The sequence below is a fragment of the Nicotiana tabacum genome, chromosome 4, assembly GCF_000715075.1.
Source record: "Nicotiana tabacum cultivar K326 chromosome 4, ASM71507v2, whole genome shotgun sequence".
NCBI classification, from domain to species: Eukaryota; Viridiplantae; Streptophyta; class Magnoliopsida; order Solanales; family Solanaceae; genus Nicotiana; species Nicotiana tabacum.
In genome coordinates this window covers 74,205,094-74,276,857 of record NC_134083.1, presented here as the reverse complement: position 1 = coordinate 74,276,857, position 71,764 = coordinate 74,205,094, and the positions used below count along the sequence as shown (strand labels likewise).

Genomic DNA, 71,764 nt, shown 5'->3' with positions numbered 1-71,764 from the left:
CAACTCAATCTTATGTGTGGAATGAGTGTGATATGTGTGGTGGTCAAGATAGTCACTTTTATGGTTGTGCTTATATTTTTTATGTTCCCCCAACCCCTTACTTTGATGGTTCTTCTTTTTCTTGTGAAGTTAATAGGAACAAAGAACCCAGGGATGATGACCTGAAAGAGATCAAGGATATGCAAAAGTGCCTTGTGGAACAATATGATATGTTAAAGTGCCTTGTGGAACAAAATAGTAAAAGACAGTTGCAGATAAAAAGGCAAGAGGAAACTATTCACAACTTGAAAGTTCAAGTGAGTCAACTGGTTGAAGATCTTAATGCTCAACAAGCCAATATTTTGAATAGTATCCAAGAAGAGCGTGAATTAGATGCAGAAATTGAGGTACCAATAGAGGGGTTCATAGTAGAACACCAACAATCAATCAAACTAGAATTTGAGGATGCCAATATTGTAGAAGAGATACTAGAGTCAAGCAAGGACATTGATAATACATATTTAGTTGACTCTAGTATCATTAGTGTTGAGGATGTAGACAGTCCCAATGTTCATGTAGTTGAGCGCATTGATCCACACTCCAAGCATTTTTTCACATTGTGTTTGGATGATGATATAGAAATAGAGTCATCCGAGCCACTTGAGGAGTCAAGGAATGAGGAACAAGGTGCCTACATTCTGAAATTCTTCTTGCCAGAAAGTCGGGAATACACATCTCATCTAAAGGCCAAGAAGTGCATAATACTACATTGTTTTATTGGGCCAGTCAGATTCGTTCCACCACCCCAGGAGCATGATCATAGAGCAGAATCAAAACTTGGGGTCCAATTCATAAGTTCAAAGTGGAGGCAGAAAGTGATTCGCATCGTGCCGCGACATTAAATCAAGCGCTTGTTGGGAGGCAACCCAAATTTATTGCTTTCTTTTATTTTTTATTATTTTCGTAATGTCGATTTTTAATTTTCTAGGAGCATGGAAAGCAAAGCTATTGGAAGGATGCAATAACAAACCAGATGGTTGGAACTAAGTGTGAGGTACCCGCACGAAGGACCAAGCCTGGGAGAAGTCTGAGTACCCCATGAGCTACTGGTGCTTCAGCCTTTGGCCTACCAGGGAGTTTCTTTTTCCCTCTTATTAGTTATGGTGTGCATTGGGGACAATGCACAATTTTAAGAGTGGGGTGAGGAGATTGTCTGGGTGACTTTCTATGCTATTTTAGTTGTGTTAGTTTAATTAATTAATTTTCGGAATTCTTGAGGGATTTAAGTCTAAAAAAAAAGATTTTCTTTGTAGGTAGTGTAGTAATTCTCCCTTGATTTTTCTTTGTGTCGCGGTTCTTTTCCAAGGGTTTTGTTTGAATCGGGTATAGTTAGTTTTTTATTTAGGAGTAGAGCTAGTGTGAGATGAATTGAATTGCAACGATATCTCTTAGGTTTGTTATGCCTTGAGAATAGTTAGTATTATGGTTGTGACTCTTAGGCTAGGTTTTTGACTCTCGCATAAGTACCTGAAATCGTAGATTCTTAATTTTGCTTAACTGCTTTGACTCGAGTATCGCGATGAAACGAATCCGGAGTGAATGATGTGCCATGTCTGTGTGAGGTTTTGTATGTATTCTATGCATTGCATTTAATGTCTAGAACTTGCCCCGTGCGTTTGCAAAGCGAAATAGTAGTTTTGTTCAGTCTTGAAAGTGATATAGGCATTTCTTTGTTGAGCCAGATATATATATATTTTACCCGCCTAATTGTATTTAGCGTAGTTAATCCCTTTGAGCCTGTAATCATGTTTCTTTGGCAACCACATTACAAGCCTTACCCCTTTATTTGAATTAACCATCTATTTGAACATTTTCATCTCTCATGAGCACTTGAATTGTTATGAACTTTGTAAAAGTTAAAGTGTGGGGTGGTTGGTTTGGCTTTTGAGTGGAACTAATGAAATAAGGAGAAAGGTGAATTAAAAAAAAGGAAAAAAAAGAAAAAAAAAGAGTTGTCAATCGAAGCCACTTGAAAAAAAAAAAAAAAATAAGTCTTGATGATGGTGGCTAGTGATATACTTATGCTTAAAGAAATATGGGATAATATAAATTGAAGTGAAGGTGGAATATTTGGTTTGGCATAAGTATGGGATGTGTGTTAAAGCATATGTATTAAAGTGCTTAAGGGAGGTGTAGTCACTCATATCCAAATGTATCCTACCCGACCCGCAGCCTACATTACAACCAATGAAAGTCCTACTTGATCTTAGACTGAATGAACTCGATTAGTAGAGTATTACACTACGGGCAAGCCTATGGTGCATCATTTGTGGCATATGAATGTTATTTCTGAGAGCGAGTGAATTTTGTCTATCTTGAGTTCCTATGTTCTTAAAATTCATTGTGTGTGGAACTAAGCTCTTTGATTGGGTGAGGGCACATGATTCATAAAGGAAAGGTAATGTTGTTGACATCCATGTTAGAGTAAGTAAGTGAATTGTGAATAAGGCATGGTATTTGTGAGTCGAATCTTGAGGCGAAGATGTCATACTTGTGTGCTTAAACTATTTTAAAAACTTCTTAGTGTAATGAGTTAGGAGAATTGCTTTAAAAGGTCATATCTATAAGTGTAGTTTGATTGCTCGAGGACGAGCAATGTTTAAGTGTGGGGTATTGATGTGTGGCTATAATTTCATAGTTTCGTACATTATGTGCCTTGCATTTTACATGCTTTAATGATAAATTACACTTTATTTGCGCATAATGTAGTCTATTTTATGTGTAGGTGAATTGGAGATAAAAGTAGAGCAAAAGGGATACATAAACGTTGAAAGTATGCTCGTGAAAAGGAGAGACCTGGCGAGGCCAGGCAAAGGCCAGCTTAACCAGGCTTTAGCCTGGCGAGGCCATCCAAAAGCCAGGCTGAACCAGGCATTAGGCTGGCGACGCCAGGCCTGGGGCCAGGTCCAATCCGAGTTTTGAAGGCTTATTTCGTCTCCTAGTTTGACTAGGACTTGACCTATATGTTTAGGTCTTTTCTTACACATATAAATAGACCTAAAACGCCACTTTGGAGAGGGAGACCGAGATTGGACAGAGAGACCAACATTAGACTGGGGATTCGACCTAAGGAGGAAAGAACACAATAGGAGCAAGGCGGAGAATTCTTCTACGAGTTTTTCACTTCCTTCTTCCTATTTTCATTATTGGTTATGAATTCTAGTATTGTAGTCATGCATACTATTATGAATAGCTAATTTATTATCTAGGGTTTTGATGGAACCTATTGGAGGATGATTTTCTTATTACATTAATATAGATTCGCCATTGTATTTTCTCTATTTGTTCAACTACATTATTCTTGTGGTTGATTGAAGGACCCTCAATTAGCTGTGCCTATTTAGTATGCATTCTAGCTAATTATAGTACATATTGTTGAACAACATCACTCCTAAACGTATATGAGGGATCAATACGGAGGTTTAAAGGTGGGATTAGGGATAATGAAATATTGGTGCGATCTGAGTGAGCTGTACTTAATGCCAGCTAGCGTAATTCGGGAGAATATGTCCAGTAAATTATGGTAATTACTCAGTAGAGAGTTACGACAGTTAGAGTGCTCATGATTAGTAGAGAAGACTTAGGCAAATTTATAGGAAACGTAGCGGAAAGGATTCCGACAATTGGGGAAATCATAACTCTAGACCTCCTTAGTTTTGTCTAGAATTTCATCCATGTTAGTTGATAATTTTACTGCTTTATAATATTTGCTAGTTAATTAGTAGAAATAAAAATTAAATCTTTATAACTAAAAAATTATTTGAACTTGTGTTTCTTTGCAATATTGAACAACTGTAGTTAAGCCTTAGTTCTCTTTGGGATTCGACTCCGAACTTGTAAACCGGATTATATTTGCAACGACTGCTTAGTCCTTTTTATAAGGCATAGTTGGGCGTGATCAGAACCACTGGGTAAAAAATATTTTAAAGACGGGACTTAGGCCTACTTTTCCTATTTCTCACTTGTGTGGTCCCAATTTGGAGCTTCTTGGAGAGTGGTTTTTATCAAGCATTGTAAGGTGAGTAATTTCTACCTAATGTAAGTTAAATACATAGATTATGGGTAGATTTTAACGGGTAAAATATGAAAATTTTAGGAGTTTGTTGAAAAACCTAAGTTTTGATAAAAATGAGATTTGACCACGGAATTGCTTGTGGAATTGAAAATAAATTATATATTTAAGTTCGTGAGGTCATGGTTAACATTTATCTTCAAACATTTTCGGAATCCTGGCAAGTGGGTCCGAGGGTGAATTTTAGGAATCTTCCAAATTGGTTTGGGTAATTACTCTAATAGTTAAATTATGAGCTTTTGAACAATTATTGATTAGTTTGTACAACCTTTGGCTAGTTTCGGATTATTTGGCACCAACTTGAGGCCTTTAGAGTGATTTGTGGACTTGGGAACGAGGTAAGTCTCTTGTATAATCTTGTAAAGGGAACTTATCCCCTTAGGTGCATTAATTATTGTGTGCTACCTGTTATGAGGAGCTAAGTACGCATGAGGACGAGAGTCCGCATGTAGCTATATTCATGATATGTCCGGGTAGACTTAGATTCACAGCATGCTTTTAATTGTGCTATTTATACCTATCTTGTGTATTAATTTTTTTGATTATGACTGAGATTGAAGATTTTAATAAAGATAACGACTTAGCCTCTTACTTTGGAAAAAAATGGAAATATTTTATAAACTATAGATACGCGTCCTCAAATGGATCCATCTATACCGACTCGTGTGTGGAATTACAGTAATTACTTTTATTTGCTTCGTTGCTACTTGTTATATACTCATCATGTCTACTTTATGTATTTCTATTACTATTTGACCTCTAGTAAATGGCAAGTCGACCCCTCGTCACTACTTTTTCGAGGTTAGACTAGATACTTACTGGGTACGTGTTGTTTTCCGTACTCACGCTACACTTCTGCACTGAATGTGCAGGTACTGAGATAAGTACTACCAGTGTTCACACGGGCACGTAGCCGCACTTCTATGTAGACTTAGTGGTGAGCTGCTTGCCTTGCTACTATCTGTAGCACCGGAGTTTCCCTCTACTTTGTTTATTATTTCTGTCTATTACCTTTCAGACAGTAGTTGTATTAGTTTTGTATATTCTCTAGATTGCTCATGCATTTGTGGCACCGGATTTTGGGGGCTTTTAGCATTTATGTACTGTTGTACTTATCATTGCTGTCACTACAGTGGATGTATTTATCACGCTGGCATTTTGTTGAGAAAAGAGTATGTACGGTTGCATGAGATCTTGCTTATTTCATTCTTATATAAAGAAAACTTTTGTTTTAAATGTTAAAAAGGGGTAATTAAATTGTAGGTTCATTTGTGAGCTTGCCTAACGACGGCTCTAGGTGTTATCGCGATCTATTATGAGTTTTGGGTCGTGACAGTAAATGTAGTTTAACATGTGACAATATGTTAGTTACTAGTTTTAGTATGTTATTAATTAATGCTATATGACACAATACTACATATAATTATTTTATAGATGATTTGATTGTGTAAATAATTTTCAATGCATGACTAGACATTATCTTGATACTTTGCATGACGTTACTTTGGTTAAGTCTCAGGAACAGTGCATTACTGGTTTGAAACCCAAAAGAAACAATTTCTGTTCTCTACCCCCACACCACCCTCCCTTTCTTCTTTTTTGTTATGATCTCACTCTTTGCAGATAAAGGTGGGAGTTTTTTCTCCTTCTTATAGTCTTATTTTACCTGACATATTCCAATGTCACTTAGCTTGATAAAACTTCTTGGAGCCAAGGCATTGACCATGCACATGGCAGGGCAGGTGTACCTTGACTCAAGTGGTGTAATGCTACATAGTTTTATCTAAAAATTATATTATATATATAAAAATAACAATTAAAAAAAATTAATATTGAAAAAAAAAAAATATATATATATATATATATATATATATATATATATATATATATATATATATATATATATATACCCAAAACCCTTATGTTTCTCTCCCCATTCATCTCACGAACTAAAGACTTCACAATCGCTAGTTCTCTACACACTTGAACAATCATATTTCACGATTGTTTGACTATATGTAAAGTATAAACAGAAAACCAAGCAATATATTTCTACAAAAAGATTGATCATGTATCTTTCTCATTCATTCTAGAATTTTACAGCATACGATTTTGTGGCCAAAATTCGTACACTAACCTATGAACTCAATGATTGTCGCCAAGTCTGTAATCTAACTAATCAGTTGAAATGGCAAATTGAGAATCTAGAAGTCAAAATTACACATAAAATCAATGAATGCATGCCTCAAATGCTTTTAGCCGACAATATTCTCTTTGTGATTTTTCTCTCTCTAATTAAGCACTGTCTGAATTTGTATGTGTGGACAGAAATGTAAAATGATTTGATAGCATATCACTCTATAAACAGTATCTCCACAATAGATAAGAGTAATTGATTCTAGGTTTTGACTATAATAAAAAGTCTCAAATGAGAAAAAGGAAAGGTGATGGTCGTTGGTTATCATAAGGCACTACTACAAGGGAAAAATGGATATAATTGCATAAATGCCTAAATGTTTCGTACTGTGGAACAGAAAATTTATAATTTTTGATTGACTAATTAAGCAGTGATTGCTGATCTCCTCACTCACCAATATCATGGTGTCTTCCACACATGAAATATCTTTTCCAATCTTTCATTTTCTCTTCATTGTAAAATAATTTACTGTGTGGAATCCCTTAATTACTCGACCGTGGACATTTTTGAAACACCTGACAAAGTGACAAATCGTCAATTTAAAAGAAAACTTATTGTCAACCTCTTTCGTAATATGAATTAATTTGGATCAGTATCTTAATTCTGATTCAGAAAACATGGAGTTTTTGGAGAAATGCATTGAGAAAGAGCAGACGTGACAGAAAAACTATAAATCTTGAATTGAAATCTCCAAATTAGTTTGATATGGAGAATTCTATCCAGTTTTACAGATTAAAATTGCTGACAAAATTGAAGTATTATCTAAGAAAACATGAATTTCTCAGTAATTAAGTTTCATATTGTGTACGGTCAAAACCGATTAAGTCAGTCGTACGGACTGGTCGAGATGATAATATTTCGATCAAAGGGTATCTGCATGACGACAGGTCGAGGTCCGAAGTAAGGACGTCAAGCTTCGAGCTCTAAGACCGATCAATGACAAGATCGGTATCAATATCAAGCTCATGTCCAAATCGAACTACGAGTCAAAGCGAAGATTATCGAAGATGCATAGACCGACCAACATTCACCCAGAATATCGAGACTCCAAGTCAGAATCGAGCTCGAACCAAGGCCGAGGGCTCGATCCAATACCGACAGGGCTCCGAGTCAGTATCGAGCTCACAGACAAGAGCCGTTGCAACCGCACTAGGGGAGAAAATCTTGGCGAGAATCGAGGAAAAGACAATTTATCATGGATTCTCCACTATATATTTTTTTATTATTATAGATAAAGTAGGATCTCTCTACTATAAAGAGGGGAATCCTTGTAAGCATGGGGAGGCATTGTAACAAAGACAACTTGAGAGAGATTAACTTTTTTTTGGCTCATTTACTTTGCCTTATTCATCAACATTTCTTTTTTTTTTTGTCTGCCTTATATTTCATTCCATTTGTCAAGAACACATATATTCCTATTTCATTCTACAATTTGTACTAAGTTATATCACGTATCCGTAAGAGCATACACAAATTTAACTCTATCCTATTTTTCGGGTAAATAGTTTGGTGCCCACCGTGGAGCTAAGGATAACAATGGTTGTTTGATACAAATCTGTAACACACACCAGTTTACGACTTCGAATCAGCAATGGCAAATCCTCGATTGGTGGCTTTACCTATCGACAACGAAGTTGGCCTTCAAGATGAAACGAACAACTTGATACCCAGGGCCGAAAGGCCACTTAACGATGTCGATGAAGCTTGGGTCGAAGTACCTGGAATTCGAGCCGAAGTACCACTAGATGTCAATTCACAGGTGGCTTTTGATGCAAACCAACGTTCCGAACCGGAAAAAAGCATTCAGGGCGGTACTCGATCTGTAGCTCGAGACACCCACAACGTAGAGGAGATCGGAGTCATCTTGCTTATGATCTTTGAAATGTTACAAGCCCAACATGTAGCGATAGCTCAGTTGCAAAGCCAATCCCAGCTACCAAGCAAGCCAGAGCCCAGTCAACCTCGAGAAACTACTCACAGAACGGAACCAGCCATAGTAAGGTCAAACGAGCAAGAATCAGGGACTGCTCCCGAAATTGCTAAAATACTTGAGGAGCTCACAAAGTGAATCGAAGCCAACGATAAAAAAGTATAAACATGTCATTCCAGGGTCGATCAGATACTGGGGGCTCCACCAATAATAAAAGGGTTGGATTCCAAAATATTAGTGCAAAGGCCTTTTTCCTCGAGTGCAGCCCCAAAACCAAACCCTAAAAAATTTCGTATGCCCAAAATTCCCAAATATAATGGTACGACCGATCCCAACAAACACGTCACCTCTTACACATGTGCCATCAAGGGTAACGATTTGGAAGACGATAAGATCGAATCTGTGTTATTGAAAAAATTCGGAGAGACCCTCTCGAAGGGGCCAATGATTTGGTATCATAACCTGCCACCAAATTCCATCGATTCATTTTCCATGTTAGCGGATTTGTTTGTAAAGGCACAAGCTGGGGCCATAAAGGTTACAACGAGGAAATCAGACCTCTTCAAGGTAAACAAAGGGGAAATGAAATGCTGAGGGAGTTCGTGTCCCGATTTCAAATGGAACGTATGGAATTGCCACCGGTCACAGACGACTGGGCCGTCCAAGCTTTCACCCAAAGGTTGAACGAGCAAATTTTGATGGCATCACGTCGGCTGAAGAAAAATTTGATCGAGTATCCAGCCATAACTTGGGCGGATGTACACAACCGATACCAGTCAAAAATTAGGGTCGAGGACAACCAGTTAGGAGCGCCTTCCGGATCCATGCATCAGAACAGGTCGGCTATTAAAAAACAAAGGGACATCGACAAAGAGCAAAGGTCTAACAGAGACCGATATCAACCGTACGTCGCAGATCGAATAAATAACGGTTCAACACGCGATGCCGCTCGGAACAATCGAAGGAGTGATCGAGGACAAAATTCTTGAGGGCTTATGAGCAAAAGTGGCTTTGACAAATATGCCGATCCTATAGAGGCACCTCGGCTATCGGAGTATAATTTCAGCGTCGATGCATCGGGCATTGAATCAGCGATCGGAAGAATCAAAGATACTAGGTGTCCCAAACCCATGCAAACCGACCCTTCCCAAAGGAACCCGAATTTGATGTGCAAGTATCATAGTACGCATGGCCACAAGACCGAGGATTGCAGATAATTAAGAGAAGAGGTAGCCCGTCTATTCAATGAGGGCCACTTTCGAGATTTCCTCAGTGACCGAGCCAAGAATTACTTCAGAGAAAGGGATGCCAACAAAGAAGACAAACCAGAAAAACCTCTGCATATCATTCATATGATCATCAGTGTGGTCAATACTCCACAAGGACCCGTGCTCAAACACGGCAAGATACATGCCACAGGGGAAAAATGAGTTCGAGGTTATGTACCCGAGGGCGCTTTATTATTCGGAATTGAAGAAGCCGAGGGAATCTCTCAACCTCACAATGACGCTCTGGTATTTTCTATCCTATTAAATAAAGTTCAAGTTAAGCGTGTCTTAGTGGATCCAGGTAGCTCTGCGAATATCATCTGATCTTGGGTAGTGGAGCATCTCGGTTTGCAAAATCAAGTCGTGCTCGCAGCTCGGGTCTTAAACGGCTTCAATATGACCAGTGAAACAACTAAAGGGGAAATTATTCTGCCTGTGAATGTGGCTGGAACCATCCAAAATACCAAATTCCACGTAATCGAAGGCGATATGAGGTACAACGCCCTACTCGGAAGGCCTTGGATCCACAGTACGAGGGCAGTACCTTTGACTCTCCACCAAATGATGAAATTCCCTACGACAGACGGTGTGAAAATAGTATACGGGGAGCAACATGCTGCAAAGGAAATATTTGCAGTCAATGGAGTAACACCGTTACCAACGTTATCTGCCTCAGAAAGATCAAGCATAAAAGATAAACGAGAAACTAAATAGCAATCACAGCCACCAGTCTCGACCGAATCGGTGAAGCAAGAAAGAGAAGATGATGAGGAAGAGTTTCCGACACCTCGAGCTTTTATTGTCCCCGATGACTCCGACACCACCAAGTCAAAGATCGAAGAGTTGGAGCAGGTTATATTAATCGAACATCTGCCCGAGAGAAAGGTATACCTAGGAACGGGGTTGACCCCAAACTCAGGAAAAAACTTATTCAATTTCTTATTGATAACATAGATTGTTTTGCTTGGTCCTATTTAGACATGGCGGGGATCCCACCGTCGATAACAACGCACCAGCTAAGCCTGGACCCTAGGTTCAAACTGGTGAAGCAAAAAAGAAGACCTCAGTCTGAGGTATAGCACACATTTGTAAAGGATGAGGTAACTAAACTTCTCAAAATAGGGTCAATTCGGGAAGTAAAATATCCCGAATGGTTAGCCAATGTGGTTGTAGTCCCAAAAAAGGGAACAAACTCAAAATAAGTGTAGATTATAAAGATCTAAGCAAAGCATGCCCCAAAGATTATTTTCCACTGCCTAGCATCGATCGCTTGATCGATGCCACAGCCGGCCACGAGATCCTCACATTTCTCGATGCTTATTTCGGGTACAATAAAATTCGCATGAACCTGGAGGACCAAGAAAAAACTTCATTTATCCCTAAGTATGGAACCTATTGTTACAATGAAATGCCATTCGGGCTAAAAAAACGCAGGAGCTACTTACCAACGCCTAGTGAATAAAATGTTCGAGAAACAAACAGGTAAGTCGATGGAAGTTTACATTGATGACATGCTAGTTGAGTCCCTGCGCGCAGGGGACCATTTGACTCATTTGCAGGAAACGTTCAAAATCTTAAAGAGATACAACATGAAGCTCAACCTCGAGAAATGTGCTTTCGGGGTTGGATCGGGCAAGTTCCTTGGCTTCATGGTATCGAATCGGGGAATTGAGATCAACCCCGACAAAATCAAGGCCATCGAAGACATCACCGTCGTGGATAATATGAAAGAAGTACAAAGGCTAACCGGACGGATAGCTGCCTTAGGCCGATTCATTTCAAGGTCGTTAGATCGAAGCCACAAATTCTTCTCTCTACTAAAAAAGAAGAACGATTTCGCCTGGACCCCGGAATGCCAACATGTGCTAGAACAACTGAAGCGGTACCTATCGAGCCCACCACTACTTCACACTCCGAAAATAGATGAGAAGCTTTACTTATACTTGGCGGTATCGGAAATCGCGGTAAGTGGTGTCCTAGTTCGAGAAGAGCAAGGTATGCAATTTCCTGTTTATTATGTAAATTGAACCTTAGGGGAAGCAGAAACTAGATATCCACACTTAGAGAAATTGGTGCTTGCACTGATAAGCGTCTCTAGAAAATTAAGACCATACTTTCAATGTCACCCCGTTTGCGTTTGACGGACTACTGGCAGTGTGCTTGGGACCAGGAGACACCGGTTATGTTTTACGAGAGGTCCATGAAGGCACTTGTGGAAACCACTCCGGCGCCGAACCACTAATTCGCAAAATCATCATAGCAGGATACTACTAGGATAGCATGGAAAATGACACTAAGGAGTTCGTTCGAAAATGCAATAAATATCAAAGGTTTGCACCAATAATCCATCAACCCGGAGAGCAGCTTCATTCAGTCATTTCTCCATGGCCATTCATGAAATGGGGAATGGATATCGTCGGCCCTCTACCATTGGCCCCAGGTAAAGCTAAATTCATTTTGTTTATGACTGACTATTTCTCTAAATGGGTTGAAGCATAGGCGTTCGAAAAGGTAAGAGAGAAAGAGGTTATAGATTTTATCTGGGATCACATCGTGTGTCAATTTGGGATACCAACAGAAATAAAATGTGACAATGGTAAGCAATTTATCGGCGGTAAAGTGACAAAATTTCTCGAAGATCATAAAATAAAAAAGATATTGTCAACACCATATCACCCTAGTGGGAATGGACAGGCCGAATCAACGAACAAGACTATCATCCAAGATATGAAGAAAAGATTGAACGAAGCTAAAGGAAAGTGGAGAGAAATTTTGCCTGAAGTCCTTCGGGCATATCGGACAACATCTAAATGCAGTACGGGAGCGACTCCATTTTCCTTAGTGTATGGCTCCAAAGCTTTAATTCCGATCGAAGTCGGGGAACCCAGCGCAAGGTTCCGACATACATCGGAAGAGTCGAACTATGAGGCTATGAATACTAGCCTCGAATTATTAGATGAAAAACGAGAAGTGGCACTAGTTCGAATGGCTGCACAAAAACAACGAATCGAAAGGTACTACAATAGAAGAACCAACCTCCGCCATTTCATGGCCGGAGACTTGGTCCTGAGAAGGTCACCATCAACACTCGAGATCCTAATGAAGGGAAGCTAGGCCTAAATTGGGAAGGACCCTATCAAGTCCTCGATATAGTTGGGAAAGGGTCTTATAAACTTTTAACAATGGATGGAAAACCATTACCAAACAATTGGAACATATCGCTTCTCAAACGATATTATTGTTAAGGTATGATTTTCTCCTCTCTATCGTCTATATACATATATTCGACATTAACTCATTGCAGGAATTCGACAAAAGACATCAAGACCTATGGTTTCAAAGTACGTGTTGTACTCTTTTTTTCTTAAATCGGCTTTTATCCCAAATAGGTTTTCCGGCAAGGTTTTTAACGAGGCAACAACTATGTGCTACCTGAGGGAAAATCAATAGTATCTGAGGCTCATTCATAATCAACCTCGAATACTGGGGGGCTACCATCGAATAAATCAAGTTCGGTATAAGAGAGTTGTTTCATATCAAATTCATATCGGACAGGGTCTCGATAGAGAAACGTGTAAGGGCCAAATGGTCAAAACGAACCATGCCCACGTAGTTTTGGCCGAACCCTGGCACAAGATACAAACACATGTATAATGACCTATAAAGGAAAACTACTTCTTTTCAGATATCTCATACTTTGAAAAGATCTTCCTACTTCATGATTCAAACAGGCTTAAAGGCCAACCACCATCGAAAGAATTTTGATACGAGCAATCATAAAAATCCTACGGGCTACGATACTTTGAGTTCGAGTTCGAAGCAATCACTCATTCAATTATTAAGCCTAAGAGCTATCTTACTTCGAGTTCGAGCAATCACTCACTCGATCATAAAAAGCCTACGGGCTACGATACCTTTAGTTCGAGCTCGAAGCAATCACTCACTCAATTATTAAGCCTAAGGGCTATCTTACTTCGAGTTCGAGAAATCATTCACTCGATCACAAAAAGCCTACGGGCTACGATACTTTGAGTTCGAGCTCGAAGCAATCAATCACTCAATTATTAAGCCTAAGGGCTATCTTACTTCGAGTTCGAGCAATCACTCACTCGATCATAAAAAGCCTACGGGCTACGATACTTTAAGTTCGAGTTTGAGGCAATCACTCACTCAATTATTAAGCCTAAGGTCTATCTTACTTCGAGTTCGTGCAATCACTCACTCGATAATAAAAAGCCTACGGGCTACGATACTTTGAGTTCGAGTTCGAAACAGTCACTCACTCAATTATTAAGCCTAAGGATTATCTTACTTCGAGTTTGAGCAAATCACTCGACCATAAAAAGCCTACGGGCTACAAATACTTTGAGTTTGAGCAATCACTCACTCGACTATTAAGCCTAAAGGCTATGCTACTTCGAGTTCAAGCAAATTGCATGAAGCCTAAGGGCTGGACATTTTCATAAAACACAAGTAAACAAAATCCTCACTAAGCATAAGAATGGTAACAGTGACAAGCTGGGAAAAGAAAAGACTTTATATACATAATAATATTTACAAAACGACCGATCAGGGCCTTACAAAGGAACCTAATCATCTACGGAAGAAGTCTTTTCTACATCGGGCTCCTCCCCACTCTGAGACCCACTTTTGCTCCCGTCATCATCGTCGTCGTCGTCGTCATCGGAGGCTAAGGCCCCAGCTTCAGCTTCAAGCTCTCTTGCCTTTGTTATCTCTTCAGAAAGATCGAAGCCCCGAGCATGGTTCTTCTCGAGGGTTTCCCTCCGAATTTGGCATTTGGCAAATTCGGCCATCTAATGTGCTCGAGTTCGAGTGGTATCAGCAACCTCTCTCGCATGGAACTGAGCGGCTTCGGCATCGGCCCGGTAAACAACCACCATTGCGTCTGTATCGGCCTTTGTTTTTTTTTAGCCTCGGCGAGTTCAGAGGCCAACCGAGCCTCGAGATCATCTTTTTCCCTCGCTTGAGCCAAGCTTTTCTCCTTCAGGATCTGAAGTTGATTTTCGGTCGATGACAACTGGGCCCGAGCAGTATCTCTCTCTACAGCAAGGCAATCCATATTTTCTTTCCATTTTAAGGACTCCGCCTTTATCTCATCAACCTCATCGCGGAGTTTCCCGATCAACTCAAGCTTCTGCTGCAGCTGTGAGACTGAAAGATTAGCCATCGTTCCAGTGTCGAGCCCATAGGCTTTTAATAGTATCATTACCTACTCGGATAGATCGGTCTGATCGCTTTAGTCAACTCAGCTCGGAGATCCTTGATTTTCTCTCATTTTTGCCTTAAGAGGAGTTTAAGGATATTCCTCTCCTCCGTAACCCGTTGGATATCGACCTCATATTGGTGTAGCTCAGCTCGGGATCGAGAACATGCTTATTGATAAGTCGTCGCAGCCTACGGGGGGAGAAGAAACGAAGTGAAAAAAGAAAAATAGACATGAGAGATAATACCAACAAAATAAATTAAGGTTTACCTGATTCAAAGCTTGTCACACTCCATGGAAAAATTTGATTCCTCATTGCTACCAGCAACATCCTCGACGCCGGTAAAAAGACCACAGAAAGGATCGTCCCCCTCATGAGGCCTGTCTAGTTCGAGGGCCCCCAAAGCTTGGGCTTCCCGAATCTCCCCTTCAGAAAAAGTAGGAAAGGTGGGCGAGTCTTCGATTGCTGCTGCCCCAGGTGAGTCACTTGGGGAGTTCCCTTCGGTTCGAAGAGATTCGGGAACAGCCCCTTCGGATACACCCCTAATCCGTTGGCTTCGATTGGAAACATCCTCGATCCACAACGACTCAGGAACTCTACCCGAATCCTTCTCCGATATACCCCCGGTATGGGCTGGAGCTGTATAAATCACCATCGATCCACCTGCCTGTGGAGAATCGGTGGTTTTCTTTGTTCGGGCTATCAGCACGAACTCCTTATTTTCCTCTTCCTCATCTTCATCTCTTAGGTGCTGAACCGACTCTGGGGTCAATGGGATGGTATTTTTCTTCGACTTACGAGTCGACCTTGCCTTCGGTTTTGGATTCTCGGAAGAAGAGGCCCTTTTTCCGCTTATTTCCCTCCGGCGGTCCGGAAGCTGGGATCGAGGTCTCTTCCTCGCCAGGAAGGGACCTCAAAATTGCATCTCTGCGCAGGCCTACACACGAGAAAATCGATCAAGTATAAGGAGAACGTTTCGTTCGAACTCCCAAAACATGAAAGATAGGCTTACCATGATTTTTCGCCTCCCATCGTCCCTTTTCCAAGTCACGCCACGAACGTTCGGCGTAAGAGGACTTCAAAGCTAGAGCCAGTACCCAGCTCTTAAGGTCAGGAATGACGCCAGGCATCCAAGGAACCGCTGCATCACAAAAGTGATATCGGCAAGAAAACAAACAAAGAAACAAGGCAATATAGAATAAAACAACAGAGTACACTCACGATTCATATTCCATTCTTCGGGGAGCGACATCTTTTCGGCATGGATCAGGTCCGAAGTCTTCACTCGAACAAACCTGTCCATCCAACCTCGATCATTATCCTCGTCTATATTCGAGAACAATACCTTGGTAGCCTGGCGTTGTAGTTTTATCAATCCGCCTCGAAAGAGGCGGGGACTATACAACCTAATAAGATGATCGAGGGTGAAAGGCATCCCCTCGATCATGTTTGCAAAGAAACGAATCAAAATAACGATCCGCCAAAAGGAATGATGAATCTGGCCTAGAGTTATTTGGTATTGCCAACAAAAGTCAACGATAACAGGGTCGAGAGATCCTAACGTAAACGGGTAGGTATACACGCTTAAGAACCCTTCCACATGGGTGGTAATATCGTCATCGGAAGTCGGAATCACCACTTCCTTATTGCCCCAGTTACAATCTGCCTTCAACTGTTCAAGTTGCTTTTTGGTTATCGAGCATAAATATCTCGATATCGGTTCGCATCGACCGAGAACCAGCGTGCCTTTGTCGAGCTTAAAATCAGAGGTAAGAAGGCATGTTTTGGGAACAAACTCCTCTGGCCGTGGCTCCGCCGGTGTTTTATCGGCGGCAGGCTGCGAAGCAGAGGCCTCTCCTTTTTGAGGAACGGTCTTTGATGTTTTCACCATTTTTATTTGAACTTAAAAGAAAGGAATAAAAGGGGGTATGATGTTTCAAAGGAAGATTTTTCGTAGTGAAAACGCAGAAGGAAAATTTCACACAAACAAATTTAGAAAATATGGGAAGATGCTAAGAAAATTTTGATCAGAGAATGTAAAAGTGATTAATGGTATTCAAATAGGATATTTATGGGTTAAGCGGTGGCGGTTCAATCTCAGTAATGGCCGACCATCGCCTGACACGCATTGAATGCCTCGGTAAACGGAACTGACGGGACCGCTATCTCATACATCACGATCGAACTCGATGCACACGTCAGTGTACGTATAACCGTACTGATGGAAATTGTATCGTTTCTCATTACATCCTTTCGGAGAAACGAGGGGACTATCTGTGTACGGTCAAAACCGATTAAGTCAGTCGTATGGACTGGTCGAGATGATAATACTTAGATCAAAGGGTATCTGCATGACGACAGGTCGAGGTCCGAAGTAAAGACGTCAAGCTTCAAGCTCTAAGACCAATCAATGACAAGATCGGTATCAATATCGAGCTCATGTCCAAATCGAACTACGAGTCAAAGCGAATATTATCGAAGATGCATAGACTGACCAACATTCACTCCGAATTTTGAGACTCCAAGTCATAATCGAGCTCGAACCAAGACCGAGGGCTCGATCCAATACCGACAGGGCTCCGAGTCAGTATCGAGCTCACAGACAAGAGCCGTTGCAATCGCACTAGGGGAGAGAATCTTGGCGGGAATTGAAAAAATGACAATTCATCATGGATTCTCCACTATATATTTTTTATTATTATAGATAAAGTAGGATCTCTCTACTATAAAGAGGGAAATCCTTGTAAGCATGGGGGCATTGTAACAAAGACAACTTGAGAGAGATTAACTTTTTTTGGCTCATTTACTTTGCCTTATTCATCAACATTTTTTTTTTCTCTGCCTTATATTTCATTCCATTTGTCAAGAACATATATATTCCTATTTCATTCTATGATTTGTACCAAGTTATATCATGTATCCTTAGGACCATACACAAATTTAACTTTATCCAATTTTTCGGGTAAACACGTATAATTTTATGTGTCACACGTATTTTTGTGAATTCGATACTACAAATTGTTTGAATGAAGTGTTAGTTGCATTATACAGTATGTCAGTGTTTGCTTTTGTCAGCTAAGGATCCCAATACGAGCTGTAGAATACAAGCACTTTGTTGCCTTCGATAGCTTTTTGGGGTTATCCCACTTTTAGAAGAGTTTTAAGACTAACGATATAAAACATATTGTTGTTACTTAAAATTATTATAGGTTAATTTAATGTTGGCTCTCTCTATATATGAGTTAATACTTAGAAAACAACGTTGAAACAGTTTAAGCAGATTAAGTTTTATTGAGCGTGTAAAATTTTACACGAAATAAAACTTAAATTGCACAAGTTTCATAATAGTAGTCTAATTCCTTTTACATGGGGTCTGTCTTGCATGTGATAGATCTCCACTATATATAGCAGAAAGAAAAAAAATTAAAACAAAAAGAAAGAGGAAAGAGTACAGAAAAATAAGAGTTAGGCATATATAGTTCTTTATTATATGATGTGTTTCACACGAAAAAAAACCCTTTACACGGAGTTCTTTCTTTTGAATTTCGTCACGTCTCTAAATACAACAACAACAACCCAATATAATTCCATTAGTGGAGTCTGGGGAGACCCTGTGGTAGAGAGGCTGTTTTCGATAGACACTCGGCTCCCTCCTTCCAAGAACTCCCCATCTTGCTCTTGGGGTGACTCAAACTCAGAACCTCTTCGTTGGAAGTGGAGGGTGCTCACCACTAGAGCAACCCACTGTCACGTCTCTAAATTCTAAATAAAAACGAAAAGAAAAACCTTTGTAGGTGCTTATATACGATTTAATTATATTTACATTATAACTCTCTTTATATGTATAACATGCCGTTGTTGAAAGTATTGTGAAGCTAAGATGCCATGTTTTACTACAACAACGTTATTTTCTTATAATATTATGGGTATATATATATACACCATTTGACTAAAACATGAATTGATGAGAAGAATAAATAAATTAAAATTTTGTATAGTCACGAAATAGCAAGTTTGACCAACTGTCTTGTGGGATCTAAACCTTGGAACATTAACCATTTACCATCGACAAATGTCTCGTTCCTTGCAGACTGTTACGTTGTAAAATCTAAAACCCTAAGTTTGAAGGAAAGGATGGCTTCCTTTTCCAACATTTCTCGCTGTACGTACATCTTCTATCATCTCCTATATATTTATTATTCTTATTCCTTTCAACTACATATCCCGCTGCCTCAGGGCTTTCCCCCGATCCCTAAACTTATCTTATTTGATTTAATTTAATTTATATATATTGATACTAGTGTAAACAATTTACACTATTAGGAGTAATACATATTAAACCTCCCTTATTCTATATGTTACTAATCCTTTTTCTATGGCTGATCGTCTGTTATGTAAGAGTTCTTTTACACCATCAGTCAGAGGTGCATGGAGTGTTGCGGCACCGAATTCATCTTAACCCAATAGCGGAATATATATTATATGTAAAAATTCACTAAAATTGCAATAAGTAGTATATTTGAATCCATAATTTTAAAAATACATTGAACTCAATACTAAAAATCTTAAAGATTGAAACTATTAAGTTTAAATCCTATATCTGCCTCTGTCATCACTATATACAAAGTTAAACCCGATCTGATTAATTTTAACCTCTACCTTACCTTCCTTGTCTCTTCCTACTCCAGTACAAAACTATGTTAACTTCAAGAATAGAATGAGTTGAACAGAACTGTGCTTATAAGCTTTATGGATCTCTAATTTTGTTTCTTTTCTCCTTTTTATCTTTTTACCATTTCCTTGGAAAAGGGTGGGCTACACGGGTATGCTTGTATATTACACGTTATACTGTATTAGAAAATAGCAATTTTAACTCAGATGCACGTTACTCCGATCAAGACGTGAAAATGTAAGATGGCTGCCCAACTATTAACCGACAAAGAAGCAAGGATCTCGTTTACTGCTTTTTCAATTGGTAATGTAAAATCCAGAACGAAAATAATTTAATTAAGCTCATCAGATCAGCACTGGCTTTTTTTTTCTTTCTGTTTTCCCTTTAGAGAGGACCAACTGGCTATGAAACCAGAATGACACTATCATCACTAAATTAAGTAGTAAAAAGTTCTATTTTCGATAAAAATATTATTGCATAATCTGATTTATTCTATTTTATCAACCGAATAACCTCTGCCCCGGCCCCAAATGTTATGTGAATGAGTGTCGGAGTGGAGAGGGGTAGTAGCGACGGAGGCAGTATTTTAACTAAAGGGATTTAAAAAATAAAAAAAATAAACACGCGAGGAAAAGGGGATTCAACATATAATATATTTACATAAAAAAGGTTTTAACAATGTAATTTTCTGACTAAGGGAATTTGGATGAAACCCCTTCCACCCCTAGCTCAATCCCTGGGAGGCAGTGTGGTCTATTCTCCTAAAAACTGCACTGATAGTGCCCAAAAAAAAAAAACTGGAAGCCTATTTTAATCAGCATTGTTAATTGATAATTGAAAATTGATGGGGGTATTATTTTCCAGAATATGAAGCATGCTGCTGTTGCGCATGTTGAGGATCGAGTAATAATATATGTTTCCATCTCAACAACACACTCGCAAATTGTTGATCATCAACAATTGCCTATTTGGCATTGACACACAAAAAAATTGTATTTGCCATCATTTTGGTCAAATTAAAGGCGCTCGTGCACGAAAATATGTGACTACTAACTATTGATCACTTGTTGCAATTAGGGTTGTGGACCGGGTTGGTTTTGATTTTTATCAAAATCAAATCAAATCAAACCAACTATATCGGTTTGGATTGATTCGATTTTGTCTTTTTTTCGAGGTTTTTTGTTACATAAATATTATTTCAATCTTACTTCGTTAAAGTTATAGATAAAGTTTTGATAAGTGAATATATGTTTAGTAAAAATTAAAAAAATTGACAAACATATGATCTATTAAAATATTCTTATGGCAGAATTTTTTTAGTAACACATGATAATTATTTTCTTAGTCACCTAACAATAATTTTTTATTGATGTACGCTTTCAAGGTTGATTAAAAATTAATAATTAAGCATAAAATCAATATGAAACCTAAATAATGATATGTTCTAGTTAATTTTAAAATTATCGAGCTACTATTTCAAATTCGAAAAAGGTGTATGAATTTAACAGATTTTGACATATGAATATGAAAGAACAAAGAGATTGACGCATTTCAATAACACTTGATAAGAAAGTGATGATACAACTAATTATTTAACGTAAATAATATGGATGCAATTCATAGTTCTATTAAATATTACGTACCATGAGAGAATCCCAAATATTTCTAGATATTTTCTAAAGAAAGTTCTGTATAAAATCTTAAAAGTATATATAAAAATTATATATTTATATGTCGGGTTGGTTCGAATTTTTTTACTCAATACCAAACCAAATCAAACCAAACCACCTAATCGAATTTTTTAATTGGTTTGGTTTGACTTTTTGGTTTGGTGCGATTTTCCAGTTCGGTTTGAACACCCCTAGTTGTAGTATTTTCTGTTCCACAGGAAATTAGTGTTTACCCGAAAAACAGATGGAGTTGAATTTGTACGTAGTTCTAAGGATATGTGATATAGATTAATACAAATCGTAAGGATAAATAGAAATATCAAATATGAATTGTAAAGAATACAAAATGAACAAGGTTGTAAAGAAGATGATTTTTAGGACTAAGCAAGATGAATCAATTTATGAAGCTTAAAAGAGTAACTCTTGAATAAGAGAATATGGTGCTTGAAATACAATGTAAGCCAAAAAACTGCCCTCTACAGAAATGTAGCCATCATCTTTATAGTGGAGGATGCTACTTTAGATATAATTAAAAATGCCTATTGGAGAACCCATGATAAATCAACTTTTTCCTAATTTCTGCCGAGATTCTCTCCCCTAGTGTGTTTGCAACAGATCTTGTCTGTGAGCTCGAGCTCGATCTGCCTCGATGCTGGTCGGTATTGCTTCTAGAGCTTGATGTTGACTCAGAATCAGGTGATGATTCGGGCTCGGTATCGATTGGCCTCTGCCCCTTAAGCTCGAAATCATCTCCTCATAGTTCGATTCAGACTCGAACTCGATAGTGACTTCGAACTCGGTGTTCGACCTATACCTGAAATCTAAAGCTCGTTCATACCATCTTTGGAACCCATCTTGATATTACGAAGGCTTTCTTCGATCCATTATGTTTTGACCTCGATCAATCGTACGAAGGCCGAAATCTATTTCGACCGTATACAGATAGTCCCCTCGTTTCTCGGGAAGGATGTGGTGAGAAACGATATGATTTCTCAATGGCTCGATTGGATAAGCGCTGTCGTTTGCATCGAGCCCGACCATGACGTCTGTGATAGCTGTCTGTCAGTTTAGCTTACCAAGGCATTTAATGCGTGTCAAACGGTGGTCGGCCACCGCTGATATTGAACTGTCATTGTTTCAACCTATAAATAGCCTTTTCGTCCACCATTTATCACTTTTACTTCTTCAATCTTCAGAAGATATTTTAAGTTCTTTTTCGTCTCTTCTGAGTTTATTCGTTGATCTGTGACTCTTTTCTGCAAAATTCTTCTTCTAAACCACCAAATCTTTGTCACCTTCTTTAAATCTAAAAATGGTGAAGACATCAAAAACCGTCCCCCAAAAAGAGAAAGCTTCTTCTTCTTAATCTGCCGCAGACAAAACACTGGTGGATCCACGGCCTGAGGAGTGCGTTCCGGCGGCGTGTGTTCTTACCTCTGATTTCAAACCCGATAAAGGTTCGCCAGTTCCTGGCCGATGTGAGCCCGTATCGAGATATATTTATTCGATAACCGGAGGGTATATCGAGCAGATAAAAAAAGATTGTAACGGGGGGAACAAAGAAGTGGTAGTGCCGTCTCCCGAAGAGGATATTACTACTCACGTGAGAGAGTTTTTAAGAGGGTATACTTACCCTTTCACGTTAGGCCCCCTCAACCCCGTTATCATAGATTTTTGTCGTAAATACCTAATAACTCTAGGCCAGATCCATCCCTCCTTTTGGCGGATCATTATTTTGATACGATATTTTGTGAACAAAATCGAGGGGATGCCTTTCACCCTCGATCATCTCGTCTGATTGTACCATCCTCGCCTTTTTTGAGGAGGGTTAATAAAACTTCAACGTTGAGCTACCAAGGCTCTGTTCTCGAGCATAGACGAGGATAGGGATCGAGGCTGGATGGGCAGGTTCGTTCGAGTAAGGACTTCAGACCTGATTCCGGCCATAAAGATTCCTTTTCCCGAGGAGTGGAACATGAAGCGTAAGTGTAATTATGTTGTTATCTCCTACTATTTTGTCCTTTCATTTCCTTTATCACCGATATTACCCCCTTTGTGGTGCAACGGTTCCCTGGATGCCCGGCGCAGTGCCCGATCTTAAGAACTGGGTACGGGATCTAGTTTTGACCTCCTCATACGCTGAGCGCTCATGGCGTGACTTGTCAAAGGGCCGATGGGAGGCCAAAAATCATGTTAAGCCCCTTTCTCATATTTTTTGGTAGTTCGAACAAGATGCTTTTCATACACTTTAATAAAAATTCCCGTATGTAGGTGTGGGAAAAGATGCGGTTTTGAGGCCCTCGTCCATCGAGGAAGAGGAAGAGGCCTCTGTCCCAAAGCCGGTGAAAGATAATAAGAGAAAAAGAGCCCTTGTTCCCGAAGATCAAAAATCGAAGAAGACGACGGCTCATAAGCCGAACAAGAATACCATTCCTTTGACCGTGGAATCAGTTCTGCATCTGAGGGACAAAGAAGAAGAAGAAGAAGAAGAAGAAGAAAATGATGGGTCCGCGCTCGCGGCCCAAACAAAGAAGACCATCGACGTTCCACAGGGAGCTGGATCGATGGTGGTCTATAAGGCTCTGCCTCGAACTGAGGATATATCGGAGAAAGTTTTGGGCAGAGTCCCCGAGTTGTTAGAGATCGAATATGCTTCCCATCGAAGCCAACGGATGGGGGATATGTCTGAAAGGGCTCTCCCCGAATCTCTTCGAACCGAAGATAATGTTCCAAGTGATTCACTTGGGATAGTAGCAATCGAAGACTTACCCACCTTCCCTTCTTTTTCCGCAGGGGCGATTCGAAAAGCCCAAGCTTTAGGGGCCCTCGAACTAGACAGGCCTCATGATGGAGAAGATCCTTTTTGTGACCTATTTACCGGTGTCGAGTACACTACCGGTACAAGTGACACATCGGATCTTTTTCACAAAGTGCAACATGCTTTGAATCAGGTAAGCCTTAAATTATTTGGCATTACCTTTATGTTTGCTTTTCTTTTCTAACTTTGTTTCTTCTATCTTTGCAGGCGGCGGTAGTTCATCGAGAAGCATGTTATCGATCCCGAACTGAGCTGTGTCGATATGAGGCCGACCTTAAGCTCCTCTTAGGGCAAAGGGAAAAGGAAATAAAAGACCTCTGAGCTGAGTTGGCCAAGTATTACCAAGATCAGACCGATCTGTCCGAACGAGTAATGATACTTTTAAAAGCCTATGGAATCGATACCAGAATGATGGCTAATTTTTGGGTCTCACAGCTGCAGCAGAAAATTGAGATGATCGGGAAACTCCGTGAGGAGGTCGATGAGATAAAGGCGGAGTCTTTGAAGTGGAAAGAAGGTATGGACCGCTTTGCTGCGGAAAAAGAAACTGCTCGAGCTCAATTATCATCAGCCGAAAACCAACTTCAAAGTATGAAGGAGAAAATCTCGGTTCAAGCAAGAAGAATAGAGGAGCTCAAGGCTCGGTTGGCCTCTGAACTTGCCAAGGCCGAATCCAACACCGAAAAGGCAAAGGTTGATGCGGATGTACTCGTGGTCGTATATTGGGCCGACGCTGAAGCTGCCCAGGTCCAAGCAAGAGAGGCAGCCGAGATCGTCGATACTCAAGCACATTGGGTCGCTGAACTTACTAAGTGCCGATCTCGGAGGGAGACCCTCGAGGAGATCCATGCTCGAGGTTTCGATCTCGCTGAAGAGATAAAAAGGGCTAAAGAACTTGAAGCTGATGCTGGAGCCTTGGCTTCCGATGATGATAATGATGACGATGATGGGAGTAAGAGTGGGTCCGAGAATGGGGGGGAGCCCGATGGAGAAGATACCGCTCCCAGAGATAACCAAGAAACTTATCCCTTAGTTTCTATGTTGTAATCAATCATGTAAACAATCTTGTATATATAAAATATCTTTTTCTTTTGTCGACTTGCTTCTGTTTTGTTTCCTGCCTTGTGAAGATTTTATTCATGCCTTATGAATGTTTTCACAAGGATTTAGGCAATTTGATTGAATTTGGACTTCGTAGCCTTTATAACCGAGTGAGCTCTTACTCAAACTTGAAATAAGGTAGCTCATAGGCTTAGTAGTCGAGTTGACTGATTGTTTGAATTTGAAGTGATGTAGCCCTTATGCTTATTAGTTGAGTGAGTGATTCGAACTCGAAGTAATATAGCCCGTAGGCATAATGATCGAGTGAGTGCTTGCTTGAACTCGAAATAAAAATAGCTTGTAGGCTTAGTAGTCGAGTGAATGTTTCGATCTCGAAGTAATGTAGCCCGTAGGCATAATGGTCGAGTGAGTGCTTGCTCGAACTCGAAATAGAAGTAGCTCGTAGGCTTAGTAGTCGAGTGAATGATTCAAACTCGAAGTAATATAGCCCGTAGGCTTAATAGTCGAGTGAGAGATTTAGAACTGGAAGTAATATAGCATGTAGGTGTAATGGTCGAGTGAATGATTCGAACTCGAAGTAATGTAGCCCATAAGCGTAATAGTCAAGTGAGTTATTTCGAACTCAAAGTAATAGTAACCCGTAGGCTTATTAGTCGAGTGAATGATTCGAAGTCGAAGTAATGTATCCCGTAGGCTTAATAGTCGAGTGAGTGATTTCGAACTCGAAGTAATATAGCCAGTAGGTGTAAAGGTCAAGTGAATGATTCGAACTCAAAGTAATGTAGCCCGTAGGCGTAATAGTCGAGTGAATGTTTTCAAACTCGAAGTAATGTAGCCCGTAGGCTTATTAGTCGAGTGAATCTTTCTAACTCGAAGTAATATAGACCATAAGGCGTAATAGTCGAGTGAGTGATTTCGAACTCGAAGTAATATAGCCCGTAGGCATAATGGTCGAGTGAATGATTCGAACTCGAAGTAATGTAACCCGTAGGCGTAATAGTCGAGTAAATGTTTTTGAACTCAAAGTAATGTAGCTCGTAGGCCTAATAGTCGAGTGAGTGATTTTGAACTCGAAGTAATATAGCCGATAGGCATAATAGTCGAGTAAATGATTCGAACTCGAATTAATGTAGCCCGTAGGTGTAATAGTCGAGTGAAATATTAGCGAACTCGAAGTAATGTAGCCCGTAGGCTTATTGGTCGAGTGAATATTTTCGAACTCGAAGTAATATAGCCTGTAGGCTTATTAGTTGAGTGAATGTTTCGAACTCGAAGTAATGTAGCCCGTAGGCATAATGGTCGAGTGAATGAGTCGAACTCGAAGTAATGTAGCCCATAGGCGTAATGGTCAAGTGAATGTTTTTGAACTCGAAGAAATGTAGCCCGTGGGCTTAATGGTCGAGTGAATGATTCGAACTCGAAGTAATGTAGCCCGTAGGCATAATAGTCGAGTGATTGTTTTCGAACTCGAAGTAATGTAGCTCGTAGGCGTAATAGTCGAGTGAGTGCTTGCTCGGACTCAGAGATTTATCTCAATCCTATTTGCATAATAAATCTCGAAAATAGAGGAATTTATCTTGGATATAAGATATCGGTAAAGAAGAGAACTTTCTTTCTTTATACATGTATTCATGTTTTGCGTCAGGGCTCGGGCCAACTACATGAGCATGGTTCGTTTTGACCATTTGGATCTTACAACTTTTCCTATTGGAACCTTGTTGTTACGAAATAACTTTCTTGCATCAGAACTTGATATATTTAAGGGCTAATGCCCCCCTCCCCAGTATTCGAGGTCGATTGTAAAGAGGCCTCGTATACTGTCGACTTGTTTCTAAGTTTAGCACGATCATTAGTTGCCTCTTTAAAAACCTTGTCGAAAAATCCATTTGGGATAAAACCGGTCTAAGGGAAAAAGAGTGCAACGCGTGCTTCCAGACCTAGGGCTTCGTATTGAAGGATTCATCCTAGCTCCTGATCGGACTCTTGCAGGGGTTAGTTTCGAAATGTAAACGAATATGGGAGGGTCATACCTTAGTAGTAGTATTGTTTTAGGTGCGACACATTTCAATTGCTTGATAGTTTTTTGCCGTTTATAATACCGAGCTTGTATGATCCTTTTCCGACATTTTCGAGAACCTGATACAATCCTTCCCAGTTCGGTCCTAGTTTTCCTTCATTTGGATTTCGGGTACTGAGGGTGACTTTCCTTAGCACTAAGTCCCCGAGTTTAAAATGGTGAAGCTTGGTTCTTCGATTATAGTATCTTTTGATTCGCTGCTTTTGGGCGGCCAATTGGACGAGAGCAGCTTCTTGTTTTTCATCCGATAATTTTAGGGTAGTGTTCATAGCCTCGTTATTTTATTCTTCTATTGTATATCGAAACCTGGTATTGGGTTCCCTGACTTCGACTCGAATCAAGGCTTCGGAGCCATATACTAAGGAGAACGGGGTTGCCCCCGTACTAGAATTTGATGTTGTTCGATATGCCCAAAGGACTTCGGGTAGGATTTCTCTCCATTTTCCTTTAGCGTCGTTCAACCTCTTCTTTAGGTTTTGAATGATAGTTTTGTTCGTTGATTCGGTCTGTCCGTTCCAACTGAGTGATACGGTGTTGATAATATCCTTTTTATTTTGTGGTCTTCGAAGAATTTCGTCACTTTACTGCCGACAAACTGTTTCCCATTGTCACACACTATTTCGGTGGGTATCCCGAATCGACATATGATATGATCCCATATAAAGTCTATAACCTTTTTCTCTCTTACTTTCACGAACGCCTGTGCTTCAACCCATTTAGAGAAATAGTCAGTCATAAATAAAATGAACTTAGCTTTACCTGGGGCCGATGGAAGAGAGCCAGCGATATCCATTCCCCATTTTATGAATGGCCACGGGGATAGGACTGAGTAAAGAGGCTGATGGATCACTGGTGCAATCCTTTGAAATTTGTCACATTTTCGAACAAACTCCTTTGCATCTTTGCCCATATCGATCCAATAATACCCTGCCCTGATTCTTTTTTGGACTAATGAATTGGCATCGGAGTGATTTCTACATGTGCCCTCGTGCACCTCACGTAGGATGTGATCGGTGTCTCCTGGACCTAAGCATACTGCCAATGGTCCATCGAATGTCCTTCGGTATAGCGTTCCATCTGCAGTTAATGTGAATCGAGCAGCTTTGGTTCGTAGGGCCCTCGAAATTTTAGGGTCCGATGGGAGCTTTCCATTCTTTAAGTATTCAATATACTTATTCCTCCAATCCCAGGTTAAGCTCATAGAATTTATCTCGGCATGACCTTCTTCGATAACAGATCTCGAGAGTTGAACTACAGTCCCCGAACTTATCTCGCCTTCCTCGACTGATGATCCCAAATTTTCAAGTGCATCAGCCTCACTGTTTTGCTCTCGTGGAGCATGCTGTAAAGTCCATTCTTTGAAATGGTGCAAAGTGACCTGCAGTTTGTCCAAATACCTTTGCATCCTATCTTCTCGAACTTCGAAGGTTTTGTTTACTTGATTTACCACCAGCAAAGAGTCACACTTGGCTTCAGTGACTTCTGCTCCCAAGCTTTTAGCTAGCTCGAGATCTGCAATCATGGCCTCATACTCGGCCTCGTTATTAGTCAACCTAGTAGTTTTGATAAATTGCCTAATAGTATTACCCGTGGGTGGCTTTAAAATGAGGCCTTGCCCGGACCCCTTCACGTTCGAAGCCCCATCCATAAAAAGAGTCCATACCCCCGATGACGTACTCGATTTCAATAAGAGTTCTTTTTCGACTTCGAGTACGAGGGTCGGCGTGAAATCGGCCATGAAGTCTGCTAAAATTTGAGGCTTGATGGCCGTACAGGGTTGATACTCTATATCGTACCCACTGAGTTCGACAGCCCATATGGCCAATCGGCCTGATAGTTCGGGCTTGTGTAAAATATTACGAAGTGGGTAAGTGGTTAATACGCATATGGGGTGGCATTGAAAGTACGGTCTTAACTTTCTAGAGGCGCTTATCAGTGCAAGAGGTGAGGATATCTAGTTTCTTCTTCTCCTAAGGTTCGACTTATATAATAAACAAAAAATTGCGTACCTTGCTCTTCTCGAACTAGGACACCGCTTACCGTGATTTCCGATACTGCCAAGTACAAGCAAAGTTTTTCGTCTATTTTTGGAGTATGAAGCAGTGGCGGTCTCGATAGATATCGTTTTAATTCCTCTAATGCTTGTTGGCATTCCGGGGTCCAAGCGAAACCGTTCTTCTTTTTGAGTAGAGAAAACAATTGGTGACTTCGATCTGACGACCTTGAAATGAATCGGCCTAAGGCTGCAATCCGTCATGTTAGCCTCTGTACGGCTTTTACAATGTCCACGATGGTGATGTATTCGATGGCCTTGATTTTATCGGTGTTAATCTCGATCCCCCAATTTGACACCATGAAGCCGAGGAACTTGCCCGAACCGACCCCGAAAGCACACTTCTCGGGGTTGAGCTTCATGTCGTATTTTCTTAAAATTTTGAATGTTTCCCGCAAATGGGTCAAATGGTCCTCTGCGCGTAGGGACTTAACTAGTATGTCATCAATATAAACTTCAATTGATTTACCTATTTGTTCCTCGAATATTTTATTTACTAGGCGTTGGTAAGTAGATCCTGCAATTTTTTGTCTGAAGAGCATCACATTATAACAATATGTTTCATACTTGGTGACAAATGAAGTCTTTTCCTGGTCTTCCGGGTTCATTTAGATTTGATTATACCCAGAATAGGCATCGAGAAAAGTAAGGATCTCGTGGCCAGCCGTGGCATCAATCATGCGATCGATGTTGGGTAGCGGAAAAGAATCTTTGGGGCATGATTTGTTCAAATCCTTATAATCTACACACATTCTAAGTTTGTTCCCTTTTTTAGGCACTACAGCTACATTGGCTAACCATTCAGGATATTTCACCTCCCGAATGGACCCTATTTTGAGAAGTTTGGTTACCTCGTCCTTTATGAATGTGTGCTTTACCTCGGACCGGGGTCTTCTCTTTTGTTTCACCGGTCTGAACCTAGGGTCCAAGCTTAGCCGATGTGTCATTATATTCGGTGGGATTCCTGTTATATCTAAATGGGACCAAGCAAAACAATCCATATTATCGATAAGAAATTGAATAAGTCTGTTCCTAAGTTCGGGGGTTAATCCCGTTCCCAGGTATACCTTTAGTTCGGGCCAACGCTCGATTAATATGACTTGCTCCAATTCTTCGATCGTTGGTTGGATAGCGTCGGAATTATCGGGAAGCACGAAGGATCGAGGAATCCTATGATCATCATCTTCATCGATCTTCTAATATTTTGGTTAGGTAAAAGCTGGTGTCTGTGATTGCTATTTGGCATCTTGTTCCCCCTTTGAGCTCGATCCCTTTATTGGCGAAGGCGAGGATATTGGATTCGCTTCCTCGACGGCAAACATTTCTCTTGCGGCCGGTTGCTCTCCGTACACTGTTATGACCCCCCTCGATGTTGGGAATTTAAGAACCTGGTGTAGGGTCGAAGGTACAACTCTCATGTTGTGGATCCATGGCCTTATAAAAAGGGCATTGTACTTGTTGTTGCCTTTGATTACGTGGAACTTCGTTTCCTGGATGGTCCCGACCACGTTTATCGGCAGAATTATCTCGCCTTTGGTGGTTTCACATGCCATATTGAATCTGTTTAGGACTAGGGTCGCGGGCACGATCTGGTCCTATAGACCGAGTTGTTGTACGACCTTCAATCTAATGATGTTGGCCGAGCTACCTGGATCAATTAACACACGCTTAACTTTAGTTTTATTCATAATTACGGATATTACCAGTGTATCGTTATGAGGTTGTATGACTCCTTCTGCATCTTCATCATTGAAGGACAAAGTTCCTATGGGTGCGTAATCCGGAGTTCGAGATCGCTTTTCTCTCACAATCAATGTCTTAGTGCATTTTAGCACCGGCCCTTGAGGGGTATCGACGACGCCGATGATCACGTGAATGCGGTGCTGTGGTTCTTCTCGTTCGTTTTGCTTGCTGAAATCCCTGTTTTTGAAATGGTTCTTCACGCTGTCGCTTAAAAATTCTCGAAGTTGCCCTTTATTGAATAACCGGGCTACCTCCTCTCTTAGTTGCCTGCAATCTTCCGTTCTGTGGCCATGGGTGCCATGATATTCGCACATTTGATTGGGATTTCTCTGGGCAAGATCGGTTTGCATGGGTCGAGGCCATTTAGTGTTTTTGATGCGTCCGATAGCCGACACGATAGCGGATGCATCAATGCTGAAGTTATACTCCGATAACCGAGGCGCTTTTTTAGATCCGGTAGGCCCGTCGAACCGACTTCTATTCATTAGCCCCCGAGACCCTTGACCTCGATCACTTTTTTTGTTGATTTGTTCGGGGTTACGTCTCGATTCATTGATTCTGTGGTTTTCGTTATACGGTCGATATCGATCCCTGATCGGACCTTATTCTCGATTGATATCCCTCCGAGCAGCGGGTTCAGCTCCCAACTAATCATCTTCGACTTTAATTTTTGATTGGTAGATTGTGCACGTCGGCCCAAATGATAGCTGGGTACTCGATCAGGTTATGCTTCAGTCGTCATGATGCCGTCGAACTTCGTTCGTTCAAACCCTGAGTGAAAGCCTGAACAACCCAATCGTCTGTAACTTGTGGCAGATCCATTCGTTCCATTTGAAAATGAGATACGAACTCCCTTAGCATCTCGTTATCCTTTTGTCTTACCTTGAAAAGGTCTGATTTCCTCGTTGCGACCTTTATGGCCCAGACATGTGCCTTTACGAAAGAATCTGCTAACATGGAAAATGAGTCGATCGAATTCGGTGGTAGGTTGTGATACCAAATCATTGCTCCCTTCTAGAGGGTCTCTCCGAACTTTTTCAACAACACAGATTCGATTTCATCGTCCTCCAAATTATTACCCTTGATGGCACACGTGTAAGAGGTGACGTGTTCGTTGGGATCGGTCGTTCCGTTATATTTGGGAATTTCGGGAATACGAAATTTTTTGGGGATTGGTTTTGGGGCTGCGCTCGAGGGAAAAGGCTTTTGCACAAATTTTTTGGAATACAACCCTTTTATCATTGGTGGAGCCCCCGAGATCTGATCGACCCTGGAATTATATGATTTTACTTTTTATTGTTGGCTTCAACTCGCTTTGTGAGTTCCTCGAGTATTTTAGTGATTTCGGGAGTAGTCCCCGATTCTTGCTCATTTGACCTCACTATGGCTGGCTCCGTTCTGTGGGCAATTTCTTGGGGTGGACTGGGCTCCAGCCTGCTTGGTAGTTGGGTTTGGCTCTGCAACTGAGCTATCGCTACTTGTTAGGCTTGCAATATTTCAAAAATCATACGCAAGCTGACATCGTTTTTCTCAATGTTATGGCTGTCTCAAGCTGCAGACCGAGTGCCACCATGAATGCTATTTTCAAGTTCAGAATGTATGTTCGCCTCAATGGCCACATGCGAATTGATATCTATCGGCACTCTGATCCGAGCTCCAACAGCGTTGACAAGTGGTCTTTCGGTACTGGGTGTCGAGTTATTGTTCGCATCTTGAAGACCAGCTTCGTTGTCGATGGATAAGGCCATTTGATTGGTAGTTACTCGCCGCTAATCCGAAATCTGAGATATTTTCGGAAACAAGCACAAAATGGTGTATTTTTGCAGATTCGTATCAAATAATCACTCTTATCCTTAGCCCCACGGTGGCCGCCAAACTGTTTACCCGAAAAACGGATGGAGTTGAATTTGTACGTAGTTCTAAGGATATGTGATATAGATTAATACAAATCGTAAGGATAAATAGAAATATCAAATATGGATTGCAAAGAATGCAAAATAAATAAGGTTGTAAAGAAGATGATTTTTAGGACTAAGCAAGATGAATCAATTTATGAAGTTTAAAAGAGTAACTCTTGAATAAGAGAATATGGTGCTTGAATTACATTGTAAGCCAAAAAACTGCTATCTACATAAATGTAGTCATCCTCTTTATAGTGGAGGATCCTACTTTAGATATAATTAAAAATGCCTAGTGGAGAACCCATGATAAATCAACTTTTCCCTAATTTCTGCCGAGATTCTCTCCCCTATTGTGTTTGCAACAACTCTTGTCTGTGAGCTCGATCGACCTCGATGCTGGTCGGTATTGCTTATAGAGCTTGATGTGGACTCGGAATCAGGTGATGATTCGGGCTCGGTATCGGTTGGCCTCTGCCTCTTAAGCTCGAAAATCATCTCATCATAGTTCGATTCGGACTCGAGCTCGATAGTGACTTCGAACTCGGTGTTCGACCTATACCTAAAATCTGAAGCTCGTTCATACCATCTTCGGAACCCATCTCGATATTACGAAGTCTTTATTCGATCCATTATGTTTCGACCTCGATCAATCGTACGAAGGCCGAAATCTATTTTGACCGTATACAATTAGCTACACATTTCTTTTGCAATTTATATAGATGATAATTAATTAAAATAGAAAATATTGGCCGAAGATGATATATGAATGTTGATTGTCGTTATCAGATCATGATGTTCAATTTGGATGGAAGATATATAGATAGCTAATTCTTGACTCCATAAATTCAACAGTTTTAGAAAGTTTTCTTTCCATGTCATTTTGTGACCTAATACGTCCCGTGTTTCATTGCCTAATCTTTAAAATTCAAAAATCTAATATTGCTTGCAAGCTGGCTTCGTCTAAATAGGAAAAAAAAAGAAAAAAAAGAAGAAGGAAGAGTGGGTGGGGGGCGCACAGAACGTCCTTCACAATCATTTAGCAACGCAACAAAACCCGACCAGTAAAGAAAAAAGGAAACTAAAAGAAATGAAAATAATAGAAATGTCTGACCCTTTAGAAGAAGAATGTCTACAGAAAGTAAAAGCTAGAAATGATTCACCCAACTCATTGTAGAAGAAACATTGTTCAGAGGAAAAAAGTACTTCTGTTCGTGTTGTGTTGAAACACACTGGAAAAAGTAACCTTTTCCCCGACTAAGGTTAGAAACATAATCTTCAAATTTAAATCGAAAATATAAAATGAACAGTGAAGTCGACAGCTAATTAACTACTCTCTCTTCCATATATGTTTGATGTTTTCTCAAAAGTCAAATGATTTTCTCTTTTACTAATACAAAATTCTTAAACATTTTGAAAAATAAAAAACTGTGTATGATGGTGTGTTTTATATAATTTTAGATACAATATGTTGCTATTTCAAGACCCAAAAAAAAAAAAGGAAATCGATCTCCAAATTTATAATATTTTAGTTTAACTATTCAATATTCGAAACTTACTGTATTAATTAATTTAAATTCTTATCGCACATGGATATGATCGACTAAAGTGTGAAATGCTCATTGTCTTTATTTTTGAGTTAAACTCGATACCTCAAATTAAAAATTAAGAGATTGTGATGGTAATGAAATTTGATTATTATACTCCCTCATTTTTTGTAGAGATATAGAAAGAGTAATCAATACCACTCCCATTTGATAGCAAGTGGACATCAACTTGAAAGAGACAAAATATCCTTTTGCTTAGTAAATTAAACCACGCCCTGTCATTGAATGTGGGCTTTTGCAGTATTTTTTTTTATTATCATATATCCTCTCCCTAAATATTCAAAGTAATGTCTGATTTTTTCTTATTAGACTATTGCTAATGGTCACAACATCCCACGAGCCTCAAGAACTTGCTTTTATCTTCTTCTCTGCAGCTCCATTCTCCAATTATTTCTCCTTCATATCAACTATTCGTCTCTGTCTCTTTGTTTTTCTCTCTAACTCTTTCTCATTTAACCCATCAATTCTCTCTTACCTCAATCAACAATTTCTAAAACAAATCTACTTCCTCAAAAAACCCAGAAGTTGTTTAGTTCTTAAACTTAGAATTATATCAGTAATGGCTCTAGAAACATGGTTAATTAAGGTGAAAAAATCGATAGCCCACAGCTTGGATTCAGTAAGAGCCAGTGCGCCACGTGCAAAGCCGGCGCTGATCAAGAAATCCAGTGTTGGAGTTTTAGCATTTGAGATCTCTGGCCTTATGTCAAAACTCCTCCATTTATGGCAATTTTTGTCAGACAAAAATATGATCCGAATTCGCAACGAGTCAATCTGCCTAGAAGGTGTTCGTAAAATTGTCTCAAACGATGACGCCTTTCTTCTCGGCCTTGCCTGTGCAGAAATTGTGGAGAATCTGAGGCTGCTTGCAAAATCTTTGTCAAGAATCAGCAAAAGATGTGAAGATTCTCATCTCAGAAACTTTGATCGCTACTTCAATGAATTTGCCAACACGGGTCGTGATCCTTACAATTGGGTTCTTAGCTTGAAAGATATGGATTCAAAAATCAAGAAAATGGATCAGTACGTTACCACCACTGCCCTGCTCCATCGACAAATGGACGAGCTTTCAGTACTTGAGAATAGTTTAAAGAAAGCTTCGAATTCCCATTTCAAAGATTCTGATATTTCATCAATCAAAGAACAGAAAATCATTGACCTGCGACAGAAGTTTCTGTGGCAGAAACAAGAAGTTAAGTATCTAAAAGAGAGATCTTTATGGTGTCGTAGCTTTGATACAGTTACATCATTACTTGCTCGATCCATTTTCACTACTCTAGCAAAGATCAAGCTTGTTTTTGGTATCAATCATGGATATCCAAATTCTCTGCCACGTAGTCTCTCTGCTTCAGCCACTGTTTATCCTTCAGAAAACCATAACACATGCAATTTTGTCTCTGGTCCATTGGTAAAGCCCCCTGTATTTAATGAGTTTTTCGAGTCAAACACAAAGATGCTTAAACCACCTTCTAGCACTTTAGGTGCAGCTGCACTTGCTTTACATTATGCTAATTTGATCATTGTTATGGAAAAGATGATAAGATCACCACAACTAGTTGGTGTTGATGCTAGAGATGATTTATACTCCATGTTGCCAAATAGTATAAGATCATCATTAAGATCAAGACTAAAAGGAGTCGGGTTTTCGGCTAGTGATCCAGTTCTTGCGGGGGAATGGAAAGATGCACTGCAGAAGATTTTAGGGTGGTTGTCACCTTTGGCACATAATATGATCAAATGGCAAAGTGAAAGGAGCTTTGAACAACAAAATATAATTCCAAAAACTAATGTTCTCTTGCTGCAGACTATGTATTTTGCAAACCAGGACAAGACTGAAGCTGCCATAACAGAGCTGTTAGTTGGACTCAACTATATTTGGAGGTTTGAAAGGGAAATGAATGCTAAGGCCTTGTTTGAGTGTACCAACTTCAACAACTTCTTGACTTTGAAGCGTTCAAGTAATTAAACATAGGAATTTTTATTTCTGCCTTCCAATATTTTTCTCTTCTTCTCAAGTGAATTTTCTTTATCTTTTTTCTTTTTGTTTCTTTAATTACATAGATATCATTTGAAGGATTATTAGATGGAAACTCCTTTAAAGATCTGTGAGGTTATGTTTTGTTTTAACCCAAATTTGTATATTGTATCATATCAGTTGCAGACTATATAAGCTTGAGTCAAATTTTCAACCCATCAAGATTCTAGGTGTTGTATGAATAATTGCCATTTGCAGGCATGTGAACAGATTCTTGTAGCTGTTATTATTGTGGTAACACATGGAATCACTGAATCCAGTTTGATTAGATCCTAGCTTACAAATCTGATAAAACATTGATTACTTACATTAGAATTAAAGATTAGCAGATAGCCACTAAGAAGTTGGTTGAAGATATGATTGGTAATAGACTAGTGGTCCCTCATTTAAGGTGAGTAAGATTAAACAACAAACTCCGACTTTGGATGCTTCATGCGTCATATGATATTTTTTGGTGGGTTAGACTTCAAAGTGTGATTACATATAATTCTTCCAACCCCACACATCCTCCAAAAGAAAACCTTTAACTTCTACACACTAATTGTGTATTTATGTGTATTTAAGCAATCACATAAATATAATTTTAAAAGTTTTGTTTGAGTTATAAAGTAAAAGTTAAAAACAAAAGTATGTAAGTACAATCGAGATATTCAACTTAAAATTGTTCAAGTTTTTGTATGAATTTTCTTGAAAAAGTATTTATTCATAAATACACAAATGGTCAGCTAACTGAAAGATATCTTTTTTTTTTCTCACAAGCAAAATGCATAAAATACAAATTGTCCTTTCTTTTAAGTCTATAAGAAGTTATTTCCAATATATTGAAGAATAAAGCATTATTGCAAAATAAAGTCTAATTGTTACGTCTTGATTAGTGTACTCTTTTTACATTTTGAGGAGAGGTTTCTTTCTATGTTGAAACACACAACCATGCATTTGAATATTGTATTTTTATGGAGGCAAGAGTCAATGATTGTTATTGAATTTCTTCCAATTAATGAATTTTGAAAGGATTGTGTTAATATTATCCGAGAAGCTGTGAAAATATGAAAAACTTGTTAATATCATATTAGAATTTATTCTTTCAACTAATTTTTATAAATTATTAAGTTTTCGTGTGTGTGTGTGTATGTAATTAATTATTATTTAAATTTGGGCTTTTTAAAAATAAGCTTAGTTCGATGCAAAAAATATTTTAAGTGTTTATATTTTCTAAAGATATTTTTAAGAGAAATATATTACAAAAATACTCTGCCTATTTCTTTTCTACTTTTTTCTTTCATATTATATTTCTTTTACTATTTTATTTTCACTTAAAATAGCAAGTGCTTTAATATTATTTAGATTTCTGCACTAAAATATAATATAATAGCTTGCTAATCAATTCACTTTAAATTATTTTTAAAATTTTATTATGGTTTCTTTAATTGAGGATCAGTCATATATTCTAAATTTCAGTCGCTTATAGGCACCTTCAATTCGTAAAACTCTACGTTCAGTTCCTCTCTTTGTAATAACTTAACTTTATTTTTTAATAAAGTGCATTTTGTTTGTAGAATAATAAATAAATATAGTCACAGAAACTCTTTTGTAGTAAGAATTGCCTAATAAAAATATATTACATACTATTAATTAAGGTGTTTTATCATGCCTTTCCCCTTTAAAAACGATGAAAGTTGAGCATATATCTTTCTAAAGTTTGTAATTTTTTCATATTGCCTTTTTATAATTTGTATATTTCATTCGTAAATATATTTAATACAAAATGATAATTTTGATCTTTAACAAATGCATGAAAAAAATACCCCACATAAATCATTATAGTTTCTCTTTTTTAATCTCCAAAATAAACCAAGGAAAGAAACTAAACCAAAAACTTAATATTATGGCAATAGATACTAAACAAAACCAATATATATGTATGGCACAAGAAAATAAGAGTTTTATTATCACGAAACGGAAAATACTCAATAATAATAATACAAAGCTACTAACATGCAAAAAGAGAGAAGAATTTGCACCATTGTATAGGAAGGACATTAACTTACCGATCGAAGAAAAATATTTGATGCGTGATGGACTCCTCCATTTATTTCCTTTCGTATCTCCATATTTTTAATAGAAGAAGTCAAAAGATCAATGAGTGAAAAAAAGAAAAGGAAAATCTAAATTAAAGATATTACTGTACACACATGCTTGTTGACTTAGTTTTCTTCAGAAAATTATTCATCCCTAATTTTGGATCTCTATGCCATTTATCATGTTGTATGGAAACAATATGATTTTCAAAACTTCTAAGGTTCAAAGAATACCACAATCTTGTAGGACCATTGTTTCTTTGGTTAGAATAATACTCAGACTTGCAAATAAATTTAGTCTTCATCATTGGTCTTTAGCGGCATGTTTATACCGTTTCAAAAACTTTGAAAAATATGAAATCTGGAAATTAAGGTGAAATGGCACGTCCTCTCTTCGGTCATATACCGCATTTATGCTTTTCTCAAATTTTTAACCTTTTCCAGTTTTTCCTTTGTTTTATTTTTAAAAAGCCAAAGTCATTTCTTAAATGACACTTGTTTTGGAAAGAAAAGGCACCTTTTCGGATGGGCGTTTTTATTTTAATTTTTTTTATAAGTAAGAATATTTAGGATATTTAAAAGGGCATTTAAGTAATTTAACTTTTTAACTAAGGACTTCCCACTTTTATAATAACTAGTTTTAATGTACGAGCGTTGCACGTATGTACTGCATAAAATATGTTACTTATATTGTGTAAATGTAAATATTTTATTATATGAGATACAAGTATGTTGTGTTGTATCTCGCCTAACACCTATTTATAAATAATATTTTTGGTGTCTATTTCCTTATGTCTCTTTGACCGCTTTGTCATGATTAAAGATTTTGTTATCGACATTAATATTCTTCTAATAAGTACAATATCTAATTATTCATGTGAGAAATCATGTCTCAGCAAAAAATTATGTTCAACTTTTGAGATTGACACTGTGTTATATTATTGCAAATCATAAACATATTCAAAATTATTTTGAAAGAACTGATGTATTTTTTTAACGAAATTAGAGTCTTATTTGTTTATTTATAATTGGGAATAGTAGTGAAAAATTCGGTCAGAATTTCAATATAGAGCTCTAATTTATATTTATGTAACAAACAAATTTCAGGAGTTAATTCTGTAAAATTATTAACGCTTAGACTTTTAACAATTGAAAAATATATCACTTATTAGGACATTTAAAATTTAGTGAGAATAACATAACTGAAGTATTCATGCAGATAGGTCATATTGGGAAAACAAGTAAGAAAAAGAAAGTCATTATACTATGCTCTTCAATCATGAAATCCCAATCTTGTTTGGGAATTAAGTGTGATCAATTCTTTGTACTCAATGTGATAATTTCTTTCGAGCTTAACTATGAAAATGCTCTCGAATAATATTAAATTATAAAAACTACTTTTTAACTTCCAGTCCTTGCTAGATATGTACTTCCAGCAGGCAATAGAATCAAAATAATTCTATGCTTGAAAAAGATAAATACAAGATGTAATGTGAGAGAAAGAGGAGATATTTAACTACAAATAACTTAATACATAAAATAACAATAAAAATACATACATTAATTCATATTGTTGTTTTGCACTTCATTTTTAACTTGCTAAAGATTTCCTTCACACTATACTATGTGCAACCCGCTTTGGTCCTCCAAAGTTCAATTTAATTATAATATGAGTGACTATAGTCAAATTAAATTTATTCATAGCTTCAGTAATTAGACATATCTTACTAATTTGATACCTGTCACACTAAATTTCATAAAGATATAATCTATTCTGAATAAATATATCAAATAATCTAATCTCAATATTGAATTAAATTAGCTGAATTGGATTAAAAAAATGTACAAACTATACAAACGTCACTCAACTAAATAAAAATCATGTGTTTCTATTAGTATGCAAGATATATAGAAAATAAAAAAAATTAACGCATACTACAAGAATAAAAATAATTGAACGTACCTTAGAAACTTTAAAAAATAATAGAATGTAAGGCCTTCAATTATAAATCAATACTATTATTCGTTTTAAATATACGCTTCTCACGAGAAAATTAAAGGTTTTACTTGCAATACTATTTGTTTTCTAACTCACCAACATCTAGAAAGCTAATCATGTAATAGTTTGCTTTCTTTGGCTCTTGCACGTGATGCTGCTAAACAAGAATCCGTCGAAACTCATAAAGTAGGACTTTCGTGGGGCAAAAAAACCCTAGGGTAAAAGACAAAAACAATAAACCTAGTTTTACTAAGGAATTGTTTTTAAGAGTTAAATTTTAAGTGATTTTAATTAGAGTCTTATATAGGATTTTTTATATAGTTCAAATAAGGAAAAACTTAATAACCAAAATTGGAGTTGATTTTTAAGTTAGGAATATAATTAAATTATAATTTTATCCAATATGAAATCTATTTTTAAAGGACAAAAAAGGCGAACGACATTTCGCTAAGGATCTTCGTACTTTTAATATAATATAGACTAGTTTCTCTGCACGTGTATATCGAATTATATAATATCTAATTTTATAACATAATATTAATATTATTAAAATAAAATTCCGAACAAATAATTATACATAAAATAAGGTACAAATCTTTACGAATTGGTCCACGTAAATCATCATATATTGACTTTGAAAGTTCGTCCCAAACAAACACTTAACTTTGCAAGCATTAGCTTAAACGAAACAACATAATATGTAAATGTAGCCTGGTGGCTAAACTAACTAAACATAAACTCATTGCTAATGTCTTCATAAAAAAATGTATGTCACAAAACCGCTTAAGTTGGTAATTTAATATTTCATGAAAAGACTTTGTAAGGCTAATTAACAAAATATTTAATTTCTTTTAAAATATCTTATTTTGATGTTATTTTTGCAGGATCTTTTTTCTTTTGACTTAAAAGTATCAATTCAATTTTTCAAGATTTATCATTAAAACACAATTTAATAGGCTATTCGATATATAGGGAACTTGAATATGAAAATAACTTTTAAATACAGATAATATGAGTAGTAATTATTTATTGCGAGCGGTACAAATTTTTTTTTTTTGGTTATTTTCTTAAAGAAAAAAGAAAGAGACCGCCTCTTTTGTATAATAAATACTCTTAATCTGATTTTAAATTCACAAAAGTATAATAATTGAAGTTTACTACTTGTTGTTTAGTTTCAAAATCTGTCTGTTAATGGAACAAAATTGCTGCTTGAATTTAGAGATGAACGATTTATGCGCAAAATACTTTTAATTTTAATTTAAAAATAAATGACTTATACTGCAAAATGCAAACATTGCGTCGTCTGGTCTAAAGCCAGTAGGAAAGCATTGTCTAAATAAAAAGCCAGTAGGAAAGCAGAAAGCAATAGATAGATACAACAATCATTTTCTTTCTCCACTTCTTAAAATAATGATCACCCAATAGAAAAAAAATATAGATTTTTTTCGTAAGTTAAATACTTTAAATCATCTCAATATATGTGCAGAACTTTAACACCATTTGTGAATTAGAATTTGAAGACTCGACTAAACGTTAACTAAAAAGGTCAAAAGAAAGGTATGAGCGCAATTTAATAACAAAAAAAGACCAATAGTAAGAAAAGAATACCTTTCAATGATAATTTTATAGAATTGCTGATGAGACTAAGTACTCGGGGTGCGTTTTTAAGTCGCTCTGCTTAACTGTATATAAATACATACTTATTTTGTTATCAAGAAGTTAGAACACTCTTCGTCTTCTATTCCTTTGGAATATATCTGTGTGAGTTTATGAAACAAAGGCTTTTTTTTTATTTGAATAGTAAGCCAACTGTTTCTTTATTCTAAAAGATACCAACGGTTGAAAGACAAAATCAAATGGGAATCGGTAGAAACTATTTTAAGCATTATTGACTAATGTGAAAGATCACATCCCTTCAAATAAATTTGGTATTTATTTAAAATTTTTGGTATAAATAAAATATTTAAATTATTTAGAAGGGCATTTAGGTAATTCAACTTTTTGGTTAAGAGCTTCCCACTTTTATAATAAATATAGATATAGATATAGATATAGAAGATTATTTTTACACTGTTAAGTTACCTAATAACCCTTCGGGGTGGCCTAGATGGTTGAGCAGTGGACTTCCTAAATGGGAGATCTAGGGTTCGAAACCCACTTGCATACCTCCTCGGTCAAGATTGTTGCACGTGGCTTGCCTATTGAAGTTTACCCTCCTTTGTGGTTTGATGACTATTACACAGGAGTCGAATTTATCATGTGCGCACCCAAAGAATAGCGGCTACGGATTCCCTTGTTAACCAAAATAAAGTTACCTAAGAGATAATAGTCACCTAGAAAATAAGGCAAGACAATCTATTCCAATAAGTTGAATTAGACTGATAGCCGAAAAATTCTCACACACTAAATAGTGTATATAAGTCAAGTCTAAAGAAAGCAATGAGTACTCTATGGAGTTCAATGAGAAAGGGCCAGCAACAAAGTGAAGTGCATGCATGAAAACTGGGATAAGAGTTTGCCATATTATTTATAGAGGGGTAGGCCATTGCTGTATTTCACTCTGTCCAAATGCATATGCACAAAAAAGAGTTGAAATGGGGCCTTGGAATATTTATTACTTGGAAAACATAGAAACAAGCAACTTGTGATTTGCATATATTGATGGGGGAGACTGATCGTCAACTTAAAGCCATGGCCTTATTATTGTGGGGTGACCCCACTTTTGGAATTGCCTACTATTTCTTTCTGCCTTAATGCATTACCATATGAGTTGGTGGATCAGAATATACAAAATTATATATCTAGCTCTAAGCTCTGTTGTTGGATTGCATTTTGATATTGTGACAGCCACCTTTCATCTCCATAATTTTTTTTCATTTTCTAAATTTCCTCCCAACGGAGAAATTTCTACACTTATACATTTGTTGTGCTTTCACAATATTTAGCTAATGAAACAAGCCAAACTGTTGTGATACGTAGGGATTCATGATTTTAAGTTCACAAATTCTGGACCACAATTTTTTTTTATACTGAATTTTGGATAGGTTGTTTATACATATTAAGTGAAGTTCTTAACATAATTTCTAGCAGTACAAATATTGGACGGATGTAGTTGATAGAATTGCATTTTATTATGAGGATTTCTTTTTTCTTCAAAATTATGAGAATTTGGCTAAATCTTCGATTTAGAGTTACTTATTATATGAGGTCTTGAATAAGAGGAAGAAAAATTTATATGGTATAGCTAACTTATACACTAAAACCATAAAACCTTGAACCAGTAGCTATTTTCATTGCGAAATCTACTACCTCCTCCGTGTTCGCCATTTTCTCGGCAAAGAGAAGTTTTGATTTTGGCTTTGATTCTTTGTCTATTCACTGAATAATAATGAAGAAGAATTTTCATATGGCTCGAAATCCACTGCCTCCTCCTCCCTCTTTTTCTCTTTGTTTCTCTGTTTTGGACCTCCCTACCCTCGTGCTGAAGATCTGAAGGGTCGTCTTCATTGATACAACCATTAATTGCGATTGTATTCATTGATACGGCCATTATGCGCGAATGAATATAGTTGTTATAGTTTTTCATCAAAATTGTATTCATTAATACAGCCATTATGCGCGAACAAATAAAGTTTATACAATTTTTTAAATTAAATTGTATATATTAATATAATCATTATGCGCAAATAAATATAGTTGATACAAGTCGCCAATAGATTGATACAACAAAATATGAGTTTAGTTGTATGCGTTGAAAATTGATACATTAGCTACGAATGATAATCAGGCAAACTATAGCTACGTGTGATAATTAGATCCAAACTATAGTGCTTTATGAAAAGGGAATTTGGTGCATCGTGACAACTGGCAACACGTTTTGTCAATATTTTAGCCAAGAATTAGATTTAGCAATTTAAGCCCAAAAAAAATGGGCATATATTGCCAAATTCCCAGAAAGTGACGACAGATAATAGAAGAATCTGAGGATTCTCATCCTAATTTTATGCCTGAAAAATATATCTCTATCCAAAAAGTAAGAACTAAGAGGAAAAAAAAGGAAAACCATATTTCAGATTTCTTTTTGTCCTCTCTTCTTCTTCTATCTTTTTTTTTTTTTTTTTTTTTTGGTTGGATCGGGTATGAAGATTCCCATTTGATATTTACCTATCTTAGAGGTAAATTCTCGTACTAATGAATTTCGCTCTTTTTCTCTTTCTTTTTCATGAGGCAAATTACCAATTTCTTCTTCTTCCTCTCTTTTATTTATTGTAAAAAAGAATATATGTGTTTGAGGTGTTGTACATCTATGTATATAATCATGTATACCTATGTGTATATCATGTTGTATATTGTGATATACATTGTTAGATTTGTCAATATAAGATTAATCGGGATCAAATCGTCTATTTTGATTTTGAAAGGGCGAAATTCATTATGAGTAAAACTTATTTAAATTTTGTTCTTGATCAAAGAAGGAAAATTAATTTTTGATATACACAAAGAAAAAAATAAACTTGTGATATCCATTTTGGTATACACATATTCGATGTATTATATAATGTGATATACAAGTAATACGATTATTTTATTATGATATATATTGATATAGTGACAACAATAAAATTTAAACACCTTTATTTATAATTTCATATTTTGGATATACAAAGAAGGAAAAAAAATAATATACATTTGGATATATACAAAGAAGGAAAGTAAAAATATACACATTTTTTTGTGATATACATTTATTGGCTATCTGGTGCCAATATCTATAATTAAGATTTTTTTCTGCCAATTATGTAGGAAAAATGACACTGTATAGCCGCTGTAAAAATAATAGCCGAAAAATGTATAAAATTTGTATATATTTTGTGTATATATATATACATTCTGTATGTTATATACAAACATTATACAAATTTTATACACTTTTTTCGGTTACTAAATGTGAATAATTTCTGACACGGGGTAAATAATACCCCCAATTATGTAGGTACGTTATTACACCATGCCAAAATCCCTTATGAAAATTGATAACATGGGCATGTAGCTAAGGCTTATTGTATGTCAGGCTCAAATAAGTCGAGAGCCCAAGAGTCTGGACCATATTTGAGGCCCATTTCTTTGTAAAAATTGCACGGGGCGCCCTATTTAGTCGCCCCCATTTAACCTATACCCATATTTTTAAAATTATTTAACCTATACCCTAATTTTAACAACTTCAGACGTCTCCTCTTCTTCCTCCTGACCTATGCGCTCCTTTCTTCCTCCTCTTCTTGTCTATCAAATTAACTTTTCAACCGCTACTTTAATATATTCACTAATAAAATATATTAAGTCAAATTAACAACTTAACCTACATTTGATCAAATACTGTCATAAAATAACAATAACAATACAGAGTATTGTTATTGTTCTCTATTTAAATTCAGAAACCCTGCCAACAGAAGGTAAAACGTGGGCTTCTGCAAATTTTACAATCCTTTATTTTGCGAGCTCGAGATACAAATCCAAATGCATCGAGAGCGCAACACATACCCTCTAGTTCATCTTGTTATGTGTTTATCTCATACTGAATATACAGAAGTTCCAAATCCAGTATGAAGAACATGAAGAATTCCCCATGAGGTAAATCCCGATGTGATGCCAAACCAGCTCTTAGTTACACCGAACAGTTAAATTGTCCTGAAGTTTGCACTACAAATTGAAGAACTTCAGACTAATTTGTCTGAAATTTACACTATGAAGTGAGGAGAAACTGAAGTTTGCCCTTGCACTATGAACTGAAGTTCCTGAAGTTTGCACTACAAATTGAAGAACTTCAGACTAATTTGTCTGAAATTTGCACTATGAAGAGTGGGAAAACTGAAGTTTGTCCTTGCACTATGAACTGAAGTTCCTGAAGTTTGCACTACAAATTGAAGAGTTTCAGATTAATTTGTCTGAAGTTTGCACTATGAAGTGAGGAAAAACTGAAGTTTGCCCTTGCACTATGAACTAAAGTTCCTGAAGTTTGCACTACAAATTGAAGAACTTCAGACTAATTTGTCTGAAGTTTGCACTATGAAGTGAGGAGAAACTGAAGTTTTCCCTTGCACTATGAACTGAAGTTTGCGTGATTGCCTTTGCAAGTCAGGCCAAACATCAGGCAAAAATATCTGAAGTTTTGCTTTGATAAGGCTACACTTCAGGTAAAAAATTCTGAAATTCAAATTTCAGGTAAAGCTACACTTCAGGTAGACATAAATTTTTGCTACTTTAGGCCCGTATGCCTGAAGTTATCCGAAAAGTGGGTACGCTTATAATTTTTTTTGCAAAGCGAGTGTAGGTTAAAATGTGACCCAAAAACTGGGTATAGATGCAAATCCCCCCATTTCGTTTCCTATGGTCAGACACGGGCTTCATTCGGGACAATACCCATCTATTGGCAATTCCTTTTAGAGTTTTATGGAAAGAGCTGCTGGTTCAAGGAAGATGAAGATTGCTGTTGCGTAACTTTTTCTTTCTTAGCTACTAGGGTTTTTTCCTAATTCTTATAAAGGGAATTTGCTGTAAAATCCAAAATATAGCTATGTATTATAATTATTTTAAAGTGTATTTATTTATGGTAAATATAGTGCATAAATTAGTTATACCATGTAAATTTCCTTAAAATATACAAAATAGTCTAATCATCTTCTTGTTTCATATATAGTATTTACGAGTACATGGTGAATGAAGCTACACCGATCTTATTTTCCTGTATTAGTTTCTCCTTTTGTGTATGTGTTTGTGTGTGTGGGTATTTTACACAAAACATATTTCTTTTCCGTCTCATAGATACTTCGCCATCCCAAATTGGACATATAATTACTATAGTTAATGTGTATTTGGCTAATATTAAGAATGGAAAAAGTATTTTAAAGTTCCGTAAATACTGTAGGAGTAAAATGTAAATAGGTTTTACTATCCTCAAAAAATATTAAACATTATATTTTTATATAGGCGGATGATAAGCTGAAAGGCCAAACCATCACATCACTAACATATAAAAAGGGACCATTGGGGTTGTCCCACTTTTTCAGATGTTGAACTGTAATAAATATCACCTTTTGAAATAATCACCAGTTTCAAGGAAATAAGTGGATGGCGTGCACCAAACAAAAGCAACTTTAAATAGTATATACGACCTTAATAAAAATGTTCTCAAACGGAAACTACAACTTTACACTATTTGGTATTAATCAAAACAAAAGCAATAGACTTAAAATTGAATGCCTTAGATCCTATACTCAAGTTTATCAGCTTTGCAAAGAGGATTTTCCTTAACCAAAAGCGCACGTCCCATATACTTGAAATTGAATGTGCATGTAAGTTCCTCTGGGTACATATGAATCCTGCAAAATATTCCACCAAACTTACAACTAAACCCTACTAATCCCACCTTCTTCTTATAACTATTGCACCTTTCTGTCTTCGTCTTCATCGTCAAACCATCTTCGTTTCCAGTTTTAACAGTATCATCAACAGTAAGAAAATATAACTTTTCAGATAAAGCTATTGCACTCTTAACGGATTCTTCTTTTAAGAAAGCTTTATAGAATTGGGAACAAATGTTGTAGTTGCTTGGGTTACCATAGAAGCCGCAACCCCTTGCGCATAAACTTGAGTTTTCTGCTTTGTCACAAGAAGTCATTCTTTTCCCTTTGAAAGAATTAATTTTCCTCTAATAGATTGAAGCAACTTATCACTTGTAGTAATAGTGTTTATGTTTCCCCAATTTGAACACGGGAAATATCTTGTTTGAGGAAAGTCGTTCTCCCGTCTCAAGCCTTCTTCAATTTCGTTTTCAATTATTGTTTTCCTAAAATAAAATGCCCCTACAGACAAAAAAAGGAGAAACTAATATAGGAAAATGAGATCATTGTAGCTTCATTCACCATGTACTCGTAAATAGTATATATGACCTTAATAAAAATATTCTCAAACGGAAACTGCAACTTTACATTATTTAGTATTAATCAAAACAAAAGCAATAGACTTAAAATTGAATGCCTTAGATCCTATACTCAAGTTTATCAGCTTTGCAAAGAGGATTTTTCTTAGCCAAAAGTGCACATCCCATAGACTTGAAATTGAATGTGCATGCATGTTCCTCTGGGTACCTATGAATCCTGCAAAACATTCCACTACACTTACAACTAAACCCTACTAATCCCACCTTCTTCTTACAACTCTTGCACCTTTCTGTCTTCGTCTTCATCGACAAACCATCGTCGTTTCCAGTTTTAACAGTATCATCAACAGTAAGAAAATATAACTTTTCAGATAAAGCTATTGCACTCTTGGCGGATTCTTCTTTCAAGAAAGCTTTATAGAATTGGGAACAAATATTGTGATTGCTTGGGTTACCATAGAAACCGCAACCCCTTGCGCATAAACTTGAGTTTTCTGCTTTGTCACAAGAAGTCATTGTTTTCCCTTCGAAAGAATTAATTTTCTTCTAGTAGATTGAAGCAACTTATCACTTGTAGTAATAGTGTTTGTGTTTCCCCAATTTGAACACGGGAAATATCTTGTTTGAGAAAAGTCGTTCTCCCGTCTCAAGCCTTCTTCAATTTCATTTTCAATTATTGTTTTCCTAAAATAAAATGCCCCCACAGACAAAAAAAGGAGAAACTAATATAGGAAAATGAGATCGTTGTAGCTTCATTCACCATGTACTCGTAAATAGTATATATGACCTTAATAAAAATGTTCTCAAACGAAAACTGTAACTTTACACTATTTGGTATTAATCAAAACAAAAGCAATAGACTTAAAATTGAATGTCTTAGATCCTATACTCAAGTTTATCAGCTTTGCAAAGAGGATTTTCCTTAACCAAAAGCGCACGTCCCATAGACTTGAAATTGAATGTGCATGCAAGTTCCTTTGGGTACCAATGAATCCTGCAAAATATTCCACCACACTTACAACTAAACCCTACTAATCCCACCTTCTTCTTACAACTATTGCACCTTTCTGTCTTCGTCTTCATCGTCAAACCATCGTCGTTTTCAGTTTTAACAGTATCATCAACAGTAAGAAAATATAACTTTTCAGATAAAGCTATTGCAATCTTGGCGGATTCTTCTTTCAAGAAAGCTTTATAGAATTGGGAACAAATGTTGTAGTTGCTTGGGTTACCATAGAAGCCGCAACCCCTTGCGCATAAACTTGAGTTTTCTGCTTTGTCACAAGAAGCCATTCATTTCCCTTTGAAAGAATTAATTTTCTTTTAATAGATTGAAGCAACTTATCACTTGTAGTAATAGTGTTTGTGTTTCCCCAATTTGAACACGGAAAATATCTTGTTTGAGGAAAGCCGTTCTCACGTCTCAAGCCTTCTTCAATTTCGTTTTCAATTATTGTTTTCCTAAAATAAAATGCCTCCACAGACAAAAAAAGGAGAAACTAATATAGGAAAATGAGATCGTTGTAGCTTCATTCACCATGTACTCGTAAATAATATATATGACCTTAATAAAAATATTCTCAAACGGAAACTGCAACTTTACATTATTTGGTATTAATCAAAACAAAAGCAATAGACTTAAAATTGAATGCCTTAGATCCTATACTCAAGTTTATCAGCTTTGCAAAGAGGATTTTCCTTAACCAAAAGCGCACGTCCCATAGACTTGAAATTGAATGTGCATGTATGTTCCTCTAGGTACCTATGAATCCTGCAAAATATTCCACCACACTTACAACTAAACACTACTAATCCCACCTTCTTCTTACAACTCTTGCACCTTTCTGTCTTCGTCTTCATCGTCAAACCATCGTCGTTTTCAGTTTTAACAGTATCATCAACAGTAAGAAAATATAACTTTTCAGATAAAGCTATTGCAATCTTGGCGGATTCTTCTTTCAAGAAAGCTTTATAGAATTGGGAACAAATGTTGTAGTTGCTTGGGTTACCATAGAAGCCGCAACCCCTTGCGCATAAACTTGAGTTTTCTGCTTTGTCACAAGAAGCCATTCATTTCCCTTTGAAAGAATTAATTTTCTTTTAATAGATTGAAGCAACTTATTACTTGTAGTAATAGTGTTTGTGTTTCCCCAATTTGAACACGGGAAATATCTTGTTTGAGAAAAGTCGTTCTCCCGTCTCAAGCCTTCTTCAATTTCATTTTCAATTATTGTTTTCCTAAAATAAAATGCCCCCACAGACAAAAAAAGGAGAAACTAATATAGGAAAATGAGATCGTTGTAGCTTCATTCACCATGTACTCGTAAATAGTATATATGACCTTAATAAAAATATTCTCAAACGGAAACTGCAACTTTACACTATTTGGTATTAATCAAAACAAAAGCAATAGACTTAAAATTGAATGTCTTAGATCCTATACTCAAGTTTATCAGCTTTGCAAAGAGGATTTTCCTTAGCCAAAAGCGCACGTCCCATAGACTTGAAATTGAATGTGCATGCATGTTCCTCTGGGTGCCTATGAATCCTGCAAAACATTCCACCACACTTACAACTAAACCCTACTAATCCCACCTTCTTCTTACAACACTTGCACCTTTCTGTCTTCGTCTTCATCGTCAAACAATCGTCATTTCCAGTTTTAACAGTATCATCAACAGTAAGAAAATATAACTTTTCAGATAAAGCTATTGCACTCTTGGCGGATTCTTTTTTCAAGAAAGCTTTATAGAATTGGGAACAAATGTTGTAATTGCTTGGGTTATCATAGAAGCCGCAACCCCTTGCGCATAAACTTGAGTTTTCTGCTTTGTCACAAGAAGCCATTCTTTTCCCTTTGAAAGAATTAATTTTCTTCTAGTAGATTGAAGCAACTTATCACGTGTAGTAATAGTGTTTGTGTTTCCCCAATTTGAACACGGGAAATATCTTGTTTGAGGAAAGTCGTTCACCCGTCTCAAGCCTTCTTCAATTTCATTTTTAATTATTGTTTTTCTAAAATAAAATGCCCCCACAGACAAAAAAAGGAGAAACTAATATAGGAAAATGAGATCGTTGTAGCTTCATTCACCATGTACTCGTAAATAGTATATATGACCTAAATAAAAATATTCTCAAACGGAAACTGCAACTTTACATTATTTGGTATTAATCAAAACAAAAGCAATAGACTTAAAATTGAATGCCTTAGATCCTATACTCAAGTTTATCAGCTTTGCAAAGAGGATTTTCCTTAGCCAAAAGCGCACGTTCCATAGATTTGAAATTGAATGTGCATGCATGTTCCTCTGGGGGCCTATGAATCTTGCAAAACATTCCACCACACTTACAACTAAACCCTACTAATCCCACCTTCTTCTTACAACTCTTGCACCTTTCTGTCTTCGTCTTCATCGTCAAACAATCGTCATTTCCAGTTTTAACAGTATCATCAACAGTAAGAAAATATAACTTTTCAGATAAAGCTATTGCACTCTTGGCGGATTCTTTTTTCAAGAAAGCTTTATAGAATTGGGAACAAATATTGTAATTGCTTGGGTTATCATAGAAGCCGCAACCCCTTACGCATAAACTTGAGTTTTCTGCTTTGTCATAAGAAGTCATTCTTTTCCCTTTGAAAGAATTAATTTTCTTTTAGTAGATTGAAGCAACTTATTACTTGTAGTTATAGTGTTTGTGTTTCCCTATTTTGAACACGGGAAATATCTTGTTTGAGGAAAGTCGTTCTCCCGTCTCAAGCCTTCTTCAATTTCGTTTTCAATTATTGTTTTCCTAAAATAAAATGCCCCCACAGACAAAAAAAGGAGAAACTAATATAGGAAAATGAGATCGTTGTAGCTTCATTCACCATGTACTCGTAAATAGTATATATGACCTTAATAAAAATATTCTCAAACGGAAACTGCAACTTTACACTATTTGGTATTAATCAAAACAAAAGCAATAGACTTAAAATTGAATGCCTTAGATCCTATACTCAAGTTTATCAGCTTTGCAAAGAGGATTTTCCTTAGCCAAAAGTGCACGTCCCATAGACTTGAAATTGAATGTGCATGCATGTTCCTCTGGGTACCTATGAATCCTGCAAAATATTCCACCACACTTATAACTAAACCCTACTAATCCCACCTTCTTTATACAACTATTGCACCTTTCTGTCTCCGTATTCATCGTCAAACCATCGTCATTTTCAGTTTTAACAGTATCATCAACAGTAAGAAAATATAACTTTTCAGATAAAGCTATTGCACTCTTGGCGGATTCTTCTTTCAAGAAAGCTTTATAGAATTGGGAACAAATGTTGTGGTTGCTTGGGTTACCATAGAAGCCACAACCCCTTGCGCATAAACTTGAGTTTTTTGCTTTGTCACAAGAAGTCATTCTTTTCCCTTTGAAAGAACTAATTTTCTTCTAGTAGATTGAAGCAACTTATCACGTGTAGTAATAGTGTTTGTGTTTCCCCAATTTGAACACGGGAAATAACTTGTTTGAGGAAAGTCGTTCTCCCGTCTCAAGCCTTCTTCAATTTCGTTTTCAATTATTGTTTTCCTAAAATAAAATGCCCCCACAGACAAAAAAAGGAGAAACTAATATAGAAAAATGAGATCGTTGTAGCTTCATTCACCATGTACTCGTAAATAGTATATATGACCTTAATAAAAATATTCTCAAACGGGAACTGCAACTTTACATTATTTGGTATTAATAAAAACAAAAGCAATAGACTTAAAATTGAATGCCTTAGATCCTATACTCAAGTTTATCTGATTTGCAAAGAGGATTTTTCTTAGCCAAAAGCGCACGTCCCATAGACTTGAAATTGAATGTACATGCATGTTCCTCTGGGTACCTATGAATCGTGCAAAACATTCCACCACACTTATAACTAAACCCTACCAATCTACCTTCTTCTTACAATTCTTGAACCTTTCTGTCTTTGTCTTCATCGTCAAACCATCGTCGTTTCCAGTTTTAACAGTATCATCAACAGTAAGAAAATATAACTTTTCAGATAAAGCTATTGCACTCTTGGCGGATTCTTCTTTCAAGAAAGCTTTATAGAATTGGGAACAAATGTTGTGATTGCTTGGGTTACCATAGAAGCCGCAACTCCTTGCGTATAAACTTGAGTTTTCTGCTTTGTCACAAGAAGTCATTCTTTTTCCTTTGAAAGAATTAATTTTCTTCTAGTAGATTGAAAAAACTTATCACTTGTGGTAATAGTGTTTGTGTTTCCCTAATTTGAACACGGAAAATATTTTGTTTGAGGAAAGTCGTTCTCCTGTCTCAAGCCTTCTTCAATTTCGTTTTCAATTAATGTTTTCCTAAAATAAAATGCCCCCACAGACAAAAAAAGGAGAAACTAATATAGGAAAATGAGATCGTTGTAGCTTCATTCACCATGTACCCGTAAATAGTATATATGACCTTAATAAAAATGTTCTCAAACGGAAACTGCAACTTTACACTATTTGGTATTAATCAAAACAAAAAGAATAGACTTAAAATTGAATGCCTTAGATCCTATACTCAAGTTTATCAACTTTGCAAAGAGGATTTTCCTTAGCCAAAAGCGCACGTCCCATAGACTTGAAATTGAATGTGCATGCATGTTCCTCTGGGTACCTATGAATCCTGCAAAATATTCTACCACACTTACAACTAAATCCTACTAATCCCACCTTCTTCTTACAACTAATGCACCTTTCTGTCTTCGTCTTCATCGTCAAATCATCGTTGTTTCCAGTTTTAACAGTATCATCAACAGTAAGAAAATATAACTTTTCAGATAAAGCTATTGCACTCTTGGCGGATTCTTCTTTCAAGAAAGCTTTATAGAATTGGGAACAAATGTTGTGGTTGCTTGGGTTACCATAGAAGCCGCAACCCCTTGGGCATAAACTTGAGTTTTCTGCTTTGTCACAAGAAGTCATTCTTTTCCCTTTGAAAGAATTAAGTTTCTTCTAATAGATTGAAGCAACTTATCACTTGTAGTAATAGTGTTTGTGTTTCCCCAATTTGAACACGGAAAATATCTTGTTTGAGGAAAGTCGTTCTCCCGTCTCAAGCCTTCTTCAATTTCGTTTTCAATTATTGTTTTCCTAAAATAAAATGCCCCCACAGACAAAAAAAGGAGAAATTAATATAGGAAAATGAGATCGTTGTAGCTTCATTCACCATGTACTCGTAAATAGTATATATGACCTTAATAAAAATATTCTCAAACGGAAACTGCAACTTTACATTATTTGGTATTAATCAAAACAAAAGCAATAGACTTAAAATTGAATGCCTTAGATCCTATACTCAAGTTTATCAGCTTTGCAAAGAGGATTTTCCTTAGCCAAAAGCGCACGTTCCATAGATTTGAAATTGAATGTGCATGCATGTTCCTCTGGGGGCCTATGAATCTTGCAAAACATTCCACCACACTTACAACTAAACCCTACTAATCCCACCTTCTTCTTACAAATCTTGCACCTTTCTGTCTTCGTCTTCATCGTCAAACCATCGTCGTTTCCAGTTTTAACAGTATCATCAACAGTAAGAAAATATAACTTTTCAGATAAAGCTATTGCACTCTTGGCGGATTCTTCTTTCAAGAAAGCTTTATAGAATTGGGAACAAATGTTGTGGTTGCTTGGGTTACCATAGAAGCCGCAACCCCTTGGGCATAAACTTGAGTTTTCTGCTTTGTCACAAGAAGTCATTCTTTTCCCTTTGAAAGAATTAAGTTTCTTCTAATAGATTGAAGCAACTTATCACTTGTAGTAATAGTGTTTGTGTTTCCCCAATTTGAACACGGAAAATATCTTGTTTGAGGAAAGTCGTTCTCCCGTCTCAAGCCTTCTTCAAATTCGTTTTCAATTATTGTTTTCCTAAAATAAAATGCCCCCACAGACAAACAAAGGAGAAACTAATATAGGAAAATGAGATCGTTGTAGCTTCATTCACCATGTACTCGTAAATAGTATATATGACCTTAATAAAAATGTTCTCAAACGGAAACTGCAACTTTACACTATTTGGTATTAATCAAAACAAAAGCAATAGACTTAAAATTGAATGCCTTAGATCCTATACTCCAGTTTATCAGCTTTGCAAAGAAGATTTTCCTTAGCCAAAAGTGCACGTCCCATAGACTTGAAATTGAATGTGCATGCATGTTCCTCTGGGTACCTATGAATCCTGCAAAATATTCCACCACACTTACAACTAAACCCTACTAATCCCACCTTCTTCTTACAACTATTGCACCTTTTTATCTTCGTATTCTTCGTCAAACCTTCGTCGTTTTCAGTTTTAACAGTATCATCAACAATAAGAAAATATAACTTTTCAGATAAAGCTATTGCACTCTTGGCGGATTCTTCTTTCAAGAAAGCTTTATAGAATTGGGAACAAATGTTGTGGTTGTTTGGGTTACCATAGAAGCCGCAACCCCTTGCGCATAAACTTGAGTTTTCTGCTTTGTCACAAGAAGTCATTCTTTTCCCTTTGAAAGAATTAATTTTCTTCTAATAGATTGAAGCAACTTATCACTTGTAGTAATAGTGTTTGTGTTTCCCCAATTTGAACACGGAAAATATCTTGTTTGAGGAAAGTCGTTCTCCCGTCTCAAGCCTTCTTTAATTTCGTTTTCAATTATTGTTTTCCTAAAATAAAATGCCCCCACAGACAAAAAAAGGAGAAACTAATATAGGAAAATGAGATCGTTGTAGCTTCATTCACCATGTACTCGTAAATAGTATATATGACCTTAATAAAAATATTCTCAAACGGAAACTGCAACTTTACACTATTTGGTATTAATCAAAACAAAAGCAATAGACTTAAAATTGAATGCCTTAGATCCTATACTCAAGTTTATCAGCTTTGCAAAGAGGATTTTCCTTAGCCAAAAGCACACGTCCCATAGACTTGAAATTCAATGTGCATGCATGTTCCTCTGGGTACCTATGAATCCTGCAAAATATTCCACCACACTTACAACTAAACCCTACTAATCCCACCTTCTTCTTACAACTCTTGCACCTTTCTGTCTTCGTTTTCTTCGTCAAACCATCGTCGTTTTTAGTTTTAACAGTATCATCAACAGTAAGAAAAGATAACTTTTCAGATAAAGCTATTGCACTCTTGGCGGATTCTTCTTTCAAGAAAGCTGTATAGCATTGGGAACAAAGGTTGTGATTGCTTGGGTTACCATAGAAGCCGCAACCACTTGCACATAAACTTGAGTTTTCTGCTTTGTCACATGAAGTCATTCTTTTCCCTTTGGTAGTAATAGTGTAGTTAGCTCTTCTCAATATTGACAAGTGCAGCTGATGTTGTATTTGCCGTTAATATATAGAGGAAGCTTGTAATCCAAATTAAGATCGAACTAGGACTTTCCTAATTTAATATCCCTACCCTCCTTTTGTTTGGTTTTTGGTTGAGAATGTTACTAATATTTGGAAATCCTTGCCCGAAAGAGATTAGGACAATAGTTAGTGGGGTCGATCAAAAACTTTGGCCTTCTTTAATATGGAATGTCGTTTATATCGTTATTTAACTTGGCCTAATTGTTAGTATATTTTGTTGTGAGTTTAATAGGGACCTTCGGGTAATTTTTTACTTGTCAAGATTATTGCAAATAGTTTCATTAAAGATAAAAAATTTTGGAATTGTAAATTTAAATAATGAAAAATGAGTTACGATCACATAAAAAAGTTGGTATTCCCAATGGAAATCAAATTGGGACTTCCCTAATTTTTATTTTTTCGGGTCGTTTCCTAATTTTAGTCTGGTAAACTGCTTGGTATTGACTTCTGTTCCCTCGGCTTCCTCTTCTATTTGGTTTTGGTATCGGTCCTTCCCCAACACAAATGAGGGAGAAATTCATAATTAGCCTGATTTATAATTGCCAATTGAAAATTAGTTATAATTTCAAAATTATTTAAAATTTAACTATTTTTTATGCGAAAATAAAATCTGAATAAAAGTATAAATCTGGTTTGGTCTTTCAGCTTATCATCCGCCTATATAAAAATATAATATTCAAATTTTCTAAGATTTCATTATTTTCTAATTCTTTTACATAGGAAAATATTTTCCTACAGTATTTACGAAACTTTTAAATATAAATGTCTTTTGAGAATAATAACGGGGAAGTTATATATTTGACCTGTCGGTCAAAAATAATTATATTCACTAGCCAATAAACAAAAATACACTGATTATGTATAAAAATATGTATATTTTTTTGTATATTATGCATTGATATACAAAATACAGACATTTTGTCGACTATTATTTTATAGAGTAGCTATATTGTGCAGTTTTCCAACAATAACTTGATCATCTTCTTGCTTCATTCTTAATATTATCCAAATACACATTAACTATAGCAATTATCACTACTAGAAAATTGCCAAATTTCGTCTACCAAAACCGATCAAAATCGGTCGGAATTAAAGGAAAAGTGATCGATTTCTGACCGCTTTTAATTTGTCGGAACATTAATAGTCGCTAAGGTGTTGCGACTGACAGCGGTCGCACTTTTCCGACAGAAGTCGGTCGGTTAATTCAACCATTGGTTGACCGCTTTGGCTGACAAGTTTTGTTGGAAAAATAAATACACCGACCGAAGTCGGTCGGTATTATTTTAATTATTTTTTATTTATTTTTCACAATAGCGACTGACTTCGGTCGGAATTATAAATATATAATTATTTTATATTTCTTCGTAAATTTTAACAGACCGACCGAACTCGGTCGGAATAATAAAAAAATAAAAAAAGTTATTTCTGACTGACTTCGGTCGGAAATTTCAAATATCTGCAGATTTCAAATTGAACTTTACGACCGACTTCGGTCGGAAATTATGAATTTCGGAATAAATAAATAAATAAATAAAGTTATTTCCGACCGACGTCGGTCGGAAATTTCAAATATATATAGATTTCAAATTGAAATTACCGACCAACGTCGGTCGAAAATTATGAATTTTTGGGTTTTAATATGAGAATTCCGACCGAAATCGGTCGGTTTTCTGGGTAAAAACCTGGTAGAATATGCTTGCTTTTAAGCTACACCACCTGCCAATTATAACCAATATCCATCCTATAATGGCAGCATTACATTGCTGCCATTCAACCACAATTAACTAACAACAACAACAACCACAACAACAACGCTAATAACCACAACCACAACAACAATGCTAATAACAACCACAACAACAACAACAATGCCAACCACAACAACAACTATACAAATGTTCAATAACAAAATAATATCAACAACACAATCATCATTCAAAACTATTCCCAACTAAATATTCACAAGTTCAAGACTTTGTTTAGCAATACACACATTCAATGAATGTTTTGTATTGCATCATTTCCATCTTCACTACTAGAAGCTTCATCGTCGGCATGGTTCGAAGGATCACGATGAAGGATTAGCATCTGGGGAAGATTCACGAGACCGGGGAATGAGGAAAGCACCACTAGCAAGAAGATTGGCTAGCTCACCTTGAAGGAGATTAAATTGTTGGTCCCTCTTTTCTAGTTGAACTTGAAGGGTATCATATTATTCATCTCTCTTTTGTTCTCTAGCCTTTGTCTCTTCAAGCTCTGCTATCAGCTTTGCGATCTTCTTCTCCATAGACAAGAGAGTCGACATATCAATTGCCTCGCCTTGGGCGGAAGTCCCTATACGTTGCAATCTAGCCCTGTAGCACCTAAATGATCTCTCTGGAAGGCCGTATGCTATCCCCTTTTTAGGACCACCGACAACATCCAACCATATCTTCTGTGCTTCTTGGTCTGAAATGGGTGGTCGCTCGCCTTGCTCATTCGGTGGCAAGCTCTGAGTGTACTCCTCCACATTAATTTTGTAGCGACCCTTTATTTAGAAGATAGAAAATTATTAGCTATATAATATTATAAATATTAATTTCAAGTTATAGTAGTTATGAAACTTACATATGTAGTCTCCGCCCGGTCCTCGACCCATCTACTTGGATCTATCGATGCCTTCTTCTTCCAGATGTGAGTCTCCATGAAGAACTCATCATGAGTCATCTTCCTTCCATATTTTGTTTCCTACAAATATAATAAAAACATGTTAACTAAATTAAAATATATAAATATAGTTCGATAAAAATAGAATTAAATATTTTAAGGAATTACCAGTAGTCTCCTTGCAGTCCACATGCTCCTTGTGCCCATACAGTGCAAGGAGCTACCCTTCTCAGATGCTCGGACCTTCTTTCCCTGTTCACTCTTCTTCTCGAACTTCTCAGTGGTCTACTGCCTCAGCAGATCCTCCCATATGTGCGGTAGAACCCATGAAGGTTTCTTGCTCTTCTTCCAAACATAATAGAAGGAATCAGATAGTCTCTTACGGCATTTGAACTCAAAATTTGCAAGAATGACACTGTTATGCCGGTCCTCCCAGGTACACTTAGTCTGCAAATGAAGTGTGTAACGTTAGATGAAAATATTATTAATATAATATTTAAATAGATAAGAATTGTATTAAAACCTTAAATTGGTTAAAAATTTGCTGCACGAGCTCCGGTGGAAAGTCACTCCAAGTAGCATAGGGTGCATCATACAACCGGCCAAGAGCTTTAGTGATTATCTTTGTAGTCTGATGATTAGGTATGAACCTACAACATAGAAATTACATTAAATAAACAATACTAACTATTATAATTCAGCAAAAACAAAGAAATAATAAATAAATCTTACCCATTGCCCTCAGGCGTGATGATCATCCTATGATAACGATCATACCGCACTTCCACTGGATCATCTTCCTCGATGAATCTGAAGCGTGCGCAAAAAGGGAGACATCTAGCTCAGCGCTACTATCCCGAAGGCGAAGTCTAGAAATGCTAGGAGATGAACTCCGTGGAGAGGGAGACGGGATCGCTGATGAAGATGGATGCGATCCACACCCCTGCATCGATCTAGACCCTTGTTGCGATCCAGACCACTGCTGCGATCCGGCTGGCTAAAATCTAGATGGATGCGATCCAGCTGGTGATGAAGCAAATGGATCAGATGACGGGCGTATCACCACATAGCCCTGTGACTGCTGACTCGATGGACCCATGTAACTATATGCAGGATCATGTAGAGGAAGCGGGGTATAGCCCTGTGAAGGAGAATGGTAAGAATACTGCTGGGAGGGCGAATAGTAGGTAGTCTGATGAGTAGATAGATGTGGTGGAATAGATGTGTGCCTAAAAGATTTCTACCGGCCATCAGCAGCGGAGGGATGCAAGTGTGGAGTGGAAGGAAGAGAGGGTGTAGCACCATCATCATGATTAATTGGCCTCTTATCCTTCCTAGACCTACCTCGACCCTACCGGTCATCTGCATAAATTAAAGAAAATGTTAGAATTGAGAATATAAATCTATATAAGTTGAGAGCGCTTGAAAAAACTAACATGCTAGTCTTCTTCTAAGTATCCTTCCTCGTTCGAAAATTCTTCCTCTTCACTTATTTCATTTTCATTAGGTGATTCTTCATCCTCATTTTCTATGATTGTTATTTCCTCCATATCAACTTCTTCTAATATGCGTTGGGGATGCTCCAAGTCATTTTCTAACTGATCATCCACCATTTGGTTAACACTTGAAATATCGTTTTGGTAAGAAACATCTAGCACATTTTCAACTTCCACCCTACCAACAGGTTTAGTTTTGATTACAACCAACAAATCAGCCTTATCCCTCCGCAATGGATATGGAGCATAATATACTTGTCTAACTTTTTCTGTAATTATAAAAGGATCATAGCGATCATACTCCCTCTTTTTATTAACCTCAATTATGTTGTACTGCGAGTATACATTTGTACCTCTTCTAGGTGTTGGGTCAAACCACGTGCATCAGAAAAGTATGATCTTCTTATTTGGCCAACCTGAATATGATAATTCTAGAATCTCTTTGATCACACCATAATAATCATTTTCCCCATCCTGGTTGCCTTCACCATCTTTGACACACACCCCACTGTTATTGCTTTTTTTATACTTGGAGCATTCCTCGGCGTGAAATTTGTAACCATTCACAAAATACTGAGACATAGTTGTAACCGTAGGTGCACGTCCCCAAGATATGTCTTTCAAAAATTGATTAACACCGTTGTTTGAATTATTGACCTACATGTAGTGTTAAATAAATCACAAGTGAGAAAGTATATTCACAAGTGACCAAGTATGTATATTCACATGTTGTCACGCCCTAAAATCCATAAAGGTCGTGATGGCGCCAGACTCCACTGTCAGGCAAGGCAACAATAAATACTTAATTAAATCCTCATTTTAATATTTTTGAAATCGTCAATTTTCTTCAATTTATCTAGTAAAAGATGAATTTACAGAATAAATAACAATGTTTTCCAATTCTAATAGTGAACATCCCATAATCATCCCAGAACCCGGTGTCACAAGTGCATGAGCCTTTTCTAGAAATTTAAAATAAAATACAATAACTGTCCGAAATACAACTTGGATATGAAAGAAAATACAATACTCTGAAGGAGACTCTGCTGGATGAGGTGCGTCGTATAAAATGCAACTCACCTAAGTCCCGGTCATAATCACGCCTCTACGCCCACAAGGCTGCTAAACATATGTGTACCTACACAAAAATATGCAGCAAGTGTAGCACGAGTACGTAAATCAACGCGTACCTAGTGAGTATCCCGCCTAACCCCGAAGAAGTAGTGACGAGGGGTCGACTTCGACACTTACTAGTGGTCCAATAATATCAGGTACAGTAAAGAAGTGAGTGAAAATGAGACAGAGTAAATATATGAAACAAACAAATATAAAATACGTAGTACCATTTTTCTCTTTATAATTTGCTCAAGCTCTCAACTAGCAAGTTCCCTCTGTAACCAGAGCATATGTATAGATATAGTGGATTTCATCAAAGAGGTTGTCATAATCCAAATCAGGGAAAAACCCTCAGATACACTGGCTTCTTGCTAAACGTTAGGCATGATTCCATGAGGATAACATATACTTAGGAAATGCCGAGGCGTACGATCCGATCCAACATAAAAGTAAATTATGCACTGCCGAGGGTCGAACGACGTGAACCATAGATTCATCTATTAACCTGCCGAGGCGAACGGCCCGCTCCCATGAGAGTGTGGTACATAAATCCTGCCGAGGCGAACGACCTGATCCCATAAGAGTGGTAGAAGGAAATACCCCGATTTATTCTCAAATATATAATTTATTCTCCATTTCATGCCCAATTTCGTGATCAAAATCCAAGAATACCGATTTCTAGGTTTCCTACCAAAACCCCATAATTTCTACAAATTTCCATATCTAAATCCATATGTAAACCATGTATTTAACTCGCAATGCGCGGGAATTACTTACCTCATAATACATGATGAAATCACCTTTTCAAAAGCTCCAAAAATCGCCCCAAGCCGTGTGAAAAATGGGTGAAAAGAGGTCAACCCCCGTTTTAAAGCAATCTGCCCAGGTGCTGCCCTTCTTCTTCGCGAACGCGGAACCTTCCTCGCGTTCGCGAAGCACACAAACCACTGCCCCAAAATTTCTCTTACGCGAACGCGAGGTTCCTCTCGCGAACGCAAAGCACACTGGGCCAAACCATCGCGAACGCGATCCATTTTACGGGAACGTGAAGAACAACCACACTTGCCTCACCAGTAACCCTTCGCGAACATGGTGCCTCCTTCGCGAACGCGAAGGGTAAATTCTAGCAGCCCTCAACTTCCTCTACGCGAACGCAGGAATACCTTCGCAAATGCGTAGAAGGAAACTAGACACTAGCAGATATGATGCTTCAACCATTAACCAAGTCCAAATTCCAATCCGTTAACCATCCGGAATCCACCCGAGGCCCTCGGGACTCCAACCAATCATACCAACCAGTCCCATAACACATTACGAACTTGCTCGAGCCTTCAAATCACATCAAACAACATCAAAATCATGAATCACATCCCAATTCAAACTTAATGAACTTTGAAACTTCAACTTCTACAACTGATGCCGAAACCTATCTTGTCCTCAAATTTTGCACACAAGTCACATCTGGCATTACGGACCTACTCCAATTTCCGAAATCGGATTCCGACCCCGATATCAAAAAGTTCACTTTCGGTCAAACTTCTCAGAAACCTTCAAATTTCTAGCTTTAGCCAAATGACTCCAAAATGACCTACGGACCTCTGAATCCACTTTTGGATGCGCTCCCAATACCAGAATCACCATACGGAGCTATTCCCAGACTCGGAATTCCAAACGGAATCGATAATATTGAAATACACTTCATCCCAAATTTATGAAATTCTTTCAAAATGCCAACTTCCACATTAGGCGCTGAAACGTTCCCGGATCATCTAAAACCCGATCCGGACATACGCCCAAGTTTGAATTCATCATACGAATCTATTGGAACCTTCAAATCCCGATTCCGAGATCGTTTACTCAAAAATCTAACCGTAGTCAATTCTTCCAACTTAAAGCTTCCGAAATGAGAATTTTCTTTTCAAATCAACTCTGAACTTCCAAAATTTCAATTTTGACCACGCGTACAAGTCATAATACCTGAAGTGAAGTTGCTCATGGTCTCAAACTGCTGAACGACGTGCTAGAGCTCAAAACGACCGGTCGAGTCATTACATATGTGAGAAAGTATGTAAGATGCACTTACACACTCTTTAAGCCATGCCTCAAATGTAGAATATACAGCATCAAGGCCAAATTTACTCACGAAATCACTAAGCGACACATTAAAAATTTTGTTAGTTGCATCAACCAAATTAAATAGTAGTCCATGTAAATTAATCTTATGTCAACACTTACTTAAGAAAGGGTTGAACTTACAAACAATTTAGCAACACATGATTTGAAGCTGATTTGTACTCCTTACTACTTCGGCCCCTTTTTGTTCGATCTTTAGAACCTCGACCTGGTTGATTGAATATGGACATTGGTGGATATAATAGATCAATCTCAATCACGGCATTGTACCGATTTGGCCTATGTATAGCACATGGCACATGACTGTCGAAGTAGTAAGAACAAAAATGGGCAGTTTTCTTTGCAAGATAGGCTTCGCATATGGATCCTTCAATCCTATTCCTCTGTTTAACAAATTATTTACACTTGCCGATAGTACTGCACATTGTCATATTAGACGATAACGTTAAAGAAAATTATAAGAATAAATCAAGGTTTGATCATTACCTCTCGAATGGATACATCCACCTGCATTGAACCGGCCCTCCAAGTCACGCATCGTGTACAAGGTGAATTGGAAAGTGTTCCATCACATCAAAGAAACCATATGAAAAAATCCTTTCCAGCTTATTACTGATTACAGGAATCTTCGATTCATTTGAGATAGGTTTTCTTCCCTTAATGTGGTAGAACATAAGTCTTCAAAGAACAAACTTATCTCTGTGATGGGTTTCCAGATATTTTCAGGAAAACCACAAAATGCAATAGGGATTAAGGTTTCCATGAAAATATGACAGTCATGACCTTTCATATGAGTCAGCTTTCCTTCAACCATATCGACATGTTTTCCCAGGTTTGAAGCATAGCCCTCGGGCATCTTTAGGTTTGCAACCCACTCACAAATCTGTCGTCTTTGTTCCAAAGTAAATGTGTAGCTGGACTTGGGTTTGAACACCTTACCATTGTTCGTAGATTGCAAATGTAATTCAGGCCACCTGCAATATTCTTGTAAGTCTAGTTTAGCCTTCGGGTTATCTTGTCTTATTCTTATCATCCATCACTGTGTTGAACAAACTGTCAAAAAAGTTTTTCTCAATATGCATGGAATCAAGATTGTGTCGGAGAAGATTATCCTTCCAATATGGCAACTTTCAAAATATGCTCTGTTTTGTCCAGTTATGAGTAACACCATATCCAGGAAATCTAGAAGGTGGGGCCTCGGTAACTTTAGTGAAGTTCTGAACCCTCTCCCAAATTTCCTCACCGGACAAAATTGGAGGTCGCAAATCATGTTCAACTGTATTCTTTTTGAATGCGTTCTTCATCCTACTGAACTCATGATCAATTGGCAAGAACTGACGATGACAATCAAACCATGACTGTTTTTGGCCATGTCTTAAAGTGAACGCTTTACCATTTTTCATGAAGTAAGGACATGCTAACTTTCTAGCAGTCATCCACCCAGACAACATTCCATATGCAGGAAAATCATTAATGGTCCACATTAAGTTAGTACGCAAACCCAACCGAACATTCCTCGGTTCACTAGCATAATCTGGATATGTCCTATCAAAATGCTTCCAAGCTTCCCCATCTGAAGAATGACACATAACACCGAGCGGCCTTCTATTTTCATAGTGCCATCTCATATGATGAGCGAAACTCATTGATGCGTACAACCTCTTTAATCTAGGAATAATAGATAAATAATGCATCGACTTCACAGCAACATTCTTCCCGCTGGAAACCCGCTTAAAACGAGGTTTTTCACAAAATTTACATCTTTCTAAATCTGCATCACCCTTATAATATAACATGCAACCATCTTTACAACAATCGATTCTCATAGATGAGAGTCCTAACTTAGAAACTAATCTTTTAGCCTTATAAAAATTTTCAGGTTTGTTGAAAGTTGGGACAACTAGTTTACTTAGTGGACGACTAGCGGCCTCTAACTGTTCATAAAAATATTTTGCCTCTTCGTTAGGAGTTTGTTCAACACTTTCATGGGTTTCAAAACTGAAGTGCATCCTAAAAGCATCCGTAACCATTGCATGGTATCTATGATGTTGAACGCTATTCTCCACCGACCTACTACTTTCACCAATAACTACGTTATGAAATACACCATCAGTTCCATCAACCTCTCCATGACTAGTCCACAAAAAATAATTATCCATAAACCTCTTTCTATAAAGATGAGTCGTAACATCCTCCGAACCCAAAAAATTCAAACACTTGCACTTCGTACAAGGACACCTAATCATCCCACTAATCCGAAACGGTTCAAGTGACATTGCATGCCTAATAAATTCCTTAACCCCTTCTATAAATTCCTCCCTAAAAAACCGACGATTAGGATAATTTCTATTATACATCCAACTACGATATTCCATCTACATAAAGAACAAATAAATTATATTTATATTAATCATAATTCAAATTAATTTATAGAATTAAGTTACATAATAAACTTTAGTTACAAAGTACAACATAGTCAAACACTAGAATATTGAATTAGTTAAGTCATTCAATTAGACTAACTCACTTACTATTAATCATAATTAATAAACCCTAAATCATTATTTAATGTGCCCTAAAAGTCCAACCACGATATTCCATCTACATAAAGAACAAATAAATTACATGTTATATTAATCATAATTAAAATTAATTTATAGAATTAAGTTATAAAACAAACTTTAGTTACAAAGTACAACATAGTCAAATACTAGAATATTGAATTAGTTAAGCCATTCAATTAGACTAACTCACTTACTATTAATTATAATTAATAAACCCTAAATCATAATTTAATGTGCCCTAAAAGTCCAACTACGATATTCCATCTACATAAAGAACAAATAAATTACATGTTATATTAATCATAGTTCAAATTAATTTATAGAATTAAATTATATAATAAACTTTAGTTACAAAATCCCAAAAATCCCAAATTATAAACCCTAGTTTATAAAATTGAAAGAATTTAAATAACTAAAATTAATAAATGTAGATAACTAACCTTCAAAGAGAGGAGAGGGGTATGATTTTGGGAGTGGCGCGGCAATGGCGGAGGAGCAGTGGTGGCACGACAATGGTGGCGGAGGAGCAGTGGTGGTGCGGGAGAGACGAAGTGGGGGGGGGGTGATTTTGGGTGAGAAGGTAGTGGTGAGGTGATTTGGGAAGGGTTTACGGATGTGGAAGAAAGAGTAAAGAGAAAAATGGGGAAGAAACCCGTCTCTGGCACCCTAAATTATATTAATCATAATTCAAATTAATTTATAGAATTAAGATAATACACTTTAGTTACAAAGTACAACATAGTCAAACACTAGAATATTGAATTAATTAAGCCATTAAATTAGACTAACTCACTTACTATTAATCGTAATTAATAAATCCTAAATCATAATTTAATGTGCCCTAAAAGTCCAACTACGACATTCCATCTACATAAATAACAAATAAATTACATGTTACATTAATCATAATTTAAATTAATTTATAGAATTAAGTTACATAATAAACTTTAGTTACAAAATTTCAAAATCCCAAAAATCCCAAATTATAAACCATAATTTATACAATTGAAAGAATTTAAATAACTAGAATTAACAAATGTATATAACTAACCTTCAAAGAGAGGAGAGGGGCATGATTTTGGGAGTGGCGCGGCAGTGGCGGAGGAGCAATTGTGGCGCGGGAGAGACGAAGTGAGGGGGTTTGATTTTGGGTGAGAAGGGAGTGGTGAGGTGATTTGGGTGGGATTTGGGAAGGGTTTACGGATGTGGAAGAAAGAGAGAGAGAAAGAGTAAAGAGAAATAGGGGAAGAAACCCATCTCTGGCACCCTAAATTAAAATATTCCAACTGACTTTGATCGAAAAATTCGGTCGGTATATTTAAGTTAGTGTTTGACCATTTGACCACACGTTTTCGAACGAAATCGGTCGGTATTTCAATTTTAATTTTTTTTAAAATTAATTTAATTGAAATACCGATCAAAGTCGGTCGGTTTTTGTCAATTTATATATATATATATATATATATATATATATATATATATATATATATATATATATATATGTGTGTGTGTGTGTGTGTGTGTGTGTGTGTGTGTGTGTGTGTGTGTGTGTGTGTGTGTGTGTGTTTCGTGAATTTAGGATGTAAAATGTGTTGATTTATATTAATTTGAGATGTTTTTATGTGTAGGAATGATCCGGGAGCAATTGGGGGCGAAAGGTGCGAGATTAGAGCCAAAACGGACGAAAAAACAAAAAAAAAGGGAATCGCCTGGCACTACATGTAGTGCCAGAGGCAGTATACTCCAATTTGCCAGCGCCAGGGACAGCGCCTAGCGCTGGGCTGGGCGCTGGTTGCGTGAATCATGTCCAATCTTGCTTGGGACAAGGTTATTTCGGCTCTAGACTTACCCAACACGTATACAAGTAAGACTAAGCTTATTTTTAGAGGGGAGGCGCCACTTTGAAGGGATAATACACACGAGAAACATCCGGGAGCGAAGAGATCTCAATTTTCTTCATCTTTCCTTAGTATTTTCAATTATCCAACACTTATGAAATTGTTTGCTATTATCATGAGTGGCTAAAAATCCATAGTTCTGGGGTTGTGATTTAGCCATGAATATTGTTGTCACGACCCAAAATCCGTTAAAGGTCGTGATAGCGCCGGACACCACTGTCAGGCAAGCCAACACTAAATAGTTAATAAAATTCTCATTTTTATATTTTTGAAATCGTAAATTTTCTTCAATTAAATAATAAATGATGAAATTCACAGAGTAAATAATAATGTTTTCCAATTTATAATACTGAACATCCCATAATCATCCCAGAACCCGGTGTCACAAGTGCATGAGCCTTTTCTAGAAACTTAAAAGAAAATACAATAACTGTCCGGCATACAACTTTGACAGGAAAGAAAATACAATACTCTGAAGGAGACTCTGCTAGCTGCGGTGCGTCGTATAGAATGCAGCTCACCTAAATCCCCGCCATAATCGCGCCTTTGCGCCCACAAGGCCGCTAAACATATGTGTACCTGCACAAAATGTGCAGCAAGTGTTGTATGAGTACGTAAATCAACGCGTACCCAATAAGTATCCACCCCTAACCCCGAAGAAGTAGTGACGAGGGGTCGACTTCGACACTTACTATGGGCTATAAATGGGGTATCAATGATATAATTAAGTATGGATTATATGAACGGTTGCAAGCTCAATATTTTGAAGTAAGTAAGCAGTTCTTTCATATTTAAGAAATTTCCAAATTTATCTCCCATTATTTAATAATTTAACTCAGGCCGAGGAGGCAATATCATTATTTATAACCTTCAAGGAAAGCAATACAAGCATGCGCAAATCATGCCGAGGTTGTACGGCCTGATCCACAAATATTTAAATTATGCACTGCCAGAGGGTCGAATGGCGCGAACCATAGATGCATCTATTTACTACCGAGGCGCTCGGCCCGATCCACAAATAACAATTATTTTCAAGAAAACACAAGTTTCTCATTTACAGTCAAGTATCTCATACAAACCTTCAAGTAAGTGAATTTAACCTTATACAATTATTTTACCAATTTCTATCATGACTAAGTGATTATATTAGCAAGTAGGGGCACAAACCTTCCAAGTATAGCATGATACGGGTCCTAAACTACCCGGACAATAGCATAATAGTAGCTACGTACGGACTCTCATCACCTCGTACGTACGTAGCCCCCACAATTAGGTACAAATATTTATTTAATTCACCTATGGGGTTAATTCCCTCTTACAAGGTTAGAAAGGAGACTTACCTTGCTCCGAAATTTTATAACCGGCTCCCAAGCCATTCAATCAACTCAAATCTATGCCCAACGCTTCAAAACTAGTCAATAAGTAAGCAAATCCATAAATATATACTCTAATACTCATTATAATCCTATTTATAACAATTCCCAACTCCGTTCGAAAAGTGGATAAAATCACCCTCAGGCCCACGTGCCCGGATTTCAAAAATTTTCGAAGATAATTATTACCCATAGCCTTATGAACTCAAATATATGATTTATTCCCAATTCCATGCCCAAAATTCGTGGCAAAAATCCAAAATACCAAGTTCTAGGTCTTTCTTCAAAATCTCAAATTTATACTAGTTTTCATATCTAAATTCGTATATAAACCTTGTATTTAGCTTGCAATAGTTGGGAATCACTTACCTTGATGTAGATGATAAAGATGGAGTTCCAAAATCGCTCCAATACCGGCTCCCATGGAGGAAATGAAGTGCAAATGAGCCAAAACCTCGATTTTAAAAGAACACTGCCCCAGGTCTTTCCCCTTCACGATCGCGAAATCTACTCGCGATCGCGAATGCCAATCAATCAGCTGCCTAAGAGATTTCCTTTCGCGAACGCGATGCCTAGAGCGCGATCGCATTACTCATCCCCCTTCCACTTTCGCGATCGCGAACACCTCTATGCGATCGCATAGAACAATCTTCACCAAACGGGCCAGCCGCATTAACACAGTGTGTTCGCTATAGCCCCGACGCGAACGCGAATAACCTCCCACTCGACCCTCCGCGAACGCAAACCATTATACGCGATCGCATAGAGTAAAAATCCCACCAGTCCATTTAACCTTTCGCGATCGCGGCCCTTTCTTCGCGATCGCGTAAAAAGAAACCAGATGCCCAGAAACCAGCAATTCCTCAAAGTCCAAAATCCGTCCAAACTTGATTCGAGACACACCCGAGGCCCTCGGTACCTCAACCACTTATGCCAACACGTTCCAAAATATATTACGAACTTAGTCGATCCTTCAAATCACATCAAATAACATCGAAATAATGAATCGCACCCCAATTCAAACTTAATGAACTTTGAAACTTCAACTTCTACAATCGATGACGAAACCTATCAAATCACGTCCGATTGTCCTCAAATTTTGCACACAAGTCACATTTGACTCCAACTTCCGGAATCGAATTCGGACCCCGATATCAAAAAGTCCACTTCCGGTAAAACTTCTCAAAAACCTTCAAATTTCTAGCTTTAGCCAAATAACTCCAAAATGACCTCCGGACCTCCGAATCAACTTCCGGTCGCGCTCCCATTACCAGAATCACCATACGAAACTATTTCCAGGCTCGGAATACCAACGGACATTGATAACATTTAAATGCACTTTAACCCAAATTTATGAAATTTTTCCAAAATGCCAACTTCCACAATAGGCGCCGAAACGCTCCCGGGTCATCCAAAACCCGATCCGGACGTACGCCCAAATTCGAATTCATCATACAAACCTGTTGAAACCTTCAAATCCCGATTCCGAGATCGTTTACTCCAAAATCCAACCTTAGTCAATTCTTCCAACTTAAAGCTTCCGAAATGAGAATTTTCTTTTCAAATCAACTCTGAACTTCCGAAATTTCAATTCCGACCATGCGTACAAGTCACAATACCTGAAGTGAAGCTACTTAAGGCTTCAAACCGCCGAATGACGCGCCGGGGCTCAAAACGACCTGTCGGGTCATTACATTCTTGTTTAACATTGACTTAACCTTAATTATAATTCACTAATATATGGTCGTTTCTTCAATTCTGTGATTAATTACTTAATT

The 71,764-nt window shown here is 37.2% G+C and overlaps 11 protein-coding genes across 11 annotated transcripts; 1 reads left to right on the top strand and 10 right to left on the bottom strand.

The window, feature by feature from the left end:
• The first annotated feature begins 34,559 nt into the window (after positions 1-34,559).
• On the top strand, positions 34,560-36,524 carry LOC107770950 (protein PSK SIMULATOR 1-like). Its single transcript, XM_016590278.2, has one exon. It carries the CDS (start codon positions 34,651-34,653, stop codon positions 36,295-36,297), a length of 1,647 nt encoding a protein of 548 aa, XP_016445764.1. The 5' UTR covers positions 34,560-34,650; the 3' UTR covers positions 36,298-36,524.
• Positions 36,525-47,701: 11,177 nt separating this feature from the next.
• Positions 47,702-48,118, bottom strand: LOC107770957 (zinc finger A20 and AN1 domain-containing stress-associated protein 6-like). The gene has a single exon (XM_016590284.1). It carries the CDS (start codon positions 48,116-48,118, stop codon positions 47,702-47,704), a length of 417 nt encoding a protein of 138 aa, XP_016445770.1.
• Positions 48,119-48,478: 360 nt separating this feature from the next.
• On the bottom strand, positions 48,479-48,895 carry LOC107770956 (putative zinc finger A20 and AN1 domain-containing stress-associated protein 8). Its single transcript, XM_016590283.2, has one exon. The coding sequence runs from the start codon at positions 48,893-48,895 to the stop codon at positions 48,479-48,481; it is 417 nt and encodes a 138-aa protein (XP_016445769.1).
• Positions 48,896-49,255: 360 nt separating this feature from the next.
• On the bottom strand, positions 49,256-49,672 carry LOC107770955 (putative zinc finger A20 and AN1 domain-containing stress-associated protein 8). The gene has a single exon (XM_016590282.2). The coding sequence runs from the start codon at positions 49,670-49,672 to the stop codon at positions 49,256-49,258; it is 417 nt and encodes a 138-aa protein (XP_016445768.1).
• Positions 49,673-50,032: 360 nt separating this feature from the next.
• Positions 50,033-50,449, bottom strand: LOC107770953 (zinc finger A20 and AN1 domain-containing stress-associated protein 6-like). Its single transcript, XM_075250898.1, has one exon. The coding sequence runs from the start codon at positions 50,447-50,449 to the stop codon at positions 50,033-50,035; it is 417 nt and encodes a 138-aa protein (XP_075106999.1).
• Positions 50,450-50,809: 360 nt separating this feature from the next.
• On the bottom strand, positions 50,810-51,226 carry LOC107770952 (putative zinc finger A20 and AN1 domain-containing stress-associated protein 8). Its single transcript, XM_016590280.2, has one exon. The coding sequence runs from the start codon at positions 51,224-51,226 to the stop codon at positions 50,810-50,812; it is 417 nt and encodes a 138-aa protein (XP_016445766.2).
• Positions 51,227-51,586: 360 nt separating this feature from the next.
• Positions 51,587-52,003, bottom strand: LOC107770951 (putative zinc finger A20 and AN1 domain-containing stress-associated protein 8). Its single transcript, XM_016590279.2, has one exon. It carries the CDS (start codon positions 52,001-52,003, stop codon positions 51,587-51,589), a length of 417 nt encoding a protein of 138 aa, XP_016445765.2.
• Positions 52,004-53,916: 1,913 nt separating this feature from the next.
• Positions 53,917-54,333, bottom strand: LOC107803823 (putative zinc finger A20 and AN1 domain-containing stress-associated protein 8). The gene has a single exon (XM_075250896.1). It carries the CDS (start codon positions 54,331-54,333, stop codon positions 53,917-53,919), a length of 417 nt encoding a protein of 138 aa, XP_075106997.1.
• A 360-nt stretch (positions 54,334-54,693) lies between these two features.
• On the bottom strand, positions 54,694-55,110 carry LOC107803822 (putative zinc finger A20 and AN1 domain-containing stress-associated protein 8). The gene has a single exon (XM_016627610.2). The coding sequence runs from the start codon at positions 55,108-55,110 to the stop codon at positions 54,694-54,696; it is 417 nt and encodes a 138-aa protein (XP_016483096.2).
• Positions 55,111-55,470: 360 nt separating this feature from the next.
• On the bottom strand, positions 55,471-55,887 carry LOC107803820 (putative zinc finger A20 and AN1 domain-containing stress-associated protein 8). Its single transcript, XM_016627609.2, has one exon. The coding sequence runs from the start codon at positions 55,885-55,887 to the stop codon at positions 55,471-55,473; it is 417 nt and encodes a 138-aa protein (XP_016483095.2).
• A 360-nt stretch (positions 55,888-56,247) lies between these two features.
• On the bottom strand, positions 56,248-56,664 carry LOC107803819 (putative zinc finger A20 and AN1 domain-containing stress-associated protein 8). The gene has a single exon (XM_016627608.1). It carries the CDS (start codon positions 56,662-56,664, stop codon positions 56,248-56,250), a length of 417 nt encoding a protein of 138 aa, XP_016483094.1.
• Positions 56,665-71,764: the final 15,100 nt, after the last annotated feature.

Bases quoted from the DNA above. Each gene is read 5' to 3' on its own strand.
- LOC107770950 (XM_016590278.2), top strand. From the start codon at position 34,651: ATGGTCACAACATCCCACGAGCCTCAAGAACTTGCTTTTATCTTCTTC.
- LOC107770957 (XM_016590284.1), bottom strand. From the start codon at position 48,118: ATGACTTCTTGTGACAAAGCAGAAAACTCAAGTTTATGCGCAAGGGGT.
- LOC107770956 (XM_016590283.2), bottom strand. From the start codon at position 48,895: ATGACTTCTTGTGACAAAGCAGAAAACTCAAGTTTATGCGCAAGGGGT.
- LOC107770955 (XM_016590282.2), bottom strand. From the start codon at position 49,672: ATGGCTTCTTGTGACAAAGCAGAAAACTCAAGTTTATGCGCAAGGGGT.
- LOC107770953 (XM_075250898.1), bottom strand. From the start codon at position 50,449: ATGGCTTCTTGTGACAAAGCAGAAAACTCAAGTTTATGCGCAAGGGGT.
- LOC107770952 (XM_016590280.2), bottom strand. From the start codon at position 51,226: ATGGCTTCTTGTGACAAAGCAGAAAACTCAAGTTTATGCGCAAGGGGT.
- LOC107770951 (XM_016590279.2), bottom strand. From the start codon at position 52,003: ATGACTTCTTATGACAAAGCAGAAAACTCAAGTTTATGCGTAAGGGGT.
- LOC107803823 (XM_075250896.1), bottom strand. From the start codon at position 54,333: ATGACTTCTTGTGACAAAGCAGAAAACTCAAGTTTATGCCCAAGGGGT.
- LOC107803822 (XM_016627610.2), bottom strand. From the start codon at position 55,110: ATGACTTCTTGTGACAAAGCAGAAAACTCAAGTTTATGCCCAAGGGGT.
- LOC107803820 (XM_016627609.2), bottom strand. From the start codon at position 55,887: ATGACTTCTTGTGACAAAGCAGAAAACTCAAGTTTATGCGCAAGGGGT.
- LOC107803819 (XM_016627608.1), bottom strand. From the start codon at position 56,664: ATGACTTCATGTGACAAAGCAGAAAACTCAAGTTTATGTGCAAGTGGT.